General features: G+C 42.7%; 1 protein-coding gene and 2 long non-coding RNA genes across 3 annotated transcripts; 2 read left to right on the forward strand and 1 right to left on the reverse strand.

Annotated features, from left to right (window-relative positions):
• Positions 1–6,156: 6,156 nt before the first annotated feature.
• Positions 6,157–12,319, forward strand: LOC119482800. Its single transcript, XR_005205547.1, has 3 exons — positions 6,157–6,169; positions 7,683–7,686; positions 12,089–12,319. It is a non-coding gene; the product is annotated as an uncharacterized LOC119482800 (long non-coding RNA).
• Positions 12,320–17,438: 5,119 nt separating this feature from the next.
• Positions 17,439–22,204, reverse strand: pim3 (Pim-3 proto-oncogene, serine/threonine kinase). Its single transcript, XM_037760673.1, has 6 exons — positions 21,765–22,204; positions 21,446–21,555; positions 21,258–21,308; positions 20,760–21,123; positions 19,652–19,828; positions 17,439–19,248 (listed from the first exon to the last, which is right to left on the reverse strand). Exons 1-6 carry the CDS (start codon positions 21,850–21,852, stop codon positions 19,046–19,048), a joined length of 993 nt encoding a protein of 330 aa, XP_037616601.1. The 5' UTR covers positions 21,853–22,204; the 3' UTR covers positions 17,439–19,045.
• On the forward strand, positions 22,087–50,646 carry LOC119482798. Its single transcript, XR_005205546.1, has 4 exons — positions 22,087–22,211; positions 26,125–26,134; positions 46,742–46,746; positions 50,635–50,646. It is a non-coding gene; the product is annotated as an uncharacterized LOC119482798 (long non-coding RNA).
• Positions 50,647–72,089: the final 21,443 nt, after the last annotated feature.

Consider the following 72,089-nt stretch of genomic DNA (forward strand, 5'->3'; position numbering starts at 1 on the left):
ACCTATAAAAATAAAAACAAAGTTCTGGGAGTGTCCACATCCCTGGCAGCATCATCGCTGGTTAAGTAACACAGCGTCCTGGGACCTTTGCCATCCACCTGAACACCCACATCAGTATCTCTCTCTGGTTGGCTTCCAGTTTTCCTGTGTTACTCCGGCTCTTTTCTTTCTCTTTTCTCTCTCCTGTTTGGCAGAGAAGAGCAAGGTGGTTTGTAGAAAGTTATTTTGAGTTTATGCGCTCTCGCTCGACCTCCAAACGGAATACAAGGATCCAACCATCCAGGGCTGTATTGATCCACCAGACTTTCATTTCATTGTGTTCTGAAAAGCTTCTGGATTTAAGAAGAGAATCTTTTCTAAATAACTATTTTATGAAAGAAATACAAAAATGATGAAGTGATTTGGTAAACACATCATTTGTGCATCAAAAGGGATTATACAATATATAGTTGGACTATATTTTCTGTGTCAAACCTATTATATGTGCCATGTAACTTTAGAAAACAGCAAGGCTGCAGAAAGAGGCAGAAAGTAGGCCGTAATCAGTGGCCTACCTGCTCAACCATACCTCCACTTTGCTGTTATGTGTTACGACGCTGGATATGACCTAGTTCTGCTCGCTGAGCATCTGAGTTCCCTGCTGCAGGTTACACTGCATTGCACTCACTCGCTCGCTATAAAACTAAAGTTATCCGGCTCGGCTTCCTGTGGTACTCCGGGTTGCAGATAAACAGCCTGTGGGAATTGGTGCTCGGCTGCAGCGGAGCCAGAGGAACAGCGGCGGCTTCTACGCAGCAACGGGAGAGAAAATCCACTGCTCAGCACCGACCTCAGCTCTGTTGTTTTCTTCCCTTTGTTTTATATGACAACCTCTACCTTTACTCGTTCACACACATTTGTGATAACAAGGCAGTGCAATGTGGAGTGGCAGTACGCTTCCTATTCTCAAACTTTACCTGTCAGCCAGGCCTTTCTCAGGAAAAATCCTCCATTGTGCAGGATATGATGCATTTAGTTTGCTGCCGGAGAAGCTTTCAAAGTCTGAGAAAGTAAAGACAAAAGATGTTAAATATAGCCTGGTTCCCCAGCTCTGAATCTCTTCCCACATCTTTGATTTCTTCAGCTATTTAAAGAGATCTGGTTGGCTGTGCCCATTGCAAACCAGTCCAAGCTTAGTAAGTGGAATTAAGAATGGAGACACCATCTTCATCTAGCTACATAGCTACATTCATTAAAATAAAAAAGCAACAGAAAAATGGCAATGGTTGTACCCTTAATCACGTAAAGTTAACTGCTTCCAGCAACCTCTACCACAGCTCAGTCATTGGCATGGATGTATAAGAGGCTGCCGCTCAGCCTTGTTTCCACTCAGGGTATTGCAGCGAAAAATCCAACTGCGGCCCGAAAAGCCTTTTCCCCATAGATCACCGTTGTAAAAGAGACACCTCCAACTGCAAACAAGGTCAATTATGACTCGTTCTATTATGAACTTTTGATCCATGGAGGTTTATATTTGTAAAACTTTCCTCAAGCCGAGAAAAGCAATTTAAAAATCTGTGATGTCATCACAATGTAAAGTCTACAGGCCACGCGGGATCTCGGGGGTGGGGGCGGGGCCAGCGGGAGAAACACTACGGTCCCGGAAGTGAACCGGAAGTAAACCCGGAAGGTAGACAACTTTTTTGGTGTATGCACCACGTCATGGCTCGAAGGTAGGATGCAAAATGCGGAAGTCTTGCGAGATGGTTAAGGTTAGGCATTGACCTTGAATGGTTTAGGTTAGGCATTGACCTTGAATGGTTTAGGTTAGGATAAGTCATCGGACAGCGAGTCTCGCCGGAGCTCTTTGCAAGTTTTTGTAAGTTTGCACAATTTGTGGCTTACCATCTAGACACAACCTCTACACCAGGCAATTCGCCAGGCGCCTATTCAGTCCAATGATAAATTGTCATTGGACTGAATAGGCGCCATCTTGGGGTCCGGTATCCAGTTCTTATAACACATCCATGGTCGTTGGACAATGACCTCTTCTTAGCAAGAAATTGGCTAACATGGGCACAAAGTGAGGGTGAAAGAATGAAGTGATACAAAAACGGCAATTCAGTCTGATAATGAGGCTACATTTAATAGGCAGGGAGGGTGAGTTGCATTATGGGAATCGTAGGATTCATCATTTTGGAACTTGAGCCATACAGGGGACTAAATGTCTGGATGTCATGACCTTTTTTTTTAATCATCTTTCAAGTCCCCCAACCTCATATAACACTAAATCACTGGAGCAACCCTTTAATAATATGAATCAGACGTATTTGAAGGAGTTTGACGAGTGAAACCAGATACAGACTATAGCTCTTTTTAAAAAGCTGAATCAATTGTATTAGTGTCAAATTTTGATTTTAGGTCAACTTTTAAGTCACCAGATCCGTGACTCTAAGCCGACTCAAGACCAAGTCTTGTGACTCAGGTCCCCATTTACCTGTAACATTCATAATATATGTGAAACTGTGTGAGTGCACACACTATATCCTGTATAGCGTGCAGTATGTGCATGTTTGTGCATGTGCTTATGTGTGTCTACATTTGCACGTGTATCTGATGTCCATTTCCTGTATCTGTGTGTTGTTGTGTGTGTTCTGGGAGTGGAATAGCGCTGAGAGACAGAGAGTCTTTTGGGAAGAATAGCGGCTTATTATTGGGAATCCCTTGTTTCCCCTCTCTCGGAACTGGCTGTCCTAGTTGTAACACGATCACTCTGACAACCGTGGCCATCACCGTGGTTACAGAGCTACAGGTAAACAAGGGGGAGGAGGAAAAGCAGGTAGAGGGAGAGGATGACAGGGAGGAATGGAGGAGAGGGATTGGAGCTACAAGTAAACATGAGAGACAAGACCTGAGCAGGAAAAGATGTTATGCACCAGAGGGAGAAAGGAAAGGAAGGAAGGAAGGAAGGAAGGCATGGTGTGAAAAAGAGGGAAGGATGAGAAGAAGAGGGGAAAATGAGGACAGGAGTGGGAAGGGAGAGATGGCGTAGAGTCAGGTAAACAGGATATAACCACGCTGGCATGGCATCGGGATCACACTGTTCCAGAGCTGTTCCATGACCGACTGCTTTATCTAACAAGAGGAAGCGAGGCTGATGTTGACATGCAAAAATGCTGAGTCACACCTTGAGCTTTGATGCTCAGGTGAACACAGTCACCTTGAACAGAGCCGGAGGGACAAACCATTGTGGCAACATGTTGATGGCAACAGAGATCAGCACAGTCTGACCGTCATCATGAAAAAACATGTTTTTCACTTATGTATTACTCAATATCAAAAGCAATATTAAAATGTTGTTAATGATGTATTTTTCCAGAGATACTGACACTCAATTCATGTTTCTACTCTATCTAAGGTGTGACTCCATAGTATGTGTAAATAAAACTGAATTTTAATATACTGATTAAAATACTAATAACGTCTACTGAGTTTGGTTGATTTGAGATTTACATTTGACAAGGCATGCATTGATTTTGAAGCAAATATTTTCCTGTCAAAAGATGAAAGAACTCTAGACAGGTTTACGGGATTTGATTGAACATTTATGTTTCCCAGCTATCATTAGCATTAGCATTAGCATTACAGAGTGTTCTACCAGTGGTATCAGTTAGAGAGAGAGAGACAGAGAGCTCCCTGCAGCATAGACCAGTAGTAGTGGAGCGGTGACACAACCATCTGGAAACAAGGGCCTTGGCTAACTGGGTCATAACACACACACACACACACACACACACACACACACACACACACACACACACACGCACACACACGCACACACACACACACACACACACACACACACACACACACACACACACACACACATACACTACAATGTGTCTTCTCTTCCTATAACCCCACAGAAGGAGTGATACTCATTTACACACTTCTTTCTCCTCTGTTTTGTTCTCCTCTTTTCACATTTTATCTAAAATATTACATTTGAAGAGTTCACTTGCGGCTTTAAGCCCATAGATCAAGGCTCATCCAAACTAAATGGAATTTAATGCCTTCTGAACATGACATCTTGAGTTTACTAGTCAGGGCAACACACTGTGGCATAATGATATAATATGGTGCATCTTGCATATGTGCCTGATCCAGCCCAGTTGCACTAAATGCCGTATGAATGATACGGTAATTTGTCATAAGTCAATAAGTCATTGTGCATGCAATAAGAGCGCTGGTCTTGCTTTTAACATTGTCTGTATTGACTGCAATGTAAACGCATCAATGTAAAAAGGTGCTCCGCTCAGAGTGACGTAGAATAATAAGTTAGCTCACGTCCGACGGGCGGGAGGGGAGGGTCCAACAAACACAGGACTGTCAACAGGAGGCCTGTGTTTGTGTCCCAAAGTGTTGTTGAGTTATTGAGAAGTTACATTAGTGACGGTTGCAAAGTGTTTTTTAGTGACGTTTGTGACGTGTTTTCCGTACTTCTGTTCTGTTATTTCCGTACTTATTTAAGTTAGTTTACGTACTTAAGCCCAACCATGATGTTTTTCCTAAACCTAAGTGAGTGGTTTTATTGCCTAAACCTAACTGCAATTACCATACTTTTGTTGTGTGGCATAAAAATGACTCCTGAAAAGGCTAAAATGTGTTCTCATGACACATGGATTGCCTAGTAATGACGTTCTATTTATACATCTTCCCATGAGATCGGGTTGGGCAGATTCTGTTGTTTGGGGTTTCAGTGCAGCCAGGAAGACTTTTTACAGCACCAAGAACGTCCTGGGTTCAAATCCCAGTAGGACCCAGTTGGTCTGTCTGCATGGTTTTCCACCATGTATTCTGGTTGAGGTATTTGGTACGGAGATAGTAAGTAACAAACTTGCATCCGATAGCGTCAGTATGCTTCCAACTAAATGTGTCTGAAACGCTCTCTGTCCACACCTTTCTGAAGCTGGAATTCAGACAATTTTAATTGCTTTTCAAAACTGACTTTTGGCTTTAGATGTTTTTTGGACGAACCTTCATAAACCTACATTTTTTTTGAAGCATACTGAACCCTTTAGGTATCTGAGGCTAGCGCCCTTAAACAAGGCGGTTGCTAGAGTCGGTTGGGGGGATTATACGAGGTGGAGGATCAATCTCCATTACAGTTGGAAAAATCACCTGTTAACATAATAGTCCGACTAGAATGGATGTGATTATGTGCACAGAAAAGTGGAGTTCCTCTCTAGAAACTGTGTGCTGTCAGTCATCATGACTGAATGTCTTTAAATTAATCTGTACTTGGTTATTACAAGCGTCATCAAAAGCTCTCAGTTTCATTTCTCAGCACGTTCTCTCCTTAGAAAGCCAAACATCCCATAATTCTCTCCTCTCAGCTCCCACTGGTTCCCAGGGTCCTCCCAAGCCGTATATTCTCAGGCTGGACGAGTGGTGAAAGTGCAGCGCCGATGGTGTGCACCTACTGTATGTGGTTGAGTGGGAAGCCTGGAGGAGGGCCAGTGTTTTCCCCACACACTGCTACTTTTCTCTCCTCTCTGTGCAGCTCCCATACATTCCTGGTAGCATGAGGGGAGCTACGCTCAGCCAGAAGTGGTTGTTACATACCTGCGGCGAACGCGCGCCCTTTAATCATCGTCATCGAGGAGACGCGCCAGCTTTAGTGAGTCCTGAATGGGAGGCTGAATGCCCTGCCATTCTCACAGTTTGTAATCGAAGGCCGGCTTGTGTAAACTGTGTCTGTCTGCCACCACATAGTGATATTTACACAGTCGTAATAAAAGGAAAGTATATTTGTTTTTACTGCTCTGATATAACCTTTTTATGTGCTCTTCCTCCTGTTGTTTTCCTTTACAGAGACAGTCTGGGCCCTGAAGTGGCTCATAGAAGAAGAAGTCTTGAAATTATTTTGGAAGGAATTTGAAATCCAAAATTACTAACTTGTCTTTGCAACGCTTCAAAAGTTTGTGTTGAGTTTGGGCAGGAAAGAAAACATCAGCTGGAGGGTTAGAGAGACATTTAGTTTGATTGCTGTATACAAGTTGTGAGTCATAACACAAATACTTGTTGAAATGTGGGTCTCTACACACTGCTGTTCTCTCTCACTCAGGTCCAGCCCTCTTCCTCATTCTGTCTGTCTCTGTCTCTGTCTCTTACCACTCCTGATACCTCTGTATCAAAGTCCTTTCAGTCTATTTGTAATTTATATTTTTGATATTAATGCTGCACTAATAAACATTTGATATGAATAATGGATCAAACAACTATATGTCATTTGCCAGGGATCACTAGCCATTTTTCCAGTCACATATTTTTATGCGACTTTTGAAATATGGCATTAGAAAAGCTGTATGGAAACGCTTTTACACTCACTTGAGGTGACTTTTGTCTTCGGTCGCTAAAGGGATCATGGAAACATGAATAATATAAATGGATCATGGAAACAAATTTGCCGAATAAGTTCTGACGTAGCGAACTTTTAACGCGTATGACTGATCATCTGTTTCCGCTGTCGGCGTCTTCTCGGACATTCCCATAACGTGCGAATGCTTGTCTTCGTCTCCAGACAGCATGAAACATGGCCAATACTACCTGACATGAGAAAACAATATAAACTTTCCCAATTGAAACAAATTCCTGAAGACCTGCCTCCGTTTTTCTCTCATAGATGGTTAGATGACCAAGGCCACTTGTTTTGTTTCCAGTTCACAACCTCTGCTTCTTCTTCTACTCTGTTTACTGGCGGATTACAGCCATGCGTAGCCTATAGCGTTGACTTCTGACCATACGCTGTTGCCGAGTTTATTCACTCCAAACCAGTTGATACAAATGTGCATAATTCACATTTCTTTTTTATCAAAAGTTTGCTTAAAATTTGCTTGACAATTGAATGGAAACACGGCTACTGATAGTGACCAACAGACAGAATTAGCACCCAATTCGGCAGTTCCCCTCGGCTCTACGGAGCATTTTAGCGTCAACCTCATCTCCAGATGTAGGCAGCTGTTTTCACCAAAAAAGCGCTGATAAACTCAATGTGCGCCACCTGCCCCGCACCAAACAACTAACAGAGTACATAGAGAACATAGTAGTGTAACATTTAGCAAATAAAGAGCCAGATATTTCCCTCAGGGGTTGGTGGGAAACGTTGGATGGCCAGGAACACAACTCAACAAATGATTCTCATTTTGCTTTGTGTCTGTGCAGTGTATAAGTCAAGCCCCCAGGAAGTGCCGGGATTTTAAGCAAATCTGACATAGTAGCCAAACAGTGGAATTACAACTTCTGTGTCCATCACGTGATGCCATTGGGCCCAAAAAATCTTTTCCCCATAGACTTACATTGGCAAAGAGATGTCCCTAAATCAGCGGATATTTTTTTTGAGGTAAATCAACTTCCCAGTATGAACACTTGAATAAATTGAATTATTTTCATGCTGCCGTTCATGTGAATGAGCCCAAGACCGAGGGCTGGGAGGTTGGGTTAAAGGTAACGCTACTGCGCTTGCTGTATTGATGCAAAAGCAGCGTGGCAGATCCACCTCCAACGCTGTATCCACTTGTCTTTATACATCCATGGTGTAAATGGGCAACTGTTCCGCTGTTCCGAGAGGCCAAAACATCAATTGTTGCTTTAACAAGGATGTCCTGTTACATATTAAAATGAAGAGGTTCTGGTCCTGTTAGCACAGTTGGCTAAGGATGAAAATATGATGCAACACAGTCAAACAGAAGCTCAAATCAAGGTTGTCAAACTGCTGGCAAATATTTGAATATGCAGCAATCTAAGCCAGTTATGATGCTTTTTACTTGAATAAAATAAGATTTACAACAATTTATTAAAGATAAAGGGCCTTCTTGTTATAGCTACAGAAAAATGTATACTATTGCAATATAATACAAGTGGTTCATATCCAAACTAGTTCGATATGTGTCCAAAGATACTAAATTTACCTCATTAGATTATGTATTTTCCTGGCTGATGAACACTCACTGGCTACTCGTGACAGTCAGGCACATGAGAACATATGAACTGTGCTGCATGAGATGTTTGGAAAAAGTGGATTTTGATGCTGTTTTGAAGCTGTCATAAGAAGGTCTCATTACAAGAATATTGATTAAAGCAGCTTTAAACGAGACTTAGAAATGTTACATTCCAGTTTTCTACTTCTCTGAATCCCTCCTGAACTTTGAAAGCCTCCTGGTCCTCAGTGCCCTGATCTACAAAAGCATCTAAGAGCTGCTGACACCAGAAACCCACAAAGGAGCAAAAAGACACCTCCAAATGCAGTCACTCATCCGTTTTTTACACTTCTACAGACATGGTATACAAGCTCTGTGCTCTCTCCGCCAATCAATTTTTGATATCCGCAGGGGCCGTGTTTGCCTTGACTTCGAGGGAACGCTTGAGAGCCGAGGTCGTGTAACAAAACCTGACTGACAGGGAGTCCTGCGGCACTCTCAACCATGAGAACATTCCGCCGTTCACTCTCTTCACCTGTTTATTATAAGGGCACGGGGGTCGGAGCCTATCCCACCATGCATTGTGCCAAAAGGAAACACTCCGGTCTGGTTGCCATCCATCACTGGGAGAGGTTGGAAACTCTTCACAGGACGGACAGAGCCGAGGAAGTGGAAACATCTTGCTGTGTGTCCACAGTGCTAACCACTGAGTCACCGTGCCGTCTTACTAGGACAACATATCAGTGTCGCCGTGTGAAAACGGACCAGTTTGAATGATTTTCATTTTTACACTTCAGTTTGAGTATTTTCTTTTAGTTTATCAAACTTGCACATTGTTGAACTTGTTAAACCCTCTCAGACCTCTTTAAATGAAAATATAAATGAATGAGTGGATGGTCTAGTGCTGAGGTTGGCCAGGACATTCACAAGTATTTGGTCGTAAACATTTTGGACAAATTGAAATGCTGTACCAAATTATATGGCGATCCATCACAGCCTGGTCTTCTAATAGTGACGTTCCCATACAACGAAACTGCATTGTGAATTAGGTTGTGAGGGAAACATATTTTCTTCTGGATTATGTTTATTTTTGACGTATCACAAATACATTTCTAATCAAAGTCCACGGAAGTCCGCACAGGGAAAAGGTCAGGATGGAGGGCTCAAACAAACACAGGACCTTCACCCAGGAGACCGCTGTTTATGTCCCATGTGAAACCAAAAGTCAATGTTGATGTACGCAAATTAAAAACCATAACAAACCTATTTAAAGCCAAACCATTTCGATTTTACTAAACCTAACTAAGTAGTTTTGTTGTGTTTTTTTTCAGTTTACAACGTTAATCACGTGTTTAAAACGGCAGAAAATATGTTTGGAAACGTAATAGAGAATGCAGTCCATACAACTGTATGGGAATGTCATTTTGTAGGAGACAGGGTTGTCCATCCAATAGTTGAGATATTTCACTCACAACCAAAAATGTCCACATCATGGTGCCCTATATGGGAAAAGTCAGGGAGTCATCTCCAAAGTCATTAGAATACATTATCTGGGAACCATGAATTGCACGGCAATCCATTCAATAGTTGTTGAGATATTAAAGTGTAATATCAACTGACATGACAGGAGCCTCAAGGTGAGTTTATTACCGGATTTTGAGTCCCTGACTTGAAGAGGAGCCCTGTGTCAAAATCAGCCTGGTCTCGACAAATGACGTATGAATGACACAACAATTTGAAAGTCATCTTTGCGTGCAATACCAATGACGTTCTTGCTTTAGGCGTGTCATTTCACGCCATGTGGTCTGTACTGGCTGCAATGTAAATGCATCAGCGTGAATATGCTACGCTCAGAGCTAGTGGCGTAGAATAAGAAGTGAGAGAGAGTGCTGATGGTGGGTGGGAGGGGAGGTGGATGGGTCCAACACACACAGGACTTTCTACCAGGAGTGTGTTGAGTTATTTTGAAGTTACCTTAGTGATGTTTGTGTCATGTTTTTCGTACTTATATTATGTTGTTTACGTGCATTTTTTACTAGTTTATGTACTAATTTTAAACCCAAGGAGAGGAAAACACGCACATTCTCAAAATAGTTTGTGGTGCTGGGAGTAGATCCCCTCCAATATGTACTTTTTCAAAAAAAATACTTTCTCCTGCACACACTTTTTTCTGCTTTATTAGTCAACGTTTCGGTCAACAAGGACCTTCATCAGGACAATATTTAAGCTCACTTATTTTAAGCCCAACCATGATGTGTTTCCTAAACCTAAGTGGTTTTGTTACCTAAACCTAACTAAGACCGCAACCATATATCTGTTGCCTAAACATAACCGCGACCGTTTCACGGTAACGATGTGTCATTAAATGACACAAGAAAAAGCGTTTCACAATGTTAAGCCTGTGGCCTGAAATAACACACGGAAAGCCAGAAACGTGTTATCATGACACACGGAATGTCCTTAAAATGTAGTGCTATTTATACGTCTTCCCATGAGATCAGGTCCAAATCTAGTTGTAAGATCTTCACCACACAACAAATCCAGGGCCAGGTAGTACTTTACATCAAACAAAGAGAGTAGAATGGCTGCATATTACTATCTTCCAAAGGGAAAACTAGAGAAATACTGTTCAACCATACTGCGGTGTATTGCTTTCATCGTGAGAAAAACACATCTCACAAACATTAGAACGAGAAAACCTTCCTCATCAGAACATGACACTTTCAGATCATATCATCTTTTTAGTTATTTCCTTTCTCAACAAGCAACTAAGGATGAAGAACAAGCCGCTGCTGTCCAAAGTGTCATAATGCAGGAGAAACAGAGAAGAGCCACTGGGCAAAGAGCACCAGGTCAATGATTCCTTTGATCACATTACAAGCTTTTAAAAAGAGTGGAACGATTAAGATCCCTATCTCTCTTTCTCTTCCTCTCTGCACACGCACTCTCCTTCATCCCCTTTAATCCTTCCTTTCTTCTCATCTTCCTCTCACTTTTTGTTTCCCGTCTCATCTCCGCCTTCCAGACCACTTTTCTGTCTCTGACACACACACACACACACACACACGCACACACACACACACTCATAATGAGACATGATGGACAAATTGTTCTGACTTGGGACTATTACGCTGTTAGCAGTCACCTCGGTTCACCTGCTGAGATGTGCGCTTGTTGATGTTGTTGTTTGGGAGCTTGGCAACACCAGCGCCGATTGAGGCTTTGTAACCCTGCTTCTATTTAATCTTAGGGATCTGTTTGTCTGCTTGTGTGTGTGTGCCATGTCCTGGTATAACTGTGTGTGGGTGTGTGTGATGTCTCTGTTTCTTTCTGCGTCTCCTAAAACACACTCTACCCCTATGTTTACAGCGTGTCCTGTCGACCCAGAACAATGAGTTCCTTCACGGTGCTCGGTGACAGCAGCAGGTTCCCAGCAGACGGCCAGCCAGGTACTCGTCTCTGGCTGTGGCACAGTGTTTAATGAACGCTGAGCCAGACCAGCGGAAAGTCCCTGCGGAGGCTCTGCTCTGGGTAACAGAGAGCAGGAGGCCTCCAGAGTGGCCAGTCAGGCATCCTGCAGCCCTGAAGGCTAACAACAAAGACATGTACACAACACAACTACACAAACATGGTTCAATAAGGACACAGGCAAGGTTTATTTCCATTTTACTACTGCATGCTTACTACACATTTTGAACGTTTCACCACACCCCAAAAAAAACAGGCAACATTTACATTAATGGCATTTTTATATTAGGTTTTCCTACTTGAAAATGTCCATATTTAAAACCCTGTTAAATAACAGCTGGCACTAGTTGTCTTGGTAACCACGTTTTTTAAGTTCACAGAAGTCAGAAACAGCGACTGTCGATGCCAGAGACGCTAAGATCTGTCACTGTAAATACAGCTCAAAGAAATGAAGCTTATGCGTAAATTCAGTCAGGAAGACTAGGGGTGCAATCTCATTCATTCTCATTCGTTCTGGGTCACTCTCTCATGGGCTATTACTATGTCAGCTGATTATGGGCGTCTCTCTTTTCAGTGACCATCAGAGCTTGCCATATCTCCCTGAACCAATCACATTGTTGCTGTCAAAAGTTTAAAAACCATTCTCCTCTATGCTGTTTCAGTGTCAGTATCAGCACAAACCGATGCGACCCTCCACCACCCCATCACCTCCAGATTCATCACATCAGAGCAATCCTGCTCCATTTCATTCATCGGATCTGCATCAATCTTCACTACCACCATCACCAGTGTCTAAACCCGGGGGAATAATCCTAAATCCTACTACGGCATCACTTCCCCCTTATCATGTCACATTGGGTCTAAATCACCAAAGACTGTTACTATTCATAATTCTTGCACTTTGTAATAAATCATCATTCAATTCATACGAGTCTCTCCTGATTGAAATGCTCATATATCTCAGACTTCAACACAGACAGACACTTACACCCCGTGTTTGAATTACACCGTGGCTTTTGGGGGAGCCTGATTTTTTGGGGGGTGGGAGGGTACTGTACACATGCACGTGCATACATGAATGCACCTGCCTATATACTATCAAGATATTTCAATTCATACAGATAATAGAAATGATTCACCGCTGCAAATGTTTGTTATCGCTCTCCGCTGACACAATAAACTAGCCAACGCACAGTGGACAGGCGATGGTTAGCGTTACTTTGTTAAACAGACCAGACCTAGGTTGCATCCCATGATAATTATGAACATGCACACAGCCTCAAATGTTGACGGTGCATGGATGGCCACAGCAGGAATAGACAGCATTGTGTTTATTTAACAATAATTACAGTATATGTCCCACACTAAACTAACAACAACTATTGCCTCCACATGGCTCTCAACATGGCGATGGCTGAGCCAGCGGCTCACAGCTAACGGTGCTAACAGTGCAAACAATACAATGCTGACAGAGCTACAGTAACAGTGTTGGGGAACTGGAGGATAGTGTTACGCTTTCATGACAACGCCGTTGGTAGGAACAGCGTTGACAGCTGTAACCGCCGTATGAGAGTAGTGCTGAGCGGCCGGCCCGGCTATGTCAACAGAGCACCGAGAAACTCTGTTTACAACACACACAGAGGGAGAGTGACTTAATTCTCTGCTCAGGTAGACATTACTTCTCCATATCTTTACATAGCAAATAGTTGTTTGCTGCTATATTAATACTCTGGATATGGTATAGAGCACCTTTAAGGTCCAATAGACTGATGAGGTGAGTGCTTGTGAAAGCGGTGGTGTACTGATTTCCTGTGCTTGGTCTGCTTGTAGCTGATGTAGAGGAGCACACAGACTGGAATATATTTCAAGAGCTAAAATAACTGCAAGTTTTTCACAAAGAAGATGAATCACAGGATACATATTTGTTACCTTCATTGTATTTTTGTGTGAGAGCATGCACAGACTCGAGCACGGAGACATCCACTGACTACAACATGCACAGAAACATACACATGCACACATTGAACAGCATACACTTATGCAAACTCATGCATACAATTGATCATGTCCTCATTCAAAGGGTCAGATGCATCGACACACACACACACACACACACACACACACACAGAGAGAGAGAAGTAGTGTGAAGTGTAGTATCACTGCTGGTGTGATCTCTCTCTTCTTTTCCTTGTCTTGGTGCTGCTGCCCGTGCTGCCTGTGTGGGTGCCACCCACCCACCCATCTGTGCCCATCGGGGCCCTCGAGCCCAGAGTCCATCTGGCATCTTCCTCTGTGTCTGTCGAGTTGTCACCTGTGACGGCCACCACCACCGACAGCCCCAACGTGACAACACTTATGTTTAGAGAATACAGAGTAACAGAGAGATTAGCTCTGAACGCAGTGACCTCAGCTTCATCTGAGGGTTTACATTTCAAATATACATACTTCAAATACACAATCACAATCATTTCATTCATAACTAAGACCCCTCTTCAAAATAGCAAACACCTCCAACACAATTCTTTCCAAATTTTACGCAAAAAGTCTTGTCTTCTTTACACCTCCAACTCGCCACCTAACCAGAACTGTCTGGCGCCCCTGATGCTTCTTTCACAGATCCACATTTTAAAGAGCCTGCAGAATTACACTAACTTGAAGTTAGTTAAAGGAAAAGTTTGAGAACTTGGGAAATACACTTGTTCGTTTTCTTGACAAGAGTTAGATTAGAAGATTGGTACCACTCTCATGTCTGTACGTTAAATATGAGGCTAGAGCCGACAGCAAATTAGCTTAGCTTAGCATAAACACTGGAAACAGGGGAAAACGGATAGCCTTGTATGACTTAAACAAATAATATAACGTGTCAACTAGTGAGTGAGCTTCACTTTGGACACAGCCAGGCTAGCTTTTCCCTGTACTTCCAATCTTTATGCTAAGCTAAGCTAACTGCCTCCTAGCTCTAGCTTCATATTTAAGGCATTTGCATAACAAGGCCGTATTTTTGGTCCGAAATTGCCACACGTTTAAAAATAAATGACTTCACGTTGTGTCAATCATGTTTACACACCGACTCCGAAACCTTCATCCGTCATTAAAGTTCTCAAAACAGGTTTGATTTTCTGTGTTTTTTCGCCTGGGTTGTCTGCCCATTCAGAGCCACAGTTACATTAGAAGATTAATATCACTCTCATGTCTGTACGCTAAATGAGAGGTTAGAGCCAACATCCAATTAGCTTAGCTTAGCATAAACACTGGAAACAGGGAAAAACAGGTAGCTTGTATGAATGAAATACATAACAATATAACGTGTTAAGCTTTAGATATGCTGATAGGTGGATTTAACTTTGGACACAGCCAGGCTAGCTTTCAGTGTACTTCCAATCTTTATGCTAAGCTTAAGCTAACCGCCTGCTAGCTCTAGCTTCATATTTAGCATGCAGACATGATAGCTATTACTTGAAATGTTAGCATTTGCTAAACAGCAATGAGAGCTGGCGTTGACAACAGTTGTATATTGAATACTGTAAGTGTGTCCACCACTAAATAAGCATGACACACAAAAAAGTCATCTCATTTTGTTTTTGTTTGTTTTCCCTGCTAGATGCCGCCAAATCCTACAAATCCTACACACTGCACCTTTAATAAAGAGTATGTCAGTAGGGTGAAATATTACTGATGATCAAATGACAGATACCACTTCTTTTAATACTTTATCACACCTGAGCTTCTATATTTAAGATGTGCTGAACACAATTTCAAGTAAAGATGTTTTTCTTTTAAATGTTTTGGACACAAATGATTGATATGCTCCCTTAACTCACACCATTTGATCTTTTAATAGGTCGCTACACAGCACTGAGATCATTGTAGAGTTGAACTAAGTGTCAGTGATGGATGATATTAAGCAGCCTGTGGGATCACACTTCCGCTGAAGGAGAGAACAGTGTGGCATATGCCTCGCTACATTTAATGAGTATTTCACGGTGAGAGTGGATGAGAGCTCACTAACAGTCTTCAGTCTGAGCAGAAGGGCTTCTGATGAAGACAAGTTGCCGGTCATTTGCATGTCAAAAAGCCTGGAGACACAAAGACAATGGAGGATTATCAGGGACGCATATAGAAACACAGCTGTCAACGTATTGAGTGTGACACTAGCGATCCTTTATAGCTCTGTGTTTTATCACAGGGCGGCGCGGGGGGGCTTGTTAGGAATTCACTTTTAGATTGATTAAAAGAGGTGTTCTTCAGCTATAGTATTCCTCCACTCCCTCACTGGAATCACAGTGATCCTAGTTCAATCCCCGCCAAACAACCAATTAGCCTTTTTGTGGTTTGGTAAAAAACAGGCTGTTTCCAGCTAAGCTAAGCTAAGCTAACTAGCTGCTGGCTCCAGCTACGTACATATTTACTATACAGATAAAAGTGCTGGATCCATCTTCTCAGGGAACTTCCGACAAAAAAGAAAATAAGTATATTGCCAAAATGTCAAACTGTTCCTTTAAAGCAACTTTTCAGCTCTCAATTTACATTCAGATACATATAAAACATTTTTTTATAAGAGATGACATGCTCTTTGTCTCAAATTAAATTGGAATAAAGCTATATTCTCAAACCAAACTCCTGGAGGACACAGCATACTATTGCCTCCACACGGCTCTCAACATAGCGACGGCTAACGGCGCTAACAGTGAAAACAATGCCAACAGTGCTGACAGAGCTAACAATGTTAACCTGGGGGGGGCGACCAAAGGGTGGGTGCTATGCCGCCGCAACGGCGCCGTCAGTCGGGACGGCGTTATCAGCTGTAACTGCAAACAACTTCTTTCTCTGCTCAGGTAGACATTACTCCTCCAAATAGTTGTTTGCTGCTATATTAATACTCTGGATATGGCATAGGGCACCTTTAAATGGCTTAACTTGTCTGCACCATATATCAAGATTTATATTCCAAAGGGTAATTAAAACAAATTAAGTCTACTCCTATTTCCCAAGCATATAAATCAATCTCTTCATCATGAATTAGATCCCTGAGAAGATGTAAGGACCATCTGTCTTATGAAGTCTTCTAGTGCCCATGTCTCCACTCTGGTCCAACTGGAAGCAGACAGTAAAGTATCATTTGACATGTGTAGGTGTGTAAGATGAGCTATGAATATATTGTTTTTACACAGGGATAAGGATTTTTTCTTTTAGGTTTCTGTCGTCCTAACAAATCCATTTATGTCATTTATGTCTATCTTGTAGAAATAAAACATTTAAATACAGAGTCAACATTATGCTACACATACTCATGAAGGAGGCTTTACAGAAGGAATCATTAGCAATTGTTTCAAGTGGAAAAGTATTAAAGGTTCTAATGACACTGATTCACCAGAGGGGGCAGCACCTCCCCAGAAAAACCACCCCACTCACTCCTGCTTCCTGGAAACCCCTCACACACACACACACACACACACACACACACACAAACACAAACACTGTACACACATGCACAGACACACCGTATCGTCAGCCTGTTACTCATAGCCTTCCAGCACCCAATAACAGGATGACTTATGTTATTGTACTGTAGGTAGGTAAGCAGGAGGCTTAAAATGGAAAAGCAATTGGTTCTATCTTAGAGGCGGCATGTGTGTGATGATGCATAACATCCCCAATCTCTCATTTTTCCTCCGTCATGCCAGCATCACTCCCTCTCCTCCCGCTCGAGACACATCTGTCTCTGGCAGGTTGTCATTCAGCTAATGGCTCCTGTGATGTTTCTCCTCAGTCGTGTCACGTGTAACAATGTTGTTATTACTATTGGCAGTGTAAATGAACCAAGTGCTATATTGGGCATGTATATTAGCCTCCCGAGGGAGTGCTGTTAAGTAGATGAGGAATATTGGCTGGGGGTTTCATTAATGTGCAAGAGCGTTTCCACCAAGAACCTTGCTAAATTTGACCGGATGTTGTGGATTAAAACTCATGTAGCTACAAAACACCATGTTCAAAATGATCAAGACACCAGACTTATTTCTGTACATAAAAATGGGAGTTTAATTGAAACTTTTGTATCAAAAAATAGCAATATCCATCCTTCACAGCCACAAGTCACACAGCTAAACTTGAAAGGTCTCCAATATGAGGCTATGTGACAACTATGAAAGCTGTTCCACCCGTTGTTTAGCTTTCCATAGAACTCAAATTGATGTTGACAGAACAGAAACCAGATGGATTTCTCTGATAATTAGCCATTCAACATTACCAACAGACTTTTTTTAAGTAGTTAAATAACATTCAAATGCTCTTTTCAAATTTAAGTAAACGTTTTATTCTGCTTTACATCGACAACTGCTTCAGTGCATCCTCCACATCTCAAAAAAAAAGAAAATGTCGAAATGTAAAAATAAGTTATAGGAATGCAAACCAAAGGCCAAGTAGGATATGCAAAATTTAGAGGGGATTTTAAGCATAGACAATAAATAAATAAATAGCCACAGAGTGTGGAATGTCTACATGTTTACAAATAAATTAAATGCAAACAGGGAGGAAAAATAATGTACACACAAAAAGAGAGAAAAAAAAAAAATACACACTGTACAATATTTGTTGAAAAAAAAAAATACATAATTGAGTCCATGAATATTGCATTGATTGTGCATTTCACACCCCAAACCCTGAGGGAGGCCAGGGGCGGGGGCCATGTAGTGTCAAGCAGTGAGATGGCGGGAGGCAAAAAGAAAAGTCAAGAGGGCCACACACCCCGCAACAGGCATGGGGGGAGCAGAGGGGGAGAAAGAGGTGGAGAAAGAGGTGGGGGTAGGTGTGTGTGTTGACATTTTGTAGACATTCAGAAAAGACAGGATCCAGTTTCCAAACACCTGTTCAGGCTATAGAGTGAGTGAGCAGCGTTAAAGAGAGCGACACAGAGTTGAGTCGAGTGTTTTTCAAGTATTCCATTGTCAGGAAGGGCCCCCAGCTCCTCCTCTCCGATCTAATGCTATCTTAGCCTCTTGGCTGGGGGCTGGTTGGCTTACAGTGATGAAGAGGAGGGGGGTCAAAACACAGCCTAACCCCCTCCTGACATCACAACACGGGCAACTTAGCCACCAGCCGCGGGCAAATCCAAAAAACAGAGTTGTTGACGAAAGCCCCCCAGAAAAGCAGCTTTCCAAAAAAAGGCACTACAAAATCAAAATGAAAACATTTAAATAAAAAGGTTTTCTCCAAGCTCTATGAGAGCAGCCATGTCTGAATAGGAGGGCCTTGCCAGCTGCATATACCAGCCTAGTAACAAAACGAGTCAAATAAAGTTAAAAAAGGAAAATAAATAGCGCTGGTAAGACCACCCAAACAGAAAAATGTTCCCGATCAGGAAACAAGTATAATCAACTGAGAGAAAAAAAAAGAGGGGATGGGGGAAATTAAGATAAGGAAGAACAAATAATAAATTAGAAATTCCCTACAAAAGAGGAAAATTAAAGTCGATTTTTGTTGCCGGACCAGCTGAGTCAAGCGCCCAGCTGCTGTGATGGGCCAGCTGGGCTACAGGCTGCCGGCCTTGAGTCCATATCACCCCCCCTCCATCCAAACCCCTTCTTTCACCAGAAAGTCTTTTCAGTCCATCAGAGCCGCCCTCAGAGGCTCTCCTTGCTCGAGCTTGTGCTTGATGAAGAGTCTGTGTCGATGGTCCTGAGGCGGATCTCGCCGGCGACCGGCTCCTCTTGTGACTTGGGTGACTCTGTTGTCGTCCTCATCCAGGGGTGGTCGCAAATCTGCTCCAGGGTGGGCCGGTCTGAGGGCCGCAGGGCCAGGCACCATTTGATCAGCTGCTGGCACTCTGGAGGGGAAGACAGAAACAAGGTTGAGTATAAAAGAGAAATGTACCGTACTGTATATGACTCAGTTTGGATGGATCTACAACATCCTAGTGTGTAGGTGGCACAGACAGCCAATAGAATGAGAGCACACATCCTTTTATTGAGTTACCTCCCTAGGGGAACCAGGGCTGTTACACAAAGTGCACCGAGGGAAATCATAGCAGCTAAAATCTCAATTTTAGTTATCAATCATAAATCTGCCTTAGCAGCCATTTCAGCAGCTAATCCATAATGATTGGGAGGTATTACTCTGATGTAAATTGATTTCCAACATAGGCAAACTAGGAGGTCGTACCAGTTCCGGTGGCTAGAGGGCAACAGAGTCAGCTCGTGTCATAATGTGTGTTGTTGTGGTTGACTTACCGGCTGAAACCCTCCTCCTGAAGTACAGTCTCCCTCTGAGGATCTCCTCGTCCTGCTCAAAGGGGATGTCTCCACACACCATGTCGTACAGCAGCACGCCTAGCGACCACACCGTCGCTGAGCGACCGTGGTATCTATGGAAGCGGATCCACTCTGGCGGGCTGTACACTCTTGTACCTGAAAAAGAGAAAAGTGGGGAGGTGAGTGATGAGCACGTCTTCTGGGAAATATTGTATGAAAAAGAGATTGTTTAAATGTAATATGATAAGAATATATGGGGCATCAGTGCTTGAAATGTGGGAACAGCAGAGAGACTGAATAAAAAAAGCTGAGTAGAATTAATGTGTCTGTGTCTAAAATGGCTGAGTCATAGTAGAAATGCTTTCCATCTTCCTTCAGCCACAAAACACAAACTGGGTGACCTGCCTAAGTCTCCTCCCTTTCTTTTCCTCCCCCCTCCCTCCTTTTCTTTCCCTCCCCCTCCCCCCTTTTCTTCTCCTCCCCCCTCCCTCCCTCCTGAAAGGAGGAACTTGGATACCAAACAAAAAAGGCAATGTGAGCCCATCACGTGAACCACCGACTCGGGTTTCACAACAAACAGATGTTACGTGGCACTGACCTAATACCCACAAACTGAGACTGTTACTCAGCTTTACTGACCAAATAAGAACCGGAAACAACACAGCAGTACACTCGGGCTCACAAGACGAGGGTGAATCAGAGATAGAACCAGAGATAGAACCGGCAGTATTAATAGACTGTGAGTCATAACTGACTATCCATAAACATGCGCGTCATGCATCCCGGTAAAACACTCATCGATATCCCTCCGTTATACCGATATGAGCCCCGAGGCGAGGAAAACCCTCCATCACAAACACACACACACACACACACAGCACTAGAGCACCACAGCACTGCGTCACAGCCTCGTGCACGCCTCCATGTCTGACTGTAGCACCGCGGAGCATCAAGGGCAAACCCATCCAGCCCACACGGAGACGTGTTCACAACAACACACTACACACTACACATCCAGCATTGTGACTTCTTATTATAGCTATCATGTAACAGGAGAGGGGAGGGGGCGGGGGGGTCAGCTGCTTACCGTCGAAGTCGGTGTACACGGTGTCCTTGAGGATCGCCCCGGATCCAAAGTCAATGAGCTTGAGCTCCCCGGAGCGCAGGTCCACCAGCAGGTTCTCGTCCTTGATGTCTCTATGGACCACCCCGCAGCTGTAGCAGTGTCTCACCGCCTCCAGCACCTGGCGGAAGAAGCCCCGCGCCGTGTCCTCGTCCAGCGCGCCCTTCTCCGTGATGAAGTCGAACAGGTCCTTCACGAGCTCCGGTCTCTCCATCACCATCAGCCAGCCGTCCGCGCGCTCGTAATAGTCCAGCAGTTTGATAACCCCGCGAAACGAAGAGCTGACCTTCTTCAGCAGCAGGATCTCCAGAGGAACCATGGACCCGTTCTACAGCACAGAAACCAGCATTTAGTATCGAGATCAAGGGAGAATGGCTCTGTATCAACGCATTAACATCACAACACCCCCACCCAGCAGCAGGGGGGGGGACCAAAACAAACCACACTGATCAGAGTACTTACTATCGTGCCCCACTCGGTCACCCGCTCCTTAGCAACGTGTTTCACAGCGACCTGTAATATCACAATAAAGAAGAGAAACCGGTCAGATACCGGGTTGTATTCCCGGTGGCGATCAAAGGACGCCCCGGCTCTAATAGCGTCACATGATCACAACATAGACCCGATCCCTAGACCTGATCCCTGCTTACCGGTGCGCCATCAGAGATCCGGCTGCCGGCGTACACGGTGCCGAATCCTCCGCTGCCCAGCACCGATCCCACCTGGTAAACCTTCTCAAAGGGCTCCTTCTCCACTTTAACTGCAAATAAAATAGAATCATGTTCAAATAAGTGAAACATTTCACAACAAACAGCGCGTAGTGCGAGATCAGGCTGTTATTATCTCTGGTCTACTAGCAGCTCTAGAGCCGCTCAGCTGAGACGGTTAGTAGCTTTACTCTATAGATCAGCACGGTTAAATAAACCAGCAGCTGTTAGATCACATCAGAGGAGAGATAAGGTGACTCACCCGGCTGGAGCTGGATCTTCACTGGTAGATGGTCCATGCTTGAAGGGCTGCAAATGTGCGAAAATGAACCAAACTTTGACAACAACATATTCCCGCTGAAGAGCCGCGGAGACAATCCCTGTTCACCCGCTGAGAGGCACCGCAACCGGAGGAGAAGGACAAATGTGGTTGGAACCGTAACGGTCTTCTTGGCTTCTAGTGGCTAGTAATCTAATATAGATCCAGTCCAGCAGTGCGCACACTGCGCCGCTCCGCCGCTCAGCCGCACCGCGCCCGTCACACTCCTCTCACGACCGTGTAGTCGTGCTCCGTCTCCCGAACACCGGCATGAAAGTGACCTCTGTGAGTCGACTGAACGCAACAAACCCAAACAGTCCTCTGAAGTAGTAAAAGCCCGAACAGTCCGCTGTGCGTAGCAGCCGTGTGGACGCTAGTGTGAGTGTACAGGTCCTCTGCAGCGTGTTGTGATCCTGAAGGAGAGTGCTCGCTGTCTGAGCTTTGGCGCGGTCTGCCTGAGCCAATATTTTGACGCGCAGTAGGATTGTGATATCCCTCCGCCACCAATACAAGTCGACACGTTCGCTTAATTACAGCGTAAAATCGCCACTTTTCATTAAATACACATTCACATGAACACATTGGATGCGCATTGTGATTTTATCACACTTTTATTCAATAATATTATCGAAATAAAACGTTTCATTGCGCACTACTTTCTCATAGTACTAGACGCCCAAGAATCCCTTGTCTGGAAGCTCTGCGCTGTGTTCACTATCGACTCGGAGGCGACGACCAATCAGATGTCGTATATAAATACCGTGTTTGGGATCTGGACCAATCCAGACACAGCTATTACAATAAAGCAGCCATTTGATTTGAGCGCACGTGGCGCCAATTCTGAGTTCCCCTCCCTTCATTTTCCTCCGCAGCTCTACAGAGACACACACACATACACTCACACACTCACACATAAACACACAGACACACACACACACACACGCACATACGCATATACACACGCACTCTCACACACACACACACACACACACACACACATATATACACACACACACACACTCACACAAACACACGCACTCACTCACACACGCACACACTCACGCACACATACACACACACTCACACAGACACACACACACACAGAGTTTCTGTTGTGAGGGGGGGTTCAGTTGCTAGTATATAATTCAACACAATGCACTGATTAGTACTGATGAGCTCTCTCAGGTTGTTCTCATTTAGGGAGTGTGTACCTAGAGTCACTTGTGTTATTTGTTTACTACGGAGCCCTCCCAGACCCCTAGACCCCTAGACCCCTGGGAGAACCAGTTACTTCTGTTTACTACGGAGCCCCCCAGACCCCTAGACCCCTGGGAGAACCAGTTACTTCATAGAGCACTTCTTCAGTCATTCCTGACGGTCGAGTCATTGACTTCGGTAAAGTGTGAAAGATATTGACAGATTCAAACTTCCTGGATCAATAACTCATAACAGAAACGTTGTTAAAACGCAAACAACGTCTCTTTCTAACCGTAGTGAGGTAGACAACGACCTACAACCTCATTTTAATCACAACGAGCCGTCGTCCTCCGAGCTGTACACATTGGTCTCTATGTGCAGCTGGCTGAGAGACAAGTAGTCAGGGACCGTCTACAAAGTGCAAGGCCAAAAAGAGAAAAATATTCAATAACTTCAGTATTATACAGAGTAGTACCACCAATGGCCTCCTCATAGTTGTACTACAACACTTAGTCTGGAAAAATATGCTTTTGCATAATTTTGGTGAATTTTTAATGGAAAAAATATTCAACAACTTCACTTATATAAAGTGTAGTGCCATCAAAATGTCTTAAATAGTTTAATAAGTATAATCAGGAAGAGACCATTGATGTGTGAAGTAATTTTGATGGTACTACACTTTATATTAATGAAGTTATTGAATATTTTTCCCATTAAAAATTCAAAAGAATTATGCAAAAGCATATTTTTCCAAACTAAGTGTTGTAGTACAACTATGAGGATATCATTGACGTAATTTTGATGGTACTACACTTTATATTAATGAAGTTATTGAATATTTTTCCCATTAAAAATTCAAAAGAATTATGCAAAAGCATATTTTTCCAAACTAAGTGTTGTAGTACAACTATGAGGATATCATTGACGTAATTTTGATGGCACTACACTTTACATTAAAAGGACTCTATGTAAGAATCAAAAATGTCTTGCTAACAGCGACACCTGTGGCCGTTAAGTCAACGAAAGTCAACGTCCTGTTGCTCGCGCTCGCCTGTGTGCACACGTTACCTGAATGTGAGCGAGCATTGCTCAAAACAGTGAGGAGACACACGTCAGCTAAAAGCACAATATCACTCTATATTTCAGCTGCTTGGCAGTAATGTTAGCTGACCAGACCAAGGTCTCTCCATGAATCAATGCTGATCCTAGTGTTGGCTTTTCCTGCTTCAGCCTCTCGACCGCGGCCGGAGGGAACAGGGGAGACACCGGAGTTTTGGTTAGAGACGATAACGTTTCTCTCTGCTGAGCCCCGTTGCTTCACAAGACACGGCAAACCTCTGTTGGTCTGGAGGAGCTGCAGCAGTTATTTCTGCACAAACGTCCACTGTACATTCACTAGATATTCTCAGAGCTAAACTAACTCTTCTGCAGCGTGGAGTGTGCACGCATGCACGTGAGAGGTGGAGCGAGAACGAGCGCGGTGTGTGAGTGAAGGCAGGCAGAGGAGCAGAGGAGCAGCGTACAGCAGAGATTACGGTCTCCCCCGTGCCCTCCGACCGTGGCCAACACGGTTTTGCAAGGCGGGCTTCACTAGATACAACTTACAAACAGTCCCTTTAATGAAGTTATTGAATATTTTTACCTTTAAAAATTCACCAAAATTATGCAAAAGAATATTTTTTAAAACTATGTGTTGTAGTACAACTATGAGGATATCATTGACGTGTGAAGAAATTTTGGTGGTTCTACTCTGTATAATACTGAAGTTATTGAACACAGCCTGACGTTACAGCTGTTTAGTACTGATGTGAATAGCGAGGGCAAGCGTCGGCTCTTTTGTAGTAATGTTGTCTGGTGTTGACATGCACAGTGCAGCTTGCTACCGGAGCTGGTTTAATCCAAAAAGGCTCAATGCTCGAGGTCGTATCATGTTCTCACCACAAACGAAGCGTACCGAGCCGTACCGCAGTTCGTTTGGAAGCGAACCGAGACCACCCCTTCAAGGAGGTCTCGGTTCGCTTGTTTTGGTGCTGCACCCGAGTGCGATTGCTGTGTTCACACCTGCCCAAACAAACTGCACCAAGAGAGTAAACGCTCCAGGGTAAACGCTCCCGGGTAAACGCTCCAGGGTAAACGCTCCAGGGTTCCATTCAACCAAACTAAACAAGGCGGGTGTGAATATGCCCGTAGTAGTTTAAAGCCCAACCATGTAGTTCTTTCCCAACTACGTTCTTTTGTTGTATAAACCTAAACCAAGGGTAACTATAATGGTGTTGATGCCAAAAATGAAGTGGCGCCAAGGGGCGTGCCAAAGCGTCTATATGTGACGGGTTGGGATGAGAACGTGCCGTGCATTAGTGCCAAAAGTGAATGATGAGCGTCCAAGGATGACTGCAATAGGCTCCATTACACACAGGCTTTTTGAAGGATGATACAAGAGAACACTAGCATGAGCATGGAAACACAATCAGATGATTTGTGAAACCAGCTGTCCCATTTCAGAAGGTAAACTTTCCAGTTTTACTGTTACACATCTGACATGACCTTGGCTCGCTGTGAACTCTCCACCTCCTGCTACCTCTGATAACCTGCGTGTGTATGCATGTGTGTATGCATGTGTGTGTGACCACTAACCAAACAGAAGCATCAGAGAGTTCCAGGGAACCTTATCTTGCTATAGGCCTGCCGCCGACTGCAAAGTTATGTAAATGTGCACACGCGCACACTGGGCTGCAGATGAGAGCAGAGTAACAGCCTGTGGGCTAACCTGCAGTGATGCTCTATATTCTCCGTATGATAAATTACACTGCTTCATGTTTCTAGTGCACTGTCACTCATACAAGTTGAAGAAATACAACACTTGTGCATGGCTTTATGTTATATTTCAGCATAACAACACTGTATGGACACATATGCTTACAGAGCCTTGTGTTCCCATGTAAAGAAAATGTGTTAAGAGGACACATAGATGTACTCACACACACACACAGTGTTTGCATTTTAAGGGATATACTACTATGTACATGCAGATTGCGTGGGGGCACACAGAAGAACCTCAAGGGTTGATTTGCTTTTATCTCATAAAACATTTGCATAAATGACAAAGAGTTCAATGGGTTTATTGGATTAAGCTTCAAATAAAATGTGTTCAACCCTGCAGCAGTGTTAGCAACAGCCGATTCCCTACAGAAAAACCTTCCACCTCTCCTCTCCTGCAGGATCACTCTGTGGTCATGGGTGTATTTTTAGAGGCCATACCCATACAGTTGCTACTAATAATCGCTTGTAATACTGTAGATATTTTCTTTTTTTTTATGTTATTTAAATCCAAACTTCTTTCAAAAGCTGAATCTTCTGCACCTTTCAATGTGAAGCTTGTATGTTTCCTCCCACAGTTCAAATAGATCAGCTCAGGTGAATTGGAAATAGTAAATTGCCTGCAGTTATCAGCTCGAATGAGTTTGTATTTCTATGGCTCTCAACCCGAACCGGTGCTCTCCTCATTTGCACTTCTGTATAGAGTGTCACACTTCACATGAAGCCAGACTCGCAGCTGAGAAGGGCACTCTGTATCGCAGAGAAAGGTATGAAAAAGTGCATGTACTTTCCATTCTCCAGCTGTAAGCAGATGCAACAGGTGTACCAAGATAATATGCAGGACAGTCCCAAGTATGGTATGTACATCATGCAAGTGTGCAAATGGAGGTGGAGTAGATAAGGCTAGAATGATATTGAGTGTCAGCCCCGTGATAGATTGGTGTCCTGTCCAGACAGAGTGTTTACTGCCTTTCACCCAGTGCATGCTGGGACAGGTTCCAGCAATCACACCATCCTGGATATGAAAAAGATACTATGGATGGATAAAAATAATAATCATCATCACTTCTCTTTCACTGACAAGCCCCCCTGCATGGCACCTTAGGCAACCTTTCTGACAACGCACCTTACCCACACACACACACACACACACACTAAATAACGCATTTAACACATGGTATGGAGTTATTTTATGCCAAACCACAATCTTTTCCTAAACCTAACTAAGTCTTTTTGTCACATAACTTCAGTACTTAAGTTACACCACTTCCGGGGATATTTTAACCTAAACTGCAATTTTTTCCTAAACCTAACTAAGTAGTTTTGTTGCCTAAACCCAACTAATATGTTTTTGTCACCTAACTTCTGTACTTAATTTACGGCACTTCCGGTGTTATTTCCGCGATCTTTTCTTAAACCTACCGTAAGTAGTTTAATTTTGAAAAGACTGGAGTGGAAATTGACACATGCGTCATGTGTTGCTGGAAATTCTTAACAAAACGTAAAGAAAATGAGGAATACATTTTCGTAAGAAATCATACGAACCGTTGTATGAGGATATGTTGAATTATGTATAGATAAATCCAGGTTTTACCAGACTTTGCCCCGATCAAAGACCAGTCTAGTTCTAAAGTATGACCGATTGTAATCATTTATCTCTGCGGGTGGTGTGAACCAGTTGAGGAGCAAGCAAGGCAGTCAGGCAGTTGGCCAGCCAGGCGTGCTGACAGCAGAAGCACACAGCTGTTTTACCGTGGCTTCATATGAACGCGTGCTATGCAGTTGTTCACAGCTCTCGTGGGAAATCATCATCAGGGCTTTTATTTATGTTCACCAATCCTTTGATCCGTGGATGTAGAGGAAACGACGAGGGGAGGGAGCAAAAGAAGAATGGCTTGTGGCCCGCTGATGAGCTGTCACTGTCCACCCTGCTCCTTCTCTCTTCTTTTTCTTCATTTCTCTCTTTTTCTCCGCGTGCCTGGGATGCCTCCCATTTTCCTTTGCTCTAATTACTGCCTTGGCAAACTGTGTCAGCGAGCCGAAATAGTTTTGATGAGGGGTCCGGCTGCGTTTGCATCTGTAATTTGATGGGTTTCATTGGGGACACATAAAACCAGACACACCAGAGGGTACGTGACCACATCAGAGCCTCGGGGTCGGCCGAGGTTATTTTTAGCCCCATCACGCTAGTCCGGTGGCAGCCACATCATTTTGGTAAGCCGCCGATTGAAATCGATCCAGCTTGGTTGAGCTGGTGCTCTCTGCCAGGGAAATCTGAGGGCCTGAATTTGTCATGTGTCGTGCTGGGGTTAGATTCCTCAACATGTGTGTATGATACACATGTATCATGTTGCTGGCATGTTTACTGTAGCCGTGCTGTGTCCTCATGTAAGGGTGCGCTGCCTTAAATACTCCTGTGTATACAATCAAATGTAGATTATCTAGAATACAAAAATGAGATTACATACAAAAAGGGAATGAATGACCCGCACAGGTCAGCTATGGTGTCTGACTAGTGCTAGCATGTCACAGCTGGCTAGCGTGCAGCTACAGTAGTTCACCAACTAGAACTGCGAGGATTCATTTCTATGTGCCACTTGCAGATCATAGACTGTATATGAGTATTGGACATAATCACAGTGACGTCACTCATTGGTTTGTGGACTGCCGTTTTGAAGCCTCAAGTTCGGCATTTTGGCAATCGCCATCTTGTTTTTTTGCAACCAGAAGTGACACAGGAGGGTGGAGCTACGAACAACCGAATACTGAATAAGACATTTTTTATTTATTTTTTAAGATTACTTTTTTGGGCTTTTATTCCTTCATTGACAGAGACAGTGATAACTTTGAAAGGGGGAGAGAGAGGGATGACATGCAGCAAAGGGTCACAGGTCGGACCCGAACCCTAAGCCGCTGTGGCAACAACCCAGCCCTGGCAAAGAGGGCGCATGCTCCACCAGGCGAGCTACCGCGGCACCCCTGAATAAGACATTTCTAGGCGACCAATGTGTTACAATTAACTTTCGTGACCTGAAAACACACTGTGGAAGGGTTAAAGTTCTAAGACAAAAATACGGACAACTCCCAGACCGAACAACGCCGTGGTAGCAACCTGTCAATCACAAGGTAGTCCCGCCCTAAAGCACCCCCTGCTCTATGGTCTGTTTTACTTAATTGAATTGTACAGCATTGATTATGTCACTCAATGACAAAAAACATCCGCCATCGCATAGTGTGAGTCGGGTTGTCTTTGCACCGCGGTTGTCTATTCCTAAATCCTTATGGATTCTCTTTCAGATCTTTCCTTGACCTTATGACGTGTGCCATCGAGGTTACGGAAAAGTGGTTAGGAAAAGACATTAGGACGTCATTTTTTTACTATTCAACTGCAACCCGGGTCTTTAATGGGATTTTTAAATGCAGTCACAAGCAGTAATAATAAAACACATTGAGAATATCCATCCATTATCTGTAACCGCTTATCCTATTCAGGGTCGCGGGGGGGCTGGAGTCGATCCCAGCTGACATTGGGCGAAGGCGGGGTACACCCTGGACAGGTCTCCAGACTATCACAGGACTGACACATAGAGACAGACTTCACACCTACGGGACATGTAGAGTCAACAGTTAACCTAACCTGCATGTCTTTGGACTGTGGGAGGAAGCTGGAGAACCCAGAGAAAAACATGCAAACTCCACCCTCTTGGTGTGAGGCGGCAGTGCTACCCACCGTGCAGCCCATACATTGAGAATATACATGTATTAAAAGACATATTCCAATATTCCTTTGAGAGACAGTGCTCTGGTCACTTGTACTAACCCTGTTGAGGACAGGTGAAGGCATGTGTGCTGCACGCCGGCCAGGTCGCTCTGTATGGATTACTGTCTGGACTCAGCATTATGTAACAATGTCCGGTCCCTAGTCAGCCACCTAATCTGGCAGCCACATTGCGTAACTGTCTATTAGCTCTTCACATCCCCTCACACCTTCACTTTCACACTTCTTATATATATATATATGTGTATGACAATTTATACAGGATGTTCTGCTTCTGCTGATGTTCAAGATGAATATTTACCCTAGATGTACTCCACTGGTAACACAGGGAGTGATAGCCCAGGGTCATACTCACGTGCGTGAGTGGGCGTGTGAGTGTGTACAACCAGCGAGCCAGCCAGGAAGTCAAAGGAGGATAAATCAAGGGATGAAACATGGTAGTATTTAGATTGCATTAGATGACATTTATAATTGTGAGTATGCTAGCATTTCTTATCACTCTCTGGACATGAAGGACACCAAGGATGTTCTTCGGATAACTTCATTTTGGTGAAAGAGAAATCTAACAGGACCGAGTGTTAAGCTAATGTTTATTCTTTTAAATGTTACATAGTGGCAGCTCATTGATGCCCTCATTGACACTATGGCTGGCAATGAGCCTAAAGCTCTGGGACTTCAGCTTCCAGCACACATGAAACCATTCAACTACACGCCATGTGGCACACACTGTTCTGCTACCGAGCTTCTTTTATACTAGCGCTTTTCATCATGAAAACATCCATATTAACCTAGCTCAGTGGTATCTGAGCTCTATATCCTGCGTGCACATGGTCAGTGTGTATGTGCTCATGTGTAAGTGTTCACATAAATACTGCAGGAGGGGACAGAACAGGCCGCAGGGCTAGTGTAGGAAATTTCATAAAAACAAACCCCATTTGATCATTTGGATAGGAACAAGCTTTTATTGCGTTAGTTCAGGTTTTGGGTTTGGGTCGGCCTTTGAGTGTATACCGTGTAAAAAAAAAGGCTGGCGAGCTGCCCGACTCTGAACTGAGGTAGTAAAACGTTTTGCAGTAGGAAAGATTAGCACAGTTTTGATGGGAAAAATTCAAAACAGGTGCTATGTTTTCACTGCCTTCCCCCTAATGGGGCTCTCCTTAGGCGACTACAGTATATGGGTGCAATCTGAGCTATCAAAGTGACATTGCAAGTTTTACTTAACAGTTGACATAAATGTTTTACATTCCAAATGGTGTTTTCACCTCTTATCCTTATTAGGAGATTGTTATTTACCATTCAATAATCACTTTTCAAGTCTATTGCTCAAACCATTTGAGAACCCCCCCCCCCCCCCCCCCCCCCCCCCCCCACAAACAGCGGCGTTGGTAGTTAATCCTCATCGGCAGAGCTGCCGTATATACCGGCCTCAGACTGTATACATGAAAGTTTCAGCTAAGTGCTCCACTTCCCTCCAGTGACTTGATCCCATTTAACTGCCCATCCCTGTCTTAAGAGGATACTGAAACCAAAGCCTTAAATCCCCCCCGGCCTGCGACCCCGGGAGGGGCCAGAGATGGTCCAGAGAGCTCTCATTGTACCCTGCATGTTCAAAACAGAGGTTACTTTTTCACTCTAATGAGCTGAATCAAGGTAAAAGCCATTATCCTTTTTACTGATTTCCCATTTTACAATATGTACAAATTGCAAAGGACAGAATGTGGAGGAAAAGAAACAGATGAGCATTTGTTGTGGTTTGAGTCAAAAGGGCTGCAGTTCAATATCAGGGCAATGTCCTTGGTGCTTTTTGTACTTTCAGTTGAAAATGTTTTGATCTGGAGAGAAGAGGTTTGACCCAAGTTTGACACTGATGGAAATATTCAAAGGCTCTACAGGACCAACATGCAAGAGGGGATGTGGTGTCACGATCAGATCACAGCAAATGAACAGCGGACATTTTGTACTGAAAAATCTTCTCTGTACTGTCAAAAAATCTCTTCTCATTCATCTCATTTGGAAATATAACAAAACATCATATGACCAAGTTGTATTCTAGGCTGATGCAGGAACAGATGCAGGATATCGGCATTATGTTAGAGAGCATTTATTTCTCATGCTGTTGTCCATATGTATATATATTGAAATCTTGCTGTTTAATTATTATATTTTTATGTCATTATTATTTTTAATTGTATTTATTATATATTTTTTTCCTGTTCTCAGGTCTCACTTGTAAATGAGATCTCGGTCTCAACATGACTTCCTGATTAAATAAATTATATATAGATCTTGAAAAGTCTTAAAAAGCACTGAATTTCAGCAAAAACCTAAATAAACCTAAATGAATAAATAATTTTGTGATTGATTAATCCATCAATTTTCTTCTGTTATATACAGCTGGGAAGTACTGACGAAAATGTGATATGAATACTAATAAATCCATGTATTTAATATATAATTAGGCCTTATATTCTGAACTTGTTTTCTGTCATCCCTTAACCAGTATGACCGTGAAAAAGGTATTAAATCACATTTTGTGTGTTATTAAAAAGGTCATAAAAAGTCATAATTGAATGTGGTGAACACTGAAGAAACACTGCAGGTTGCTTTTCACGAGATCTACGTCTAGTACGTACCGACCATTGAAACACTAAGGTCATGACTGCAGTATTTTACAGGTCCATCATTTGGTAACGAAATAGGACGTTTCCTGTAAACTGTAAGTCTGTAATTTGATACAATTATAGAGAAAAGGATGTTTTGAGACGTCTTCTTCAGTTTGAATTCAGTTAATTGAGTTTCTAAGCAGTTGTTGATTTCTAGCAGAGATCCTCAGAGACTGTTGAATAGAGACTGTTTTCATATGGAAAATAGGGGATTCATTCTTTCAGCTTATATTTCATTAAACAATAAAGACAAGATATCAGCAACCATCAGTATTAAATCACTGATGAACTAGTTATCACAGAGTATCCTGCCACGGCAGTTGGTTCCTGTCTGCCCTTTGGCCCCGCGCTCCGAGCGATATGATTGGCCGGCTGCTGTGACAGGCATTGTGCTGACTGTGTGTCTGTGAGGGCCCAGGCTCTGGCACGGGCTGCATGGTCAGCAGTCTGTGCCCACACACACACAGACATTTCACCATCACACACGGTTCAGAAGAAAATGTGCAAAGACATGTGCATGAGTCCTTGTACACGCACACAAACCCACACGAACTGTGCTCATCCACACACACTAGCTATACGCAGCTATAGAGTTCACGGTGTGTTTAAGCTCCATCTTTGCCGTGGTGCCATCATTACTTATTCACCAGCGTGGCTAATAGCCACATGTCACCGCGGCGCTCCGACACATTGTGCAGAAATTGAAGCCTCAGGAGGCCCTAATCCATAGGTCCTGATGTTATGACACAGTGACAATAGCAAGCAAAGCAGCTGCAGACCCCCTCGCCACGACACCTATGACACTAGCACAATAAAAAGGTCCCCCTGCCCCGCCTCTGACGCTTAAATCCTTCACACCTGAGCGCTTACACTGAAATGAACTAAACGGGGAGCAGAGAATGGAGGCGAGGAGGCCAAATGATCTGGTCTTCAAACTCAAATTGACTCAGTTTGGGTTTACATGATCAGGGTAATTAAAAGGTGTAAGGTGGGAGTGTGATTGGCAGCTCATCACCACTACCTTCTACTGCAAAGGAAGATATTTAGCCTCTTATGGACAACCAGGCCAATTCTCTGTTAGACGACATGTGTGTGTGCAATGAATGCTAATGTGATCCAGGAAAACGAGAAGAAGTGAAGCTGTAGAGAAGAGGAAAGCTTGTTTGTTCCCAGCCAATTAGACTGTTATCAGACTATTAAATAGGCGTTATCGGCCGATATAAACACCATACATGTGGGTCAGTAGAGGCCTTCTACACCCAATAGTAGGTCTTATCATCTATTCACATGGTAAATCACCAAAAGAAGGTATAAGAACACGACAGAGACCTTTAGAGACCGTAGTAATTATTGCAGGAGCAAAAGCGGAAGTCAGGCATTGTAGACAGCGTGAAACTCCATAATGGGGTGGAGGTTGCGGGTGGTGGATGGGACACAAAACACAGGACTTTCACACAGGAGACACAAAACAAAGGACTTTCACCCAGGAGACACAAAACAAAGGACTTTCACCCAGGAGACTGGGGTTTGCATCCAATGTGAAATCAATAATGTGTTGTTTTCTTTGTGTTCACAAGAGTTAAGTTTCACTTTTGAAATGTTATTTTAAGTGAAAACACAATGTTTTTCCCAAAACTTAACTAAGTGGTTTTGTTGCCTAAACCTAAAGAGGTTGTAGTTTTGTTGCCTAAACCTAAAAAAGTTGTAGTTTTGTTGCCTAGACCTAAAAAAGTTGTAGTTTTGTTGCCTAAACCTAAAAAAGTTTTAGTTTTGTTGCCTAAACCTAAAGAGGTTGTAGTTTTGTTGCCTAGACCTAAAAAAGTTGTAGTTTTGTTGCCTAGACTTAAAGAAGTTGTAGTTTTGTTGCCTAAACCTAAAAAAGTTGTAGTTTTGTTGCCTAAACCTGAAGAAGTTGTAGTTTTGTTGCCTAGACCTAAAAAAGTTGTAGTTTTGTTGCCTAGACTTAAAGAAGTTGAAGTTTTGTTGCCTAGACCTAAAGAAGTAGTAGTTTTGTTGCCTAAACCTAAAACAGCCTTTTTGTTTGTTGCTTTTTAGTTTTTCTTTCACTTTAACAGCATAGTATGATAGTTATAGCAACCGATAACACTTATTTAATGGCCTAATAACAGCCGAATCGGGTGAAGCAGCTAAATGAAAAACAAAAATTAACCCCCCAAGCTCAAAAAACACTTGATTCTACATTTCCCATAATGCAACTTCATAGCATGTTTCATTAGAACCCCTTTACCTCTTAAATGCCCACGTCTCTTAAACCCCACACCTCCAGCATGTAAAACAGGCTTTCTGTTAAAACATCTGATAACATCATCATTATGTCATCAGGGTTATTTTTCAAACCTTGGAGCGCACCCTTCAGAGCCACACAAGACATAATACAAGAGTTTTCACAGGCTGAGTGAAAGTCCCTCCCTGTGATGAGTAAACTGACCTTCATGTGTAAAACCAACGGGATCTGAGAGATCTCAAAGTAAAAAGGAACAGAAGGGGGTCCTTGTCTATAAAAACACTCCATTTGGGTCTTTTGGGCTTCTGTAATGATACCGATTAGCATAATGACCTTCTGCATTGAAAAGTCACACTCCGCTCTCTCCTCTCCTTGCCAAACCCCACACAGACACACACAAATAAGGAGGTAATGAGAATTAATCGCGAAGCATGAGCGAGGAAATGCCTCCTAACGATGGCCCGACTAATTGCACGCCAATAGACTTTGCACGCTCAGCAGTTTGAAATACAAGACTCCCGTCCTCTGCCATAATTGGTTCGCTTTTGCGTTGTAATCACAACTTCCCCGACCGAAGCCGGCGCCTGTTGAAGATATCACTTTGTGCTTATAGAATAATTATATGCAACGTGTCCAATTATTTCCTGTGACTATAATAAGCTTGCGTGTCAATATTGGCATGTGTAACTTCATCATCATGTGATAAATGATGCTACTGGAAAGTCTTCAAATATTTATCACTCTGTCTGATTGGTGAGGACAGTATGGAAGCATTGTTTGATGATGAAAGGAAAATTACCAAATGTATATTTGTTGAACGCCAATTATACCTGCAAATACGCGTGAGCTAGATAATTAGCAAATGTTTCTACGTGTCTTCAAAGGTAGAGAAATAATTACTGTGTTCCTTCTTGGCCTTCTTCTGAGTGCAACGACACAGTATGCATCAACCACTCGTGCCTTTATCTACGTATATAAAGCAGTAAAATATGGCTGATTTGGTTTTAACTGATCCAGAACACAGCAGGGCATGATGTTGGCTCCCAGGAAGATTCCCACAAGAAGAAACTCATCCCCAATACCTGCTGATTTTGGTCACATGTTTAAAAATAGGCAAAACTTGAATGTAATCTTGAATGGGAGGCGAAACAGTGAGTAGTGGGAGGAATATAAACAGAGAAAGTTCAGTAACAAGTACGTATCATTAAAGCAAATGTCATGATAAGGCTCTTACGAGACAGAATGTGCAGATAAGTGTCGGTGCCTCTCCGTTCCTCATTCCTGTCTCTTTCTCCGCTGGAAATGCAGAAGGATTGTGGGTAATTATGGAGGGCCCTTGAACTGTGGGTAATTACGGTCAGGAATGCTCACAGCTGAGAGCAGAGTGAGAGGCCGTGCGTTGGCATGGCAACCGCAAAGGTGTTAATTATTTTCTTCCTTTAAGGCGAGGGAGGAATCCCCTCTTCAAAGGGAAGAAACACCTGTGAGTAGAACCCCCCCCCCCCCCCCCGTCACCTTCTCTATTTATTGACAGCTCTTTCTTCTTCTTCTTCTACGGCTCCCTGTATTTTTTCCTCACCTTCCTCACTCCTCGAGTCATCTCCTTCGTTCTTCACCTCTGAACCTTTGTCTTACTCTCTCTCTCTCTGTCTCTATCCTTTGTGTGCTCCCTTTCTTTCCCATAAGGCTCTACTGGAGAATACTCACATTTACCTTTGAGCTTTTGGCTCCACTGGCCTGACTCTCATTTGAACCCCTTTGACCACATAGTCCCAGGAAGTCAATTCAGCGATTGTCAACACTGCAAACTCCGTCCTGATAGTTCCTATGAAACGATGGCCCGGGAACTAAATATAGATCCTGGATCTGAGAAAAAAGATTCCAGGGTTCCTGTGGTAGAGATAATGTTGTTGTAAAGATATTACTTCTGTTATTTTTGTGTCTGTACAGATGAAATTCTGCACACCTGCTTTTGCGGTAGCCCTTCTGGAAGTACCCTTCATTTCCCGTTCATGTTCTCTATAGACATCTGGGAAAATCCCACACCAAAAAAAAAACATTTCAACCAGGCCAGCCATTTATAACAGTCCATTCAATTTTCTTCATGGTATTACTAGATAAGAAAGTAATACAAAGTCATCTCTACTTTATAATGAATTGAGCCACTGCACACGCCTGAACCTCATAGAAAAACCACTGGGTGAAGGTCTCTGCAAAAGAACAAAGTTCAGGACAATATTGTGGTGCCAGCGTACTATCCAGTACACAGTTGTCAGTGTAGTAGTTTGCTAGTTCACAATCTGGGAAACCATAGGCTATCGGTCTGACGATAGATAAGTCTCTGGGGTCAACGGGATATTTGTGGTGTTCTGGTGTAGCCAGCTGACTTGACTTCCTTTTCCATGCGCCGCTCATCGTTACAGTCACAACTTGAGATGCGAGACTGGAGTTGGAGTTGAGAAGTGACGTGAACGACCGGATTGTTTCACAGATAGCCAGTTTACAAGCTAATTTTAAACCAATAAAAAGCTAAATCTTTAGCCAGTTGCCCGGTGGGTTCCTGATATTGCATTTGGGCCAATGCGTTCCACCTCTTTCGCTCTCCACATGGACTGTTCACCTGCATTCAACCAAAGTCTGCTCGAACATGATTGATCAGTACTACTAGAAACCAGAACACTTCCGATACCAACATCTTGTCCCGTTGCCTCCAGATTCCGCATATGAATGCAGAATCGGTTTATAAAGATTAGCTAGTTATTAGTCACTTTATCCTGCTAAAATGACCAGTATGGCAAGCAGGCATGGGATTTTTTAATTGGGGTTTGTCTTAAAACACAACTTAAATACATATATCTGTTGAGGTATTGAGTGGAATTCCAAGTTTCAAGCAAAAAGGAGCATAAAGTGAAAAACGGACTATTTTAATGAAACAAAAACAAGCCTTTGAGCATAAATTATTGAAGTGCAAGAAACACTCAGTGCATTGTCTGGCTGTCACCGCACTGAGAGGAAGTCTTTTCCGTGTTAAAATGATTTCTCTGGAGTTGAGGCTTGAGTGAATGGGAGTGAATAAATAACTGATAAAATCAGTAAGTTATTTCCATGCATGAATGCAAAGCAAATAAATCAAATAGTGTTTTCCTGGAACATTTGTTAAAGCATACCTAACAACACGAGAGAGCTTCATAACATCCTGATTGTTTTTACTCCACTTGCCATCTCTAATTTGAGTGATGGGCGAAGCCTGCAGCGCCGCTGTGTCCTCCCCTATTCTTCCTGCTCTTTAATTGGTTCGTCAACAGGACCCCTGCCTTTGTTTGTCCAAGACCCCAGAACACACACACATCCACATTCACATGCAAACATGAACATATACACACACAGACCCAGCTCACACACTCTCTCACACAAACACACCAAATCCATTCGGGGGGTGTGAGCGCTCTGACTGGAGCCAACTAAACTATTTCCACAGGCCGCTGTCCCTCTCAGCTGATTAGGAAACTATGATTAAGGTTATCGCAATCTTTCCACAACGGAGAACACCTTGACTTTCACCAGCCGTGTTTGTCCTCCATTCGAGACTATGTTGGTGTGTAAATAGTCCCCGACAACTCACGTTACTGTGTCCAGTTTTCCATTTCGAACACGAACCACCAAAACAAACCACCCACTGTCATGAGTTCCACTGCAGACAGAGAGTCTGGTCCTAACCTTTGATATATGAAAAGACAATAATGGCACTACAGGCAATAGCTGTTTCTTAGAGATTTGTATCAAGGAGTTGCAGCTGTAATGGAGAAACAAATGCAACATTTAATTGAAAGATTTGAGCAAAAATACTCAAAAATACACATTCTTGTAGGTTTGAACTTTCTATTTAGGGGCTGTACACAAATTGTTAGGAGAGGAGAGATGGTCAGAAAAGGGGGAGGGTATTGTCATTTTTGAGTTTTTTAAATAAAAAGAGCAGTTAGCACTTTTATTTGTGATTTTTTTTTATCTCAGATTTCTAATATATTTCAACCTTCCTTTGTGAGATTTATTATCTAAACTAGAATTACAACCTCGCTGTAAGTAGAAGTGTACATTCATATCTGTCCAACATGTCATCACTTCATCATTTTATCCTATTAGACATTTGTGTAAAATTGTCATAATTAGCCGATGAATTCTTGAGTTGTGTGTTTTGAGAGGTTACAATGACCGATGACATCTTTTTGAGTCCAAGTGGACGTTTGTGCCAAATTTGAAGAAATTCCTTCCAGGCGTTCCTGAGATATCACAAGAATGGGACGGACGTGAGATCGCAGTGACCTTGACCTTTGATTACCAAAATCTTATCAGCCCATATTTGAGACCAAGTGGACGTTAGTGCCAAATTTGAAGAATTCCCTCCAAGCATTCCTGAGATGGCATTCAAGGGAATGGACCGTATGTACGTACGGAGGTACAGACATACTGTATGTGGGTACGTACAGAAAACCCCAAAACAGAAGGCCTTCAGCCATGGCCTGAGCGGAGGCATACAAAGAGATCAAATAGTTCTCCTTTGGTCATAAAGGGGCATTTTGCCATATGCAGAGGACAACAATCCTGTCTCTGTATACGCTTTTTAATTTCCTTTGCACCAACATGAAAAAGGAGCCCTGAGTGTGATTTGAAATTCCAGGGATGGACCAAAAATGTTAAGCTGGCTCAAGTTACTCAAAAGTCAAAGCTGGTGGTCCAACTCACTCATTCAGTGACTGAAGACATACAGTAGCTGCTGCAATATTTGGTAAACAGGACGTGTCATTTTGCCTGTGTTATCAATCATTTTGGCTGCATATGTCCTTAATGTGCGTCTCAGTGGTGCACAATGTGAACTTTAATATTTGTTACAATATCAAATGTTTAAACTGGGTTAAACCATCCAACCATTGCAGTAATTTCTATGTCAAGGAGAGGGTTCAGATACTGGGGAGGGTCTTGCTGTTTTAGAAACATAATATTTACCCCCTCCCTCCCCCAGCCCAATAATTTCCAAACAGTTAAATCGGCCTGGATTGAAGCCCTGGGTCAGCCTGACCCAGTGTAGTGTTAATGGGCAGAGTGGTAGTGGTGCTGTATGTTGACTGTAGTATCCTATCCTGTAGTCCCTTTAATCTCTTATCAGCACACAGAATTAACCCCTGAGAAAGATTGGCTGTGACTTTCTGCTGTTTGACCACTCTGAGGTTACCGTTCCAAGGTGACCACCGGCTGCTCCATGGATGTTCACCTCTCCCTCTGATCTTTTTCCGCTGGGAACTCTGCCACATGTGACCTGGGCAGGTAAAGTAAGAGCAGGACACTGTGAACTTTAAAACTGATCTGAACTAGGCCACACGGTGACTTTAGTCCAAAATGTCTCATTGGTCTGGAGGTATTTTGTCCTTTATCCTATGAGTGAAATCATTAACAGAAACTTCCTTTGATCCAGTGTCATATGGTTACTTTGGGGAGGTGCTGACACTGTGTACACTCATCAGATTTGCTATAAGTCAGTGGAAAAACACTGTGGAAAAATACATCGGCAATTATAAAATTCTTCCACATGGTAGATCCATCCTTTTGAGTATTGGCACCCAACCTGAAATAAAACCTGATAGAAGTGAAAACTACTGTGCTGGTCTAACACTGCAGTCCACTAACATGGTACTATAGCAACATAAACAATGTATGTCTGGGCACAGATTAGCACGGAAGTGTGAAAAAGGTCAGGACAGGCTGGAGGTGTACAGGCAGCTGATTGATGAAAATACCATAACAAGGTTTCAGGCTGGAAAAAGTAATCCAAATCATTCCTGACACAAAATGATTTGACATATAAGCTGCAGCTGGGTTCTGCTGACCTGTTGAAACATCCACCATACTTGAGGGAAATGGCTGCTGATAAATGGGAAAATGTCAAAGCCGTTAGGGCTTACAGTGCAAAGACTATCCTTTTAAAATAAGACCATTTTGGTAATGTTTGGTGAGAAAATCTGGAAAAACTATTTTCCATTTTTCCGGTGCTTTTTCAGAAGAACTGTGGTGCTTCATTTGGCAAACACAACGGCACACTCTCCCAAACTCCAGTGGTGGTAAATCCAGCTCAGCCCTCATGAACTCATTCCCGGTGAAACGTTACACTGTGACCAGAACACGGAGTGATCGTGTGACTTCGCCTCAGGTACAAACACAGACGGGAATCAAAGAGAAGGGCGCCATATGCTCTTTATATGACAATGCGTGCATGTGATTGTGCGTGCACAGTATGTCCATGTCCACACTGTATGTCCTTGCACCTGTGTGTTAGTGTGTTTTTATGAGCTCATGAGCTGGGGTGTTCTCCACCTCAAACCAGCCCCTCTCCCCCTCTGTGTTCGTCTCCTGATCAAAGCGCCTGCCGTGCCACCGCTCCGTTTGATGCTCTGGCACAATAGAGCCTGTTGAGGTTTTGATTTCTTCATCCATTCAGCTTCATAAAGGCCAGGCCTCCCCTCCCTCCCCGGTCCGATGGGCAGGGGGAGGGAGGGACCCTGGCAGGACCCTGGAAGTCCCCCGCCTGCAGCCCTGTCTGGTTAGACTCTGGACATTAGGAGCTAAAGCTGAGCAGGCAAACTGCACAGAAAACACTCGGAACAATAACGATAGCTTCTATACAACCTTAACACAATCCTACAGTAGCACAGCTGAAATGAGCTGAAATGAAACTGAAACTGCATAATGGCAGTTAATTATGCGGTGAATGTCATGTGTTGTTGTGTTCTCATTCCTCATTTTTGTGTGTTTCCTAGGAATGTCCAGCAATACATGTCAATTTCCGCTTGCAAAATAGATACAGTCTTTTCAAAATAAACTTTCATCTTCACAGGAAACAACTTGGTTAGGTTTAGGCAACAAAACTACTTAGTTTTGGGAAGTTTAGGAAAAGATTGCAGTTTGGGTTAAATTAACTACGGAAGTGGCGTTACTTAACTACGGAAGTTACATGACAAACAAATCAACGTTGACTTCTGGTTTCACACGGGATATGAACAGTGGTCTCCTGTTTTTTTGACGTGGGATATATGTGAATTACAGTGCATTACTTTTCGTAGGTATAGCTGTGGTGTATAGCAAACGGTGTATGAGAACAACCTGCTATTTTCAAACACATGGAAGCAGCTTGAAATGGATTACAGGGAAAGTGTGATATATTTCAAACCTACAACCTTGCAACCTTAAAATCTCCAACAAATGGAAATAAAAATTAATAAATAAAATTGCATTTTTACCCACCAGAAAAAACTATTTTGACATTTTGGGAAATTTGCTATTCGCTTACTTGCCAAGAATTAGATGAGAAGATGGATACTGCAACTCTCATGTCTGTATCGTAAATATAAAGCTACAGGCGGTTAGCTTAGCTTATCTCAAAGACTGGAAAGAGGAGAAACAAAGGTGTCCAATGGTAACAAAATTCGCCCTACCAGCACCCCAAAAGCTCACTCACCAACATGTTATGTCTCATTTGCTAAATACGTATAAAAACAGAAGCGTAAAAACGACAGAGCCAGGATAGCTGTTTCCTCTTTTCTAAAGTCTTTGTGCTAAGCTAAGCTAACCAGCTGCTGGCTCTATAGTTTCATATTTACCATACAGATATGTGAGTGGTATCCATCTTCTCATCTAACTCTCGGCAAGAAAGCAAATGAGCACATTACCAAATCATGTCAAACTATCTTTAAGTTGCAGTTTTACCATTGTATGTCACTTCCTGTCAGTGGACCTGAGACAGCTTCATCAGCAGTCACACACACATCTGGTCAGGACCTGTAAATGAGCTTTTGTTGTTACAACAGAAATTGTGCTGTTGAAGCTCCTTCTCATGCATTAAGCTGAACTAATGTTTAAGTTGGGATACTGTGACATGTTATACTGTTGCACTTCTTGTTGCCACACCAATGACAAAGTATCATGTTTCACTTTTTCAGACACATCACACGACCTATATTACTAACCTATACAGTTGTAGCATTGCATGAACAGCTTTTTGGATTGTACACATATAAAACAACAAACTTCATCATATTTTGTGTAGCTCACTCAATATATTCTTTGTTCGTGGAATAACTATTCAGTGTTAAATGATTTGTCTTAACAGGCTTGTAGCATTTTTCCATGAACTGAATGTTTTCTTATTGATGGAAGCATTTTGAAAATATTTGATATACGTGAAATAGAAAAACAGTTCAATGACCCATAAAACCTCAATGTTAGGCAGGTCCTGGTTCTTCATGGAAAACTAGAGGCACACATGGAAGTGTCAACCACAGCTGAGTTGCCGTTTTCTTCTCTTCATGAGAAAGAGGCAAATTTGCATGGAAAATTAATTTGACTTGGTTGAATGGCAACTGGAAAGTCCAGTTAGATAATGCGCCTTAAGCATAATTAGCTCTTGAAATATTATTCATATGCTTTGTTCTGTTCCACTGCACCTTCATTTCTCACCGCAATTCAATTAATGTTCAAAGAAATTACTCACTGAATACATCAGAAATCATACAATGGAGCAAAGCATCCCAATGATACAAAGAGCCATTTCTTTATATTTTAGAAATTATATATTTTTTAGTTACTTCTGATGCCTGATAATGATGTCATGATGTAATGATTGAGAGACATGAGTAAAAGGCTTTTCTTTTTGTTGAAAAATTCATTGGCTACGAAAGAGAAGTTTTCCTTCTAATGACCTTCTCATTTTATTGTAGGCTATTTTTTCATTCAATGGTCCAAAATACCACACACACACACACACACACACACACACACACACACGCTCGTAGACAAGTAATTAGTTATATGAGAAGATAAATAAAAATGTATGTTTTTTCATCTCTAATGAAAGGACTTTTAATGAGATAAACGTACAGTATGTCTTCTGGATGAACTTAAGGTAAGTGCCTCCAATGAACAGTAAATGATCAAGCTAATTAAGCTTCAGGAAAAATTAGAAGTGGTGAAATATCACACAACACATATTTAATAAGTGAGGCACTTGTTTGAAACATGATTTATTAACTGCATAGAAAAAACAAGATTAATGCATCAGGATCTCAATGAGCTCAGCAGGTGATTTTTATTTCAACTGTCACATTGCAGAGAAGCACTTCTCAGTGTCTGGAAAAAGGTGTAAAGACTAACCGATACATATCGGTAAAGAGTAAAAAATGTGGCTACATTGTTCGACAACCACAGATCAGAGTAAGACATCCACCGTACCCCCACTCTGAAAAGAAATGTACTTCCGTATACAACGCTGCCTGAAATGTTTACATAGCATTATCACTTCACAAACATCACTAAAAAACACGCCACAAACATCATTAAAAAACACGTCACAAACATCACTAAAAAACATGTCACAAACGTCACTAAAAAACACGTCACAAACATCACTAAAAAACACGTCACAAACATCAATAAAAAACACGTCACTAAAAAACACATCACAAACATCAATAAAAAACACGTCACTAAAAAACACATCACAAACATAAATAAAAAACACATCACAAACGTCAGTAAAAAACACGTCACAAACATCAATAAAAAACACGTCACAAACGTCACTAAAAAACACGTCACAAACATCAATAAAAAACACGTCATTAAAAAACACGTCACAAACATCAATAAAAAACACGTCACTAAAAAACACATCACAAACATAAATAAAAAACACGTCACAAACGTCAGTAAAAAACACGTCACAAACATCAATAAAAAACACGTCACAAACGTCACTAAAAAACACGTCACAAACATCAATAAAAAACACGTCACAAACATCACTAAAAAACACGTCACAAACGTCACTAAAAAACACGTCACAAACATCACTAAAAAACACGTCACAAACATCACTAAAAAACACGCCACAAACGTCAATAAAAAACACGTCACAAACGTCAATAAAAAACACGTCACAAACATCAATAAAAACACGTCACAAGCGTCAATAATAAACAAGTCACAAACATCAATAAAAAACACGTCACTAACGTCAATAAAAACACATCACTAATGTCAATAAAAAACATGTCACTAACGTCAATAAAAATACGTCACTAATGTCAATAAAAACACGTCACTAACGTCAATAATAAACACGTCACAAACGTCAATAAAAAACACGTCACTAACGCCAATAATAAACACGTCACAAACGTCACTAAAAATATGTCAGTAACGTATCTTACAAAACAGAACACTGGTCTCGAACACGGTGACTTGGTTGAAAGTCCTGTGTTTGTTGCACCCATCCACCATAAGCAGTCTTTCTCACTTTTTATTCTACGTCACTAGCTCTGAGCATAGCATATTCATGCAGATGCATTGACATTGCAGTCTGTACAGACTACATGGTGTACACATGACACGCCTAAAGCAAGAATGGTGTTCTTATTACACGCTTTTGCCTTGCGCATTATTGTGTCTTTCACACGCCTTTTCATGCGACCAGGCTGAATAGTAAACCTTGCTACTCATTTAAGAAAGCTGACAGCAAAGTTACAGTGATGAGCACTCAACACAGGGCAAGTAACACTAGCATTAGGAGCTAATGCTAACTTGCCCCAACTCCCCGCTTTTACGGAAGTCATACAGCATTATTGAAAATACCAAATTCATTCGTACAACACTGACCCAGAAACTGAAGTCAACTATATCCAGTACTCCTCCTTTGGTACTAGCCAAAGTGTTAGCTGGTGAATCACTGCCCATTAGCACCTGAGCTGACTAATTTCCTGGGAGGAGCTCTGCAATATCTATTGTGTTTTCAGAATATATGATGTATGACAGGTCATGTTTTGGAAAGCACTGCTGTATTTTGTAGTTATGAAGCAAGTATATGTGTGTTACACCATCGGACGCTCTCTGTCCACACTGAATACGTTAACTTGTGTTACATCATGCTGTGTGCTCCATATCAGAGTGGAGACGTAACCGGATGCAACCACTTAAAAGATGGGTTAGTAGTATTTGCTATCTTCCTACGTTTTTACTTTTTAAACAGAAAATGTGTTTTATATTGAGATATTTAGCCTATTAGAAATAACATAGAATATAACCAACAGCGAGTAGGTAGTTAGGCTGTCTAGCGATCTTCCTCCAGCTAGCTGCACTCAAAAACGTTGCTTGTGGCCACTTAGGACACTCCAATAGAAAATAATGTCATCAGGCTGATTCTGTCGCTGACGCTCGCTCCCATCACATCCAGTGAGGACATGGTGTTAGCTAGAAATGTAGTCTGGAAATTCACCAGCAAGGTGATGAGATGCTGAGACAAATTTCCAATTTCTCTTAAACAATTTGCTATTTCCACTTTGTTGTACCTCGTATAATCCGTCCCATGTTGTTCTCAAAATAACACTGGAATCTGTGCTCTTTGTGTGCAGGTGTGTGATCTAGCATCAGTCTGACACCGCTAACCTCCGTGTCCCTCTGCTATCTTTGGTGTGAACATATGTGACAGAACATAGCAACACCTCCCCCCCCTCTACCTCTCTCTCATACACTAAAATACATTCACCCCTCTATCTCTCTCTGTATGTCTCTCTAAGTGTGTCCCTCTCAACTTAGTCCTCTGCTGCTGTCATGAAGGGGTTCCAGAGTTCACGTTTGGAGGGTGTGAAAATCCCAAGTGGCTCAGCGTATCGGCACGTGATTGTGCGACAGTTTGCTCCCTTCTCCATACATTTATTTATCAGTGTGTGTAGGTGCGACCCCCGGCATACATGTGCGTCATAAGCATGCGTACCAGCGTTCCTGCCGTGAGCACATGGGCTTTCTTTTCCTGGACTCCCCTTCTGCATGTGATGCTGAGTGCCCGGTCTACACAATGAAAGCCAGTCACCAAGTATCATCTGAGCATCACCACTCTTCAGTTCTGCTTATCAGTTCTCCTGATAGAGATATACCACTTAATGTCATTGCCTATATAATACGCAGAATATGGTTACATGTGATTGTCCGTGGTATATCGATTTAGCAGTCATGATGAACACTAATTTGCCCACAGCTCATTTATATTTTTATTTTTTATGTCTGCATTTTTATTTTGTGCAAGTGCTAGTTAGTGTCCGGGTTGTCTTCTCTCCTGAGTGTTTCTGGCTGATCTGAACAGAACAAAATGTGTTAAAAGTTAAATTAATCACAATTTCACAAGTAGAGGTCTGAATGTTCTGTCTGAGGCTTCTCAGGTAGCTTATTGAAAGCTTTTACTTTGCCCACAGTGTACTCTATAAAATAATTACAACCCGCTGGTATTAAGCTACAAAGAGCCTCTTAAAGCCAACCCGCCAATTACACTTTGTTCTTTGTAATCTGGCAAGGCTCCACAGGCATTTGTTTGTGACAGGTGTAGTGTAAAGAGGCTGCAATAGATGATTGACAAGTGCTAATATTCACTGACACTTCAAGATAAACCTCCTCCCCTTCACACCTAATTCAGGGCTGTAGCCAAGATTTTGGAAATCTTGAGATAACAAGTTGGCTTAAAGGTGCTCTAAATGATAGCCAGAGAATTCATATAGCAGCAAACAACTATTTGCTATGTAAAGATTAGAGGAGTTGTGAGCTGAGATTTAACTTGCTCTCCCTCTGCGTATGTTATCTGATATTCTACATGCTTTGTTAACACAGCCAGGCTGGCCGCGCATGCTTTTAGTGCATGTTTGTGCGTGCCTCACTGGCTAGCTCACGGCCGTCGCTCAGCACGGCTCTCATACGGTTCCAGCTGATAACACCGTTCTGACTATAGACTGTATATAGAGATGGATGACTCGTCTCCTCTTCCTTCCACTGTACAATAGTGAAGCCAAAATATCAATATTTTGACGTCATTTGAAGCCAGAGTCTACGCAGTAGTGGTCGGGGGTCTGAAGCCGCGGTATCGTATCGAGGTCCCGCCCACACACCCGCCCAAGCCAATCACGAGCCGAGCACAGCTGCAGCTTGTTAGCGTGACGTCTCACCCCCTTTTTATAGCATCAAATAACCCATTAAAACCAAACTTATCAGGAAAATGAACACTTGAACATACATCAGTGTGATAACCTAAAATGACAGAAACCATCTTTGGGAAAAAAATATTTTAAGTGAACTTTGACTTTTTAGTTCATATATCGCTAACATGGAGGGGTTTGATCTATGACCTATACTGCAGCCGGCAACCAGGGGGTCATGTTGTCTTTATATACAGTCTAAGGTCCCGACTGACGGCATTGCATCCACCCTCCGGTTCCCCCTCAGGTAAATACTGTAAGCTAGTGTCAGCACTTTTGCCTTGTTTTCACTGATGGCACTGTTAGCTGCAAGCTGGCAGCTCAGCCGTCGCCATGTTGAGAGCCGTGCAGAGGCAATAGAAATGCACTGCTAGCTGTTATCTATCTTTGCAATTCAATTTTCCTTAAACCTGCATTAATACATTTTTTTGGCCACTTGCGGACCACACGACAAGCTGTAAATAATACACATATACATTTAAAGTTCTTAAGGCTAATGCGTTAGCAAGCAATAGATTATTTACCCGAGTCCAACATTCACTCTTTTTACCTCTGTTTTTGGTCTCCACCATTTTCTGTGTGAAATATGTGGCTCTTAAGCAGCTAACAGCTCCACTTAGCTGACATCTAATCGTAAACTAGCTGGTAAACTTAGCCTAGGCTACCTACACACACTTGGTATCCTTTGTTGAAAGAATTGACAAGTGCAGCTTCACTTTAAATCCTACTCATGTAAATTTACCTTTAGTATTTATTTCAATTTGTCAAGATATTTCCCCACGAAAATAGGCCCAGATGACATGAGAGGCAGCAGCAGTGACCTATCTACCAGGGCTATCCTGATGTCTCTATCTATAGAGACACTGTGGACGTCCATAATAGGATACTAAACATAAACTGTCCCTCAATATTAACCTATAGCCTCCTTTCACAGCTATCATTAGCCCCTGCACTGGAGGTGTGAACAACCACGGAACAACGCCGAGCATCTATAACGGTTTTATGAGGAAGACAATGTACCGCCTGCCCCTGCTATCTCCTGCACCCTGAAGGGATGGTGCTCACGCGCTAAAGCACAAAATGTACCAGAAGAGAGAGACACGAGGAGAGGTGAGAAATGAGGAGGAATGGTAGGAAACAGAAAAAATACCCACAAGATTTATAGAACAGGAGCGGTGATGAGAGGGAAAACAGCAAGAAAGATCAGAGACAGGTTTATAATACATTCAGCGTCTTCCTCAAGGACACTCTGACGCAGCATGTGTCTGTTGGTGGACACATATCGAGACACATTTTGGTTAAATGACAGTTAAACTGTGGCTATGCCCTCATGTGTTTCCGAGTCACTTCTCGTCTTTGCCCTCCCAAGAATCTTCCACTGTTGACAAGTGTCCACGACAAGCTCTGTTGAATGTCAATAGGACACAGTCCACGCTCTGATATGGCAACAAACACAGCAGGGAGTATGCGTAGGTTACCATAGCTGACATAGTCACGTGTGACCCGCTGAGTGGACCCATAATAGTTATTGTTGACCATATTACACACAGACGCAAATGGGAAAATTCCAGCATCATATTTGCTTTTAATAACTGCTCACAATAAACTCCTCTTTAGCAAAATCAGCACTACAACTCAGCAGCAATTACTACAAGTCACCCAGGAGATCAAGTGACTGATGTGATGGTCAGGCAGCTGAGAGGTTAAAGGACAAGCAGGAGTAGGTTGCCAATACAAATTGTGGATCAGCTGCATAAATGCACACTGGGGAGGTGAAAGAGCAGCACTCTGTCCTCCATCAGCAGCTACTCTGGATGTGGCTGACCTTTAACCCCTTCGACCTATATCATGGAGTAAATTAAACTCAGTCAAGAAGACTGTGGCGCTTTTCATACTCTTCTTTTCCCGCTGTCACTTTGTGCCTTTTCCAACAAATCCTCCAAATTGAAGAAAAAATGACGTTGTATGTCCATGCCCCTGCAAGAACGACACATAGAACAACAGCTACTAAATGGACTTAGAGGGGAGATTTTGTCAACTGTTTCTAAAAATGTATTTCTGGGTTGCTGGGTCCACATTCATCCATCTATGCAACGTATCCTCATACAACAGTTCTGATTATATCTTACGAAAAATGATTCCAAATTTTTCGTGCGTTTTCCAACGAATGTCCAGCTACACGTGACGCACGTGTCAATTTCCGCTTGTTACATGCATGCAGTCTTTTCAAAATAAACTTCCGTTTTCAAAACTGCTTAGTTAGGTTTAGGAAAAGATCGACTTGATGAGGTCAAGGCAACAAAACGACTTAGTTAGGTTTAGGAAAAGATTGACTTGATGAGGTCAAGGCAACAAAACTACTTAGTTAGGTTTAGGAAAAGATTGACTTGGTTACGTTTAGGCAACAAAACTACTTAGGTTTAGGAAAAGATCGAATTGGTTAGGTTTATGCAACAAAACAACTTAGTTAGGTTTAGGCAACAAAACTACTTAGTTAGGTTTAGGAAAACATTGTGTTTGGAAGTTACGTGACAATAAAATATATGTTGACTTCTGGTTTTACACGGTATGAACACCGTTCTCCTGGGCAAAAGTCCGGTGTCTTCTGACCCACCCATCCACCCCGATCTTGTCCCTACGTGGCATTTGCCACTCTTTATACTTCCTGGTTCACGATTACGTGGATTACATACAAATTGATTTTGTGTGATTTATATACAAATTAGAGTGCATTAGTTTTCGTATTTATAGCTACGAACAGTGAATAAGAACAGCCTGATGCAGTTTTGATCAGAAATAGCTTTGGAATGCGTCCTCCGGGTCCGTCCTATAAAATCATCAGGAATTCTGTTAAAGGTCACATCTATCCATGTCTAGTCTTAATCGGTCATTACTAACCCCATGAACAATTATCCAATGGGGTTTAATCGCCAAAGATGCTTCATATATTATCTCTTCAGCTTTTCCTGTGTTGTGCGATCTTTCCCAAATGAAGCTTCTCCTGATTGAACTGAGCAGGCTATAGTTGCTCCCAGGCGTCAGTGTGTGTTAACAGTGAGTGTGCAGGGTGTGCTCAGTTGGCCTTTCCAAGTTAAACAAAGATGAAGTAAAGATACTAAATCCATAAGGTGGAGAGAAGTTGGCCCAAGGAGTGTCCTGATTCCTGAGGATATCCCTGTCTAGTGTTGGCCTAAGCTCAGTAAACATACAGGGGCTAAGCTGTGACTCACATACTGTAACTATGGTTGCTTTACCAACAATGACACGCCACTGTACACTTTGGAGAGCTAATGCAAATCACCAATGAGTCATAAACTGCGTAGATCGAATCAGCTATGATGTCCAAATGTCAACAGGATGTGTGGCTTTCATTTAAAGGGATAAAGGCCTTTTTTATGATTGAATTTCAAAGCTGAAAGAAGATAAAAAAAACAACTTTGCAAAAGCACACATTTAGATGCTTTGAAGGGATTGGAAATGCCAGGCCATCCTCAAAAGGAGCCCCGCACTGACACCGGGAGCTTTTACAGCCGCGGCTCGACTGCATCGGCTTCCATTATTCATGCCCTACTCAGCCGCTTCAATCCGGCCCAGACCGCTCACCTTACACGTTACGCATTCATTCACAGTAGCGCTTCCTCAAACACAGTGTGTCCTGCCTTCGGGTGAACACACTAACAGAAACACACTAACCTGGATTCATTTCCACTGACAGTTTTATCAGATGTATAAAGCTGTGAATATGACAATGAACACAATTTTTCACAAAGACTTATGTGGGGGCGTATACATTTTGATTGATATATTTCTGTTTTATGAATCCCCGAGGTGTAGTCTCGAGTGTAGTGAGTGAAGGGAGGCTGGATTGTTGAGTTGCTCTGAATTTGCATAAAGTGAATGTAAAAACAGGTTGTAGAACACAATCTTAAACTTTATAGCCTTTTTATTGTCCTTTTTCCAAAATGTGTAACCTTTTTAGCAATTATGAGGACAAATAGCACTTTATTGACCAACCTAAAACGTACTCATAGTACTAACATGCAAATATAAGATACACAGTGAGGAGAGATTCACTCCAAAACATTGCAAACTCACTGGGGAAACATTTTTCACACAGATCTTGTGTAAATTCAGGATGTCCTCCGGCACACACTCGCTCACTCTTGTGTGTGTGTGTGTGTGTGTGTGTGTGTGTGTGTGTGAGAGGACACGCCCGGCCCTCCAACCATTCACCCCTCCTTTTCTCCCTTGGGAACTCTCTCACATACTTTTCCTATCAGGTGTCTTTTATTCGTACGCATACTTGCGCGCCCACGTAACTCCTTTTCTCGTGAATTCAGACGTAAAGCATTCCCTCTCATCTTGTGCCAGGTGAGCCCAGATTGTTGGTGGCTGGTATAAACACACACACACACACACACACACACACACACACACACACACTCTCACACACGCCCTTGTATAACCTGACACCTCGGAGCAGTGGGTGAAACCTGCGCGTCCGTGTCTCTACGGTGAGAACCTCAATGAGTGTGTTTTCCCTCGGCTCTGAGGCAGGCCCATACCTGTACGCATGTACATGCATGCACCTTGAGCTGTGTGTGTTTCTACTACATCTCTTATGTAACCTGCTAAACTGAAACAAACTCTCTGTTCATTTGTGAGTTTACACACTGCCAGGGCATCTGAATATCCCACACCTGCCAAAATGAATTGACAGGCCAAACCACAGACCCTTTGAATGTCACGGCTATATTTATCCAGTGCAAGGCACACTTTGTGTCTCTGTCTGTCCCCTTTTGAGAATGAGGTCTAGAATGCCACCAATGTGAACCAAAACTAGGCCAAGCACAGATGGACCGACTGCTTTGCAGGCGTGCCAACATGTCAGAGGCAGTGATTGTGTTGCGTAAAGAACCGCGTGTGTGCCACAGCTTTAGTTCACAACTTAAACGCTGCTATCTTTGGCTGGCATCAAAGGAGGACCTTATTTGACTCAAATGAACCGCACAGAATCAAAATCTAATCAAATTGGACCGGACCGGAGTGAAAGTTGGATTGAATCAAGATTTTAAGATTTTGCACTAACTCATAGGGGGAGGGGATATAGATAAATTACTTCAATGCCAGCAAATATTACAACTAAATTCACTTACTTAAAGTTGAACTTTGAATTTTACACACTTTTTTTGCATAATGAAATATAATCTGAAATTATAGTGCAGGTATTGTGCATAATTTTCCATTTCTAAAAAGTAGATAAAACTGTTTTTGGGCATATTTGAAGCTAGTAGGGCTGTCCTCCATCAAAGAAATTCCTAGTCCACTGATACTATTACATGCAATTTTGTCAACTAATAGATTAGTTGATTTATACGACAGATCTGTAAAACTGAGTTTCTCCACAAAGAATCACATAAAAGCACCACTTCAAATCTTGTGTTTACCAGAGATGTGCTCATTAATGTCTTGGAAATAAATCATTCAGCATGAAAAAAGCATAAAAAATGACTAATTGACTAAAGAAATCCAGGCTGTTCTCATACACCGTTTGTAGCTTTACCTACGAAAAGTAAATGCACTGTAATTGGTATACATCCCACCAAATCAATTTGTATGTAGTCCACGTAATCGTGAACAAGGAAATATAAAGAACAGCCAACACCGCGTAGGGAGGAGGTCGGGGTGGATGGGTGGGTCAAAAAACGACTTTGGCCCAGGACACCGGTGTTCGTGTCCTGTGTGAAACCAGTAGTCAATGTTGATTTAATTATCATGTAACTTGCATACTTAAGTTACGCCACTTCCATTGTTGTTTTAACCCAAACCACAAGCTTTTCCTAAACCTAACTAAGTAGTTTTCTGTCACTTAAATTACGTACTAAAGTTACGCCATTTCCAGTGTTGCGTAACCACTTCCGGTGTGGCGTAACTTAACTACAATCGTTCCTAAGTGGTTTTCTTGCCTAAACCTAACCAAGTTTTTTCCTGTGAAGACCGAAATTTATTTTGAAAAGACTGGAGCGGAAATTGATGCTAGACGTTCGTATGAAAACGCACGAAAAATGAGGAATAACTTTTTGTAAGATATCCTACGAACGGTTATATGAGAATACATTGAGAAATCTTAGTCAACGAAGCCCACAATTACTGATTAGTCAACTAATCGACTAAGAGCTGGCGGCCCTTCAGGCTAGCAAGATAAGCTTAGTAGAGGCTAGTTAGCCTAGTTTGCTAAGCTTAGAACAGATTAGCTGTCTCTCTTTGTTGTGGTGACGGCAAATAACCAACGGGATGTCCCGTGACCTGTGCAGTTCATAGATTACTCCGTGATTCAAATCATGTCACAAAGTAACATACGGTGTGCTCAAATCACTTATGGGACTAACTGGAAAAAGCAACGGCGAGCAATGCTGGTCCTCAGTTGACTAACTGCCTGTGTGGCCGTTCGGACTGTACAGACTGTACATTCAGGCTGTTTTCATACACCATTCGTAGCTATACCTACAAAAAGTAATGCACTGGTATAAAACCCACAAAATCAATTCATTATGTAGTCTATGTAATGGTGAACCAGGAAGTATAAAGAGCGACAAACGCAGCATAGGAAGGAGGTCGCGGATAGGTGCGTCAAAAAACACTGGAGTTTGGCCTCGGAGACGGTGTTCGTGCCCCGTGTGAAACCAGAAGTCAACGTTGATTTATTTGTCACATTCCGTACTTAAGTTACGTCACTTCTGGAGTTATTTTAACCCAAACCACAATCTTTTCTTTAACCTAACTAAGTAGTTTTATTGCCTAAACCTAACCAAGTTGTTTCCTGTGAAGACGGAAGTTTATTTTGAAATGACACGTGTTGCTGGACATTTCGTAGGAAAGCTACCAAAAAATGAGGAATAGCTTTTTGTAAGATATCATACGAACCGTTATATGAGGATAAGTTGAGATATTATGAACTATTTATATATGCCAAACACCAGGGATATACAGTACATACTGATATCTTAGGGCAAAATATGCATTCTAATTTCCAGTTCAGCATTAAATCCTTCCCGCCCACCAACTAAACCCCCTCTACATCTTACGATTAGGTCTCCTTCCTGTTGAGTAGCTCCATCATCCTTTCATCCTTCTGACCCATTTATCTGCAGGACTCTGCCCAGGTAAATCTGCACTGATATCATTACGTTCCCATTAAAGCCCCCTAGTGTATCCAGGCCAGATAAATCTAGGCCAAGCAACCCTCCTACTCCATAGAGGAGAAAAAAAAAGCTGTTGGACTTGGATCCATATTGGGATTAGCATTACAATGCGAAACAAGTTAAATAGGAAGTTCACGGTTGAATGGTTTCAGGTTACATTTATTTGGATAAGATGATTAGAATTGCCATTTGGAAGCCATTTTTTCTGCAGATGACTGTATATTATACTGATGATAATGCTTGCTATGCCTGTTTAGTACCAATAAAAAGCATTTATGGCGCAGTTGAATTTATTGAGCATGGATGGTAAAATGGAGCAACCATCTGTCATGTTGCATTTCCTCTGCAATTACGAGCATGTCTGTAATGTTATTTGCCCAGTACTATCTTTATGAAGAGCAAATATAGCACTTGGGCCTTATTTAACAGCTTTAACGGCGCAATGTAGGAGAGCGAAGCTGGCAGCCTCCTTCAGTATGTACAGTATGTTGTGTTTTTATGTCTTTATCTCTGCATCCGCCTGATATTTTCTGACTTTTAGGCCTGACTTTTCAGCTGCAGTGCACTTGTTCGAGGCTGCCTGACATTTACATGCGGTCAGTTATTAGAGTTTAAACTAAATATTACTACAACCAAGATCAACAGTAGACACTGGCCAGGCCCGGGCGCCGCCAGTTACCACTCCCCTTCCTTTCTCCCTGTCTCGCTTTTCGCTCTGCCTTTTCTGTCTCTCCCTCTCTGGTGTTCTCTCTCTTGTGTGTGTGTGTGTTTGTGTGTGTGTGCGTGTGTGTGTGTGTGTGTGTGTGTGTGTGCGTGTGTGTGTGTGTGTGAGCAGCGTACGAGGATGAAGCCAGGCGGCCAATTATGGCGAAAGCGAGGCGGAGCAAGAGTGTCAACATGTAGTAAAGAGCAGACAGCCCACTGTCTGGAAAGACTGAGGGAGAGAGACAGCGAGGGAGGAGAAAAAACGAAGAAAGATATAAAAAGACACTGAGAGAGATTGACAAAGTGAAAGAGGCCCAATAAAAAAGACCAAAACAGATACAGAGACAGTCACAAAAGACACAAGAGGAAGACAGACAATGTGCAAAATAGAGCCAAGGGAGCACAACACATGACTAAACAGAAGGAGAAACATTTCTCTACTTCCTTCGCCTCGAGGGTTTCCTCGAAAGGGCATAACCACATAGAGAGTTCTTATTCTAGTCCCTACCCAGACACATGTTCACAAAGGCATCATTTAAGGAGAAACATCCATGAAATCTTTAAAAAGGCAGTCACATTGTACTCTTTTGTTCTGGTCACTTTAGTTCAACACATGCAGAGGATGGAAAAAAAAAACATCATGTGTCTGTTTTTGTCTCTTCACTCCACACTAGGACTTTTAAGGAGAATTGGGGTTTTGGGTGTTGTCATATTTTCATCCATTATGACCATTGTGTCATGAAAACATTGAATTCACCGCATACTTCATAGAGTTTTGGGACTCTGGCAAGAACAGAGAGAGTGTCTGTACCAAGTTTGGTGGGAATCCATCCCATAGTTGTCAAGGCATTTTACTAAAAACTACAAACCAGTTGGTGCTGGAGGAAAAGTCAGGGGATCACTGTCCTTTGGATTAATCTTCTGGGGACCATGAATGTCTGTACAAAAGGTCATAATCATCCATCCCAGAAAACACAAAGTTTGGCAAATGCCTTTAATATATATAATATATATGTTTACTTTATACTGTAAGTGTATGAAATAATCAAACCGTTCTCACTCCCAACTCACTCCTCTTAGTCGGTGCCCCTAGACATCTGATACTGACGCACCGAGGCATTCTCTAGCGTCTGTTTGAGACGCACCAGGCTCTCAACTAACTCTGATGTAAACCCATCTGTGTCATTATTAGACAGTCAGAGCAACTGATGTAATTAAAAGAGCAATAAAGTGTGCGTAGGGTGGGTGAGAGGGGTGCTGGTTGGGTCAAACAAACATGGAATTTCATCCAGGAGACCGCTGTTCGAGTTCCGTGTAAAACCAAGTCAACTTATTTTACTCTAGTTTTGTTACGTAACTTCCGTACTTTACTAACAGTGACAGGCAGTAACAGGCAGTTACATAACAAACATAGTTATTTAACATAAGTACTTATTTGAACCTAAACCATGATCTTCTTTCTTAACTAAGTAGTTTTGTTGCCTAAACCTAACTAAGTAATTTTGTTGCCTAAACCTAACCAAGTAGTTTTGTTGCCTAAACCTAACCAAGTAGTTTTGTTGCCTAAACCTAACCAAGTAGATTTGTTGCCTAAACCTAACCAAGTAGTTCTGTTGCCTAAACTTAACCAAGTAGATTTGTTGCGTAAGTAAACCTAAAAACTAAGTAAACCTACATTGGAAGTTTATTTTGAAAGACTGCATGTAACAAGCAGAAACTGACACAATGTTGCTGACACGTCCAAAACTGACACTAGAGGGTTACCTAGAGTGTCATAGTTTGAAGCGTAGGGCCGCTGAACAAGCGGCAGTATTTGACGAGTTGGGAGTGAGACTGTGTTGCAATAGTCAGTAGACATGTGGTAGCTGTGGCTCAGGAGTTAAGCTGCCCACATGTACCATTGTTTTCCTATGGGGAGAGTGGTGCCGCCCGACTAGGTGGAAGCACTACTCTTGCCGTGGTGCACCGCTTGCCACCTGGCGGCTGCACTCAAAGTTCAAATTATTTCAACTCTGACCTTGGTTGCCGCTGACCTTTCAAAGTGCAACCAATGACATAACAGCTACAACTGTTGTTGTTTCCTTGAAACAGTGAAGTAGCTTCCTTGCGCACTTTCTGATGACATATTATACCTGCGCTGCGCTTTGCCTCTGTAAGGCTTTGCCTCTGTAAGGCTCTGCGCCCTGCCTCATGGCGAGCAAAGAGCAAGTTTCTTATCATGCAAAGGCAGCTTTAGGGCAGGTCATCCATTAATCATAGGATGGGTGGTTCCATAACCAGCTCCTCCTGTCCTCAAGTATCCATCTATTAGCATGTGAATGTATGGGTAGATGAGAGGCACATTGTGAAGCACCGTATAAACACAGTGCTTTGACTATTTAAAGGTGTGACTACTCAGTCCTGATAACTAGCCTTTATCTTTAAAGTCTCATTTGAATCTAAATCAATGCAGCAACCCCAGCAGACAGAAGCCTGCCCCCCCCCGCCGGTTCTGACAGCAGCGTCTGGCCCGACACCGTCTTTATCACTCAGTCAGGATGTATTGGTGGAGAGAGTGAAGTGGAGAGAAATCACCTGGAATCTTGTTAGCTTCAATAGCTTTAGTGTGTGTGTGGAGCCGAGTGTGTAGTCCAGGTCTCGGGGGAGGAACCGTGGCTGGGATTAGTTAACCCTGTCTCACCCAGGGTGCTGCTCGCCCTTTATCCCTGCAGCATAAGCCCTTAATGAGTTCACTGCCTCCTTCCATCTCTTTTCTCTCATTCATCCTGTGTTTCCCTGCTTTTGCTTACTGCTCATTTGTTTTCTTCTCATCTTTTTCACAGTTCCCTTGTTTCTTTTCTCTCCTCAAATAGTATATCTCTCTACCTCCTCCCATGCCACCCTTTTCTTTTCTCCCTCTTCTTTCTCCCTTACTCCAACCCCACCCCCACCCACACCTCCCAGCATATGTTCTTCTGGGTCAGGATTACCGTCTTTCTTGTTAGTCAATTAGAGAGAGACAGAGAGTGATACACCAGTTCATCCAGCAAACCTACAACATTTAGAGCACGCTCTAGCTGCCAGATCTATTTTATGATCAAGAGCTATAACAAAATCACACATCCTGTTGTACACAGTGTCCGTGTACAGCAGTAATAGCAGTTACATCGTGTACTCTATAGCTGATACTAGTCTGTACTGTACTGGTCTGTCTGACAGGATACTGGGATACTTCTGTTTCTTGAGTTCAGACACTTGAAAAACTTCCTCTCACGTCAATGATTTTGTGCCGAGTCTGCATCACAAGGAATCTAATAACCAACTAATACATCTGATAATAAATGGATAAAAAACAAAGCAAATCCTCTTTCCCACCACAAATACCTGTGTACTACACTTCAAATCTACACTACTACACTAACAATAGCACCCCTATTTCCTGTGTCCATGCTATGTGCATATATAATAATGATAAATAAATACATAATATGAATACGTACAAGTACTATATTCATGGCAAATTACTTTTTAAACTGTATTTTTGTATGCTCCGCGTCCCCTGAACACACAGTTTGAATAGTCTCAAATTACTGCTTGATACGATTATACTCATGCTACAATTTTGTGGCCTTCAACCTCTCTAGCACCAGTGCTATGTGCAAAAAAAGTTAATGTACAGCCCTGATGGATGGATTAATGAATATTAATAGGAATATTTGGTAACGTTTTATTTCTGTTTTCTCAAAAATTTCAATTTCCCAGAATGTTTCCTGGAATAAACTATGTAATTTGGTACTAATTATAGGGAAAATAATAAGAAGGTTAATAAGGCAGGAAAATTTGTGTGCGGGAGCAAGTAATTTTTTTGAAAAAGTACATATTGGAGGGGATCTACTCCCAGCACAACAAACAATTTTGAGAATGCGCATGTTTTCCTCTCTTTAAAATAATAAGAAGGGACATTTTACGAACCCATGAATTAAAGTGATACCAAATACTTGTTAGTTTTTGTGGTAACTAGTAAGTTAACATGTAGGTTTATGTGATCTCTTAAATGATTTTTTAATTTTAAATTCAGCTGCAAAGCTTCCTGGCATGCAGTAGAGGTGCATCACCCTGGTGCTAAGGTATGGACACCTACTGTATGCATATAAGAGAAATATTCTGTATATTATCTGTTTATAAACAATACATCCAGGATATTAATAAAAATAATTGTCAATACAGTCTTTTTGTATTCATTCTCTTGTTTATGTTGCTCATGAGCTCTCTAACTAACTATTGTAACTTGTGTTGGCTGAGACTCGATCTAACTGTGTTCAGGGAGAACACAAAGTGAATTTCATGTGTAGTGAGATTGCATACAAAGTCAATAGAAAGTCGCAATCAGACGCAGATTGGAGTAAGACCTTCTCCTCCTCATTCATTAACTACCTCTCGCATGCTTGACCTTGTGTATTCATGCTGTTGTACCGTTGATTTATTTATGCACGTGGTTGTATCCTGTGGAGCTGTGAAACATGTATAAGGAGCCATTTGTTTAGACTGGTGCATAATGGAAAGCGTGGCTCCCCCCCCACCTTATACGGTAGCAGGAAGCTCTCAGGGGAGAGGAGTAAGCTGTTGTATCTGGCCATACTAGCAGTGGCCTGCTGCTCGTGTACGTGTGTTTGTGCGTGTGTGTGGGGGGGAGCCAGCTTGTCTATTTAGGGGAAAGAACCCGATGCTCCCTTTGGGAGGAAGCGGCAGAATAAAGACTTGCTAAGTACACTGGAGGTATCCTAAAAGACACAGTGAAGCCGTTTCCACCCCCCCCCCGCCTCCTCCTCTTGGGGGTCCACAGTTGGATTAGCCTGTCTCTCAGATGACTGCAGAAAGGAGCCCTGGTGTCTCATGTGATGCGAGCTTAGAGGGAGGGGGAAACAAGAGGAAACCAAGGAGATGTTGTGATCCAATTTTCAGCTTTTTCTCTTCGCCGGTGTTTTGTTTGATGCGCGTTTAAAACGGCTCCCAGGAGATGATGTAGCCGGGTTTGTAAATTAATCTGTGTGTGGTCACGAGCAGTGTTCTGTTGTGCATTATTCTGCACTGGTGAATGAAAATTTCAAGCAGGCAAATCAGCGTGGAGACCCCAGATGACTTTTCTTGAAAGTTGACAGAGGGGAAAAAAGACTGTGAATGAACAACGGCAAACACATCGGCAGGGTTATCTGAGGGCTGACCTTACCTCGACCCAAGCTTGTTTTAAATCGCAAAAGTTATGAGCGCAGGAAATATAATCAGATGAAATAGGATTGAAGCGCTCTAAGCTCATCTATCGCAGAGACCCCCTCTGTTCAGGCTTAGAGGCCGATTATGGCATATGATATTGAATCCTCTTTGGGCTGCAGCCATTGTGTGAGTGTGTGTGGCTTTGTTGTGTGTAAACCTGCCTGTGCATGTGTGTCTATATGCGCCTGTATGGAGGTGATTCATATGTGTAATGTTCCACCCGCCGCTGCTCGACCTTGCGTCGGCTTTTACCCCCCTCGGCGCGAGGTCAGGAGTTCGGCGGGGTGCTAAGTAATGACCTTCAATCAACATCCATCACTCACTGGTGGGACGCATGGGTGCTTCCAGGTAGAGGAGAACGGGGGCAAGGCTCGGCGTCACTCCTCACTGGTGAACCTCCATCAGATTAACATAATGTCCTGATTATGCCGTTCACACATTTTTTGGTAACGGCGGCTGAGGGTAATAAGCGAGCATTTACTGTTGGAATCGTCAATAGCATCGGCATTTCAAGTTCAGCGGAGCAACACGGGAGCACGAGCTGCGGCCAATCTAATAGCTGCTGTTTGCTCTAGTGACTTCATTTCTATTTGTTTCCTTTTCTCTGGACCATTTCTGTTCCGAGCCAGCTGAGGTTAAACCTAAATGTCAAGAAAAACAAACATTTTGTTTGGGTGAAAGCGGGCAGGGTGCCACTGTTTAGCAGTAAACACATACGCACAGGTTGGTCTGACACTAAACACATGAGGAGGGTGTCATTGAGCTGGCAGGCGCTGGTACACGCCGACTCAAATGTTTGCTGTGATGACCTTGCAACTCTGACTTGAACAAGACTACAATACTCCATTGGTTAAATGCTGGTTTCTATACGTATATAATCCAGCAGCGGGTGAATCATCTTTTAATAAAACACAAGTGGAATTATCAGTGGGTCCACCCTTCAACTGCCTGACTCAGTACCAACATCGTATCCTTCCACTCAAAGAACACTCCACCGATTTAGTGTTGCAGTCCTATGACATCGTCAGACTCATGATGGACAAAAAGGATAGAAATGGATGCAGCAGAACCAGAGATATCATCTTTTTTATTCCATGCACCGATTGACATTTTCTTGGCTGATTCCGAGTTCTTTAAAGTCTGACCTGCCGATTAGGCCTTTTATAGACTATTACAACTATTAGTTATATATCTGATCTAAACTATGTATTTATGTATCCATTTATTTATACAAAACTATTGATGAATCAGTATTTATTTACAGGAATGTAAAGGTCTGTGTATTATATTCTACTAACGAGTGCCCCACACCTACTGACAGAAGGAGAGGGAGGGACCCCTCACTGCTGGCTGAAGGAAAGGGATGGACCCCTCACTGCTGGCTGAAGGAGATGGAGGGACCCCTCACTGCTGGCTGAAGGAGAGGGATGGACCCCTCACTGCTGGCTGAAGGAGATGGAGGGACCCCTCACTGCTGGCTGAAGGAGATGGAGGGACCCCTCACTGCTGGCTGAAGGAGATGGAGGGACCCCTCACTGCTGGCTGAAGGAGATGGATGGACCCCTCACTGCTGGCTAAAGGAGATGGAGGGACCCCTCACTGCTGGCTGAAGGAGATGGATGGACCCCTCACTGCTGGCTGAAGGAGATGGATGGACCCCTCACTGCTGGCTGAAGGAGATGGAGGGACCCCTCACTGCTGGCTGAAGGAGATGGATGGACCCCTCACTGCTGGCTGAAGGAGATGGAGGGACCCCTCACTGCTGGCTAAAGAGCCATGGACTCTGATTACTCTGAGCAGCATTCATGGAAATGAATTACAATACATTATATTTCCCACCTTTTCACTGATGGTCTGAATAAGTTGTTAAATTTGTCGCTAGTCGCTTTTTAGAAAGAAAGGTGCTAAGAGGGTCTGAAAAGTCTCTAAGTCTAGTGAGAACGTTGCCAATTTGGCAACACTTTGCGTGTGTGTCTGTGAAAGTAGTTTGTTACTGTCTGTGCCACTGTGGACGATAAAGCATCGAGTGGTGCATGCGTGTAATTTTGTCCGGCATATAATTGGCTATACCGACTGATCAGCCGGTCACCGGTCAAGGCCGATTCATCAGTGCATCTCTAGTCAAAACCTGGCGCATACCTTACCCACAACGCAACCTGAGCACTGACAGTTCAGTCTGAGATTTGGGTGTGTTATGCTAGTAGCAGCTAATGTGAAAGCCTTTATGCTACTTTTTATCCCATGCACAGCAGTACTTCCCAACACCTAACAGACTTCCCCTTTAAATATGAAGCTACAGCTACATCATGCTTAGCTTAGCTTAGCATAAACCTCCTGTAAAACCACAACTTGTTGTTTTATTACTTTGGTTTTTGTATGTATGAAACAAATGAGACATGTAAAATGTGTTAATTAGTAAGCTTAAGAGGTCCTGGTAGGTGTAGGCTAGCTGTCCCCTGACTTCCAGTACTTATGCTAAGCTAAGCTAACGGCTGTAGCTTACAGCTCAATGGACAAATAAAAGAGTGGTATCAATCTTGTCATCTAACTCTCGGCAGGAAAGAAAATGAGCATATTTCCCAAATGTCACACTATTCCTTAAATAGCTTTTGAAATACCATGCTATAATGTCAGTGGGCATGACTTCTGTTAGTTTTTGTGATTTGTATTTTGCTGAAACAACAGTATATGTGGGCTTAACATTTGTTTCAGAATCTGTTTCCGGCTTCATTTTGTATTTTCTAAATGTAAAATCCTTTTCTGGTGTGTCCTCATTTGCTTGTCATGAACGTTCTGAGGCAACTTTCCTCCCAGCCCTGTTTATTTGTGACCCTGGTTGACAGGGGGCCTGGGGGGATCGGAGAGGTTTCACATACCCAGAGGTTCAGGTTATACTGGATGTGTGTCAAGGCGTGCGTCAGCACAAGTGCTCCATCATAACTGGCCTTCTCATCTTCCACAAGATCCAGCTTCTCATTATCCCCTGACTACGCTGATCAAATAGTGAGGTTAGAAAAGGGTTAGAGAGGCCCACCTGAGACTAAAAAGGTCAGCAGTTTGAGCTCAGGAGCAGAAAACGTGACTATTGGCTCCTTCAATGTTAGCTGCTCTATGATGGAGCATGAGCAAAAAGCATTGTGATTCCCGTTGGAAGTGCTCGTGTATGGCTCATTTGCCCTTATATCACCTGATGTTGGTTTGGGTTTCAGTGTTTCGAAGTCTTTAGAGGGAAATGACACCAAAAGAAGAGATGACAAGCAGTTATTTTCTCTTCTCTTCATGTGGTGGGACTGGTTGAGGCTGTCTGTCATGCTAACTGCCAGCTCCCCCGTGTTCCTGCTTTCAAAGCTAATGTATGGGTGGGGGAGCGGACGCATTACCGTGCCTCATACATATAGCGGTTAAAGTGCAGCCTGGTTTTCCATTTCACATGAGCACACACATTTTGTCCCTCAACCAGCTGCACCTGTTGCTGATTGTTGACCGATGACTGTCAGACGGGGCTGTGAGCGTATGGATTTATCCTGTTTTCTATATGTGTGTGATCTTCTACATGCCCTTTTGTGTGTGTGTTAGTGACGTTAGCAGCCCTGTATCATATGTCACCACGGCCGCAAGCAGCCCCTCATTTACTAGGTGCCCATTTTACCTCGAAAAAAAGAAGCCCAATCATCCATTATTCAACGTACCACCACCAAACTCTGTTTAGCCAATAACAGCTTGTGCAAACTGCGACCCTGTAATAAGAGAGTCCACTCTAACCCCATGTCAAGCCATGTCATGGACCTCGGCCGCTTTCAAGCGTCCCAAATAGATCAAAGTGAGTTTTGCAGAAATGGAACCGTGTTATTCCCACGTGGGATGAGCTTTAATTAGTTAGTTAAAAAAAAAAAAAGAATCGCTATTAAGTGTCATTCCAAAGACTGCACTTTTGATTTCAAGCAGTCAGCAGAGTAATATTTTTAGACATGGTTGGTATTTTGTGGTGCTATATTTGGCACCAAGCTGCAAATCAGGTCAAATTATCCTGTCAGCTCAATTCCTTTAGATCTTTGTCAGTTTTATTCATGTAGTAAATAGACTTGGCTGCTATATGAGCTCTATATGCTCCATATGACTGTGTTTTTGTGCTTATGTGTGTGAATGGATAAATATATGTTAAACATGATTAGTTTGGCAGTTTCAAACCCTGCAGTTAAAGATGTTTCCACACTTATAAAGTCATCTCCTGTACTCCCTTTTCCACCACAAACACACACACTTGAGGACCCCCCCTCAAACACACACCACCATCCCAACCTTTGTCTCTTGTAATTAAAGCCTCCGCTTGGCCTCTCTGGCCCGAGTCGCTTGTCTCTTTATCTGAGGGAAGAGAAGAGAAAGTTGTCACATTCCTCTCCTCTATGGCAGGGCCACATCATTATCCAGCGGGAGTGTCACAACTCTTTCTCTTTCACTGCCCACATTGTGTCTCTTTATTTAATGCGATCCCACCCTCCGTTTCCCTCTCCCACTCTCTCTTTCTTTGTGCCCACGGGCCCTTCTCAGCGCGGAACAAAGGGAGGAAGTGCCCCCGACATTAGTTGCTAGGATTATTTATATCCCGACTGTGTTGAGTTATTTTTAGCAGCAGGGTTATATTAGGTTATATCCAGATTTGGAGCTGAACCGCAGGCTGTTCTAGTGGATGATTGTCGAGGATGCTGCTGTTTGAGAGCACACCTACAATCACTTGGCGTTGGGTGAACATATAAGTAGCTCTGGTAATTGTATGTTTTCACTGTACGAGCCAGCTCGGCAGACTCTCTGCTCTCCTCGTGGGATCTTTCTCCTTTTTTATTTTTAGTCTCTGGTACTTTTTAATAGAGTCTCTCTCTCTCTAGTTGCGTAATGACTGTATTGTGTTCTGTGGCAGCCGCCGGACATGAAGTACAACCGATGTGCTGCTGGGAATGTTTGAGAGGCTGCAGGCAGAGACTCATCCCACACTGTCCTTTAGGGTTAGGAATCACCCCACCATACCATCTTATTGCCATTTTAAACATTTTGCGATATGCTGAGTATTGCGATAAGATATATTGCGATTTATTACCTTTTTTCAGCAGCAAATGATATCTGTTTTATCTAATAAGATACAGTTTTCACTCTGTTAGAGTTTTTATTCACATATCTTGAGGTCAGAGGTCAAGGGACCCCATGCAAGTTTTTCTTTGCCAAAATTTAGCATAACTTTGGAGTGTTATTTAGCGTTCTCCCCGACAAGTTAACATGACGTGGTTGATACCGATTGAGTTTTGTAGTTTCATATGATATCTGTATCTTCTCTCCAGCTGGAAGACTGAGCCCGCTACAGAACAGCAGCCGAGCCTGCCGCCGGGATGTCCAATTATTAAGAGGTTAACAGTTTATATAATAAAAGATCGATACTTGACGTCCTTGTATCGGTACAATATCGCCACGCAAAATATCGAGCTACTATGCTCTATCGATTTTTTTCTCCAACCCCTGGGCTTTGTCTTTCAATCAATCTGGTGTAAATTATTAGGGCTGTTAAAGTTAACGCGATGATAACTCTGTAATGCAAATTCGTTTTAATGCCACTTATTTCTTTAATGCATTAACGCAATTGATCTTCTGGAGGTTGTAGCGGGCTCAGTTTTAAAGTTAGAGTGATACTGGCATCATATGAAACTATAAAACCTAAGGAATCCATCGGTACCAACCATGTCATACTAGCTTGTCATGAAGGAGGCTAAATAACACTCCAAACTTACGCTAAATTTTAGTGAGGAAAACTGTCATGTCCATTTTCAAAGGGGTCCCTTGACCTCTGACCTCCAGATCAGTGAATGTAAATGGGTTCTATGGGTACCCACGAGTCTCCCCTTTACAGACATGCCCACTTTATGATAATCACATGCAGTTTGGGGCAAGTCATAGTCAAGTCAGCACACTGACACACTGACAGCTGTTGTTGCCTGTTGGGCTGCAGTTTGCCATGTTATGATCTGAGCATATTGTGTTATGCTAAATGCAGTACCTGTGAGGGTTTCTGGACAATATCTGTCAATTGTTTTGTGTTGCTAATTGATTTACAATACTAAATATATACATACAATTACACATTTGCATAAAGCAGCATATTTGTCCACATGTTGATAAGAGTATTAAATACTTAACAAATCTCCCTTTAAGGTCCATTTAGAACAGAATGTGCGATTAATTTGCAATTAATCGTGATTAACTATAGACAATCACGTGATTAATTAAGATTAAATATGTTAATCGATTGACAGCCCTAGTAAATTATTCTGTCTCTGTCAGAAGTCAAAGAAATGAAGCTCCCCATTCTTACATTTTATTTTTTTCATTTTACCATTTAGCCTCTTCCTCTTCCTCGGGCAGCCATGAGTCAGAAATAGACTCCATACTGTCCAACGGGGGTATTTACGTGCAAATTGTCACTTTGCATGAGTGCAAAATGCTTATTATGGATGCAGCATCTATTTGGAATGATTGCAGATTGCAAATCCAACGACTGGTCACTGCCGCTGTTGGTTATGAGACGCTGAGCCTCCATCTCTCTCTCTCCCTCTCTCTCTCTCTCTCTCTCTCTCTCTCTCTCTCTGTCTCTCCCTCTCTCTGTCTCTCTCTCTCTCTCTCTCTCTCTCTCTCTCTGAGCACCAAACCCACATCCCTCCCACGCCTGCCCTCACTACCTCCCGATCCCTGACTCACAACCAGATTCGGTTTAACCCGAACCAACCCACTGACCTCGGCTGTGATCCTCCCGTGGACTCCTACCAGAGTTTTGGTTGAGGCTGCGTTTGGCCAAATATGGGAATTAGCCTTTTTGGCCCCCTCTTACTCAGAACCAGGAGTGAAATGCTACAGAGAGTGTAGAGGTTAGGCAAATCATCTTCCTCTTATCAATCAGGTTTTAAGTCAAGACAAAATGGCATGTTGAGCTATTTCTTGACCACAGATTATTGTTGTAATTCTACTATCAAGTGAGAAGCTAGTGGGTGCACCTGACCTGCAACACCTGCTTCAGCTGCGTAGAGGTGGTAAGTGGATGAGTAAATAGTCAGGTATCAAAAAATAGCTCCAGTTGCATAACTGCTGTGAACACAGTACTGCAGTTTATTCTTGTAATTCCTCAGTTTAACCGGGCAGAGAGCTGATACTGATCTTCTCATCTGACTGTGGGCACGTGCATTTTGTTAATCGTGGACTGTATCTCTGATTGCGTACTAACTGTGTCATACCAACAATCACAAGCATGTGATTCTGGTGGGTTCATAACAGGCAACATGGAGACAACTCTGAGGGGCAGCCTCGGGTCACATGACGTGTCCCAGTGAGACATCTCACATCGCAACGACTGTCTGGGTCTGACTCCACGACCCGGCCACGGGTACAAGATAAGCTCCAGTGGAGAAGACAGACAGAGCACAGAAAGAGGGAGAGATAAAGACATACTCAGACAAAAACTATGCTGTAATTCTGATGCCAAGATACAACTCTGACTTCTGGAGAATTTTGGAAAGATAAAATCAGCTTAACAGTTTTTGTCAGTCTCAAATATTCGGTAGAGTTTCATGTATTTTCATCATCTTTAGCCATCGTTATTATTGCTTAAGGTGACATTTGACTAAATGACTGATAGGTAGGGATGCTAGACTGTAAAACCCAGCAGACACATCAGACACACATATGTGTGAAAAGTGAAAACAAAGATGAAATGTATAAATGTTCTTTAGATCAGGGGTTCAATCTGGGGGTTGGGGACCGCTACAGGATCACAAGATAAATCAGAGGGGTCGCGAGGTGATGAACAGGAAAGAAGAAACATGGTTTTGCGACAATTAATTTTGGGATAAAACAGGTTGACTTACTAGCTTTTCCCAGAGCTTTCCTGTATCCCATGGCCTTCTTCTGTGACTGGAATATACTCAGGTGTCATCACGTGAACAAAGGATGGAACAGGTGATGACACCTGAGTAAGCTCCATAAAAGCCCCATAAAACAGCTGTAAGTGCACCTTGAATTATATTCTATTCACCTAGATACTCTGTCCAACTTTGTCTATTTGTCTATTTGTACTTGGCTCTGCACACTCTTACAAGCAACGCACATTTCAGATGTGTTTGCTAAAGTTGTCACTGTGTCAACACAGAAGCAGCCTGGGACTGTTGTCCAAAACTAAACAAAAAAACACTTTAAGAAGACATTTCTTCTTAAATCCCACTTACGTAGTTTTCACAAAGATTCTGACATTCACCATGTTCTCTTATTTGAGATTTTCATTATTTTACAAATAAATAAACACTCCACTACCTCTGAAGGAGTAATAGCATCCCTTGCATCATTATTTGATATCCACTACTGACGCTACTAAACGTTTGTGTACCTCCACTTCAGAGCTATTGAAGTTTTTTTTGTACGTTTGGAGTCTGGTGCTCCACTTCTTTAGACTTTCGTTTGTCCATTCTTGATTTAATTCTCTCAACATTTCTTTTCAATTTCTGTGTGCACACGGCCCTGCAGTCTGGTGCCCTTATATGATGATTGGCGGGGCGTTTACCTGCTAATTAGGATCAACTGGCACACTTTCAATTTACAATGGGAGGACAATGGGAGGACAATGGGATTCACCACTACAAGAACACAGGTACCAACAATTCTGTGGTTTAAGGACACGTCATGAATCAGATGAAGACTTTTCTTAGGACCTTTTCCGAGAACGAATTTAAGAACAAACTTAGGAAGATATTGTTGGATGAGGCCAAATGTTCTTAAAGCTAGAGATGCACTGATACTGATACCGGATAAGTTATCGGGCCGATGCCGACTCAAATAGCTGGATAGGATATCGGTGACAATGGGGCCGATCTATTCAATTCAATTCTATGTTTATGTTTATACATTATATACTGGAATTTTAACACATAGTCACATAGGAGAGTGGAATCTATTTAGAACTCTCTTCCATTTGAATGTAGTCCCTGAACCAGTCCCAGAACCAGTCCCAGAACCAGTGCCAAAACCTGTCCAAGAACCAGTCCAAGAACCAGAACCAGTCCCAGAACTAGTGACAGAACCAGTCCAAGAACCAGTCCAAGAACCAGTCCTAGAACCATAGAACCAGTCCCAGAACCAGTCCCAGAACCAGTCCAAGAACCAGTCCAAGAACCAGTCCAAGAACCAGTCCCAGAACCAGTCCCAGAGAGACACCCCTTCATCCTGATCCACACTTATTCTACTGAGCATACATTTCCACTCTTCTAGTTCTGGGGCCTTTGTTTTCCGACAGACTGTTACTATAGCAACAATAAAAACAGAAAATCCACACTTGGGTATGTCTGGTATTCGGGACCGGTCTTCCATTAAACATAACGTTGGACTTAAAGGAACTATCACTTTAATGTAATTCCAATTCAGCCAATTTATCTTGAAAACACATGCGCACACATACACACTGTACATTGTTAACCAATTTGCAGCCGCTCCACTTGGGAGTCTTTTGTCCTCCCAGTAAAGGCAACAATCCAGAGCCCAACAAAACTGGAGAAGGTTCAAAGACCCCAGCAGAAGTTTATCCAAACATGGGCCCGACATTCCCTCGGCTCCCTTTCCAGGAATTTCCAGAGGTTTGAGAGCCAACGTCGCATACAGCTGCTGGAAGTTAGTCAGGGAGAGGCCAAACGCAGGACACGGGGGGGGTAGGGGGCTCTCCTCCACAGCTCCTCTTCTCTCTATTATTGTTTTGACTGAGGTGGCGGGTTGGGGGTGGGGGGGTGAGGGGGGTAAGACCCTGCCTATTATGTCTGGGCGTCTTGGAATCTAGGTCATGATGAGACCTCATCTTCTATCTTCCCCCCCCCAACCCCTTCCCTCCTCTCCTCTTCTTCACTGACCACAGCCAAAAAGCTTGCTCTTTAATCCCTGCTGCTTTTTTCACTTCTCGCTGTCTTGACCGATGTGCCGCGCCCACCCCCCCACCCCCATCTCTCCTTTTTCTCGCCGCACCAAATGCCAGCCGTTTATCAGGGATAAGCAGCTGTCCCCTTTGCTCGGGGGAGTAGAAGAAAAAACAGACAGAGCGGAGGCGAAGAAAAGAGGAATGGAAGAATTTTGGAAGGAGAGAAGGGAAAGATGCAGATGGAAAAGGCGGCCAAATTTTTATAATTTGACTGCTGCCTTTGAATTATAAAGCTCAAAATTGTGGACAAATGATCACATAAAGTCACACTGTATTCTAACTAGGGCTGTCAATCCATTACAATATTTAATCGTGATTATTCACATGATTGTTCACGATTAATCACGATTAATCGCAAATTAATCACACATTTTTTATCGGTTCAAAATGTACCTTGTCAAGTATTTAATCCTCTTATCAACATGGGAGTGGGTAAATATGCTGCTTTATGCAAATGTATGTATATATTTATTATTGAAAATCAATTATCAACACAAAACAATGACAGATATTGTCCAGAAACCCTCACAGGTACTGCATTTAGCATTAAACAATATGCTCCAATCATAACATGGCAAACTGCAGCCCAACAGGCAACAACAGCTGTCAGTGTGTCAGTGTGCTGACTTCACTATGACTTGCCCCAAACTGCATGTGATTATCATAAAGTGGGCATGTCTGTAAAGGGGAGACTCGTGGGTACCCATAGAACCCATTTACATTCACATATCTGGAGGTCAGAGGTCAAGGGACCTCTTTGAAAATGGCCATGACAGTTTTTCCTCGCCAACATTTAGCGTAAGTTTGGAGCATTATTTAACCTCCTCGACACGTAACTATGACATGGTTGGTACCGATGGATTCATCATATGATACCAGTATCTTCACTCTAGCTTTAAAACTGAGCCGCTACAACCTAAGAATCACAAGTTGCATTAATACGTTAAAGAAATTAGTGGCGTTAAAACAAATTTGCGTTAACGTGTTATTATCGCGTTAACAGCCCAAATAATAACAATATCAAACTAAATTCTCGTCTTATCCTTTTACCCATAACACACCTTTTTCAAGGTCGAGTGGATTATTTTTTTTATATTGTCACATGATTTTCACATGATTTTCACATGATTTTTGATGACTGATTGTACAACATGTGGCTCCAAGTGAGTCTCTGCAGATATCAGTGTAAACACATTGGGGAGTGTCTGTGCTGTAGTGAGTTGAAGGCTAAAGCGAGCGCTGATGCGTCACAGCTCAAGTGCTAGGTGAAAACAAAAGCATAACTCCAGATATGGTTCAACAGCCTTCAGCCGACAGCTTTGTGTGCTTTGAGACTGGAGGCGTTTGGGGGCAAAATCTATCACAGGG

This window comes from Sebastes umbrosus, chromosome 23, assembly GCF_015220745.1.
Source record: "Sebastes umbrosus isolate fSebUmb1 chromosome 23, fSebUmb1.pri, whole genome shotgun sequence".
Classification (NCBI taxonomy): domain Eukaryota; kingdom Metazoa; phylum Chordata; class Actinopteri; order Perciformes; family Sebastidae; genus Sebastes; species Sebastes umbrosus.

Coding starts and splice junctions, on each gene's coding strand:
- pim3 (XM_037760673.1), bottom strand. CDS start 21,852: ATGTTGTTGTCAAAGTTTGGTTCATTTTCGCACATTTGCAGCCCTTCA. Junction 21,309..21,445: donor GGATCTCTGATGGCGCACCG/GTAAGCAGGGAT, acceptor GTGATATTACAG/GTCGCTGTGAAACACGTTGC. Junction 21,124..21,257: donor TGACCGAGTGGGGCACGATA/GTAAGTACTCTG, acceptor TCTGTGCTGTAG/AACGGGTCCATGGTTCCTCT.